The 69728-nt window shown below is 49.5% G+C and overlaps 3 protein-coding genes across 9 annotated transcripts; 2 read left to right on the top strand and 1 right to left on the bottom strand.

Moving 5' to 3' along the window:
• The first annotated feature begins 12263 nt into the window (after positions 1-12263).
• On the top strand, positions 12264-14576 carry LOC118927172 (glycosylation-dependent cell adhesion molecule 1-like). Its single transcript, XM_036915058.2, has 4 exons — positions 12264-12327; positions 12994-13038; positions 13783-14016; positions 14267-14576. Exons 1-4 carry the CDS (start codon positions 12264-12266, stop codon positions 14398-14400), a joined length of 477 nt encoding a protein of 158 aa, XP_036770953.1. The 3' UTR covers positions 14401-14576.
• A 19388-nt stretch (positions 14577-33964) lies between these two features.
• PPP1R1A (protein phosphatase 1 regulatory inhibitor subunit 1A) lies at positions 33965-41775 on the top strand. 4 transcript variants are annotated; one of them, XM_036915359.2, is made up of 7 exons: positions 33969-34219; positions 37896-37956; positions 38985-39022; positions 39358-39421; positions 40020-40175; positions 41101-41207; positions 41658-41775. In XM_036915359.2, the coding sequence occupies exons 1-7, from the start codon at positions 34136-34138 to the stop codon at positions 41661-41663; spliced, it is 516 nt and encodes a 171-aa protein (XP_036771254.1). In that variant the 5' UTR covers positions 33969-34135; the 3' UTR covers positions 41664-41775. The 4 variants fall into 4 exon arrangements, with proteins under 4 accessions (XP_057342715.1, XP_057342714.1, XP_036771254.1 ...); XM_036915358.2 differs by having other exon boundaries at positions 41655-41775; XM_057486732.1 differs by lacking the exon at positions 40020-40175 and having other exon boundaries at positions 33965-34219.
• A 997-nt stretch (positions 41776-42772) lies between these two features.
• On the bottom strand, positions 42773-69279 carry PDE1B (phosphodiesterase 1B). Of its 4 annotated transcripts, XM_036915354.2 has the most exons (16): positions 68723-69279; positions 68512-68634; positions 52838-52951; positions 51747-51929; positions 51487-51553; positions 51047-51163; positions 48661-48801; positions 48157-48257; positions 47924-48049; positions 47719-47820; positions 46623-46743; positions 46246-46327; positions 45844-45952; positions 45244-45374; positions 44638-44757; positions 42773-44111 (listed from the first exon to the last, which is right to left on the bottom strand). In XM_036915354.2, the coding sequence occupies exons 2-15, from the start codon at positions 68619-68621 to the stop codon at positions 44654-44656; spliced, it is 1608 nt and encodes a 535-aa protein (XP_036771249.1). In that variant the 5' UTR covers positions 68622-68634; positions 68723-69279; the 3' UTR covers positions 42773-44111; positions 44638-44653. The 4 variants fall into 4 exon arrangements, with proteins under 4 accessions (XP_036771249.1, XP_057342712.1, XP_057342713.1 ...); XM_057486729.1 differs by lacking the exons at positions 68512-68634; positions 68723-69279 and adding an exon at positions 66703-66724; XM_057486730.1 differs by lacking the exons at positions 68512-68634; positions 68723-69279 and adding an exon at positions 57813-57837.
• Between the last annotated feature and the right edge of the window lie 449 nt (positions 69280-69728).

The raw sequence follows: 69728 nt of genomic DNA, 5'->3' as shown, positions 1-69728 counted from the left end.
TTACCTGATATATAATTTACAAATATACTTTTCCATACTGTAGGCTGCCTTTTTGTTTTGTTGACCGTGTCCTCTGCTGTACAGAAGCTCCCAGACCCTGTATTAAATGAATGAAGAAATACATGTTCCTGTCCGCTCCTTCCACCACCACACAGCCTCCGTTTCTGAGGACACTGCCACAGAAGAAAAGGGAGGTCTCCAGGCACAGGGTCCCTCTGGACATGAGTACAGTCAACACTATGCAAACAGGGCAGCTCACACTTGAGTAGAATGCCACCCTTTTATGAGTTGAACTCTGTCACCCAAAAAGATCCGTTCAAGTCCTAACCCCTGGTACCTCAGGATATGACCTTACTTGGAGTTTGGGTCATTGCAGGTGTAATTAGTTAAGGTCACAGTGGAGTAGGGGGCCTTTAGTCCAATATGACTGCAGTCCTTTTAAGAAGAGGGAAATCTGAACACACAGACATACAGAGGAAAGATAATGTGAAGACATTACAAGGGTAGATGGCTATGTGGAAACAGAGGCAGGGACTGAAGTCATGCATCTATAAGACAAGGAATGCCAAAGATTGTCAGCAAACAACAGAAAAGGCAAGTTTCAGAGGGACCACGGCCCTGCTGACACCTTAATTTTGGACTTAGAGCCTCCAGAACTGTGTGACAGTAAGTTTATGTTGTTTTAAATCATCCAGTTTTTGTTACTGCATTAAGGCAGACCTACAAAATGAATACACATCCTATTCCCAAATTCATCCTCTTATCATGCTGCTGGCTTTAACTTATAACTGGAAGTTCATACCTTTTGACCCCCACAGCCCATTTTCCCTACTTCTCAGCCCCCAGCAACTACCAGTGTACCCTGTGTTTCTATGAGCTCAGGGTTTTTATAGATAGAAGCGAAATCATACAGTATTTATCTTTGTCTGATTTACTTCACTTAACATAATACCTATAAGATCCATCCATGCAGATGCAAGTGGCAGGATACCCTTCTTCCTTGTAGATGAATACTACTCCATTATATTGAGATGTATGTCATAGTTTTCACCATACATATCTTTTACTTCCTTGGGTAAATTTATTCCTAAGTATTTTATTCTTTTTGATGCTATTGACAGGATTCTTTTCTTAATTTCTCTTTCCCATAATTTGTTCTAAAAGAATTTTTAAAACTAATTATCCCTTTACATATTTTAAGGCTGGCATCTAGAATTTTATTCAAAGTTTAAATTATTGCAAATGACACATATTAACATCTTTTATACAATCTACAAGACTCATTCCCTCACTCCTTCAGATCCTTGCTCAGATGTCACTTTTTCAGAGAGACCTTTCCTAGCCATCCCATCTAAAATTACAACTTCCCCCCACATGTATTTTAACATTTCTTTTTTTTTCCAACTTTTTTGAGGTGTACTTTATATACAAAGAATATTGCACATATGTAAGGTATACATTTTGGTGAATTTGGACATTTGCATACACCCATGATACCACCATCAAAAGCAAGGTGATACATATCCATCACTTCCAGAAGACTTCTTGTGTCTCCTTGCTCTGTGAGCGTGTGTGTGTGTGCGTGTGTGTGTGTGTTAAGAATCCTTAGCATCTTAGCAGGAGATCTGCCCTCATAAACAAGTTTTAAAGTGCTTGACACGAGATTCTTAACAATAGGGACTATGTTCTACAGAGAGTCTCTAGGACTTCCTCATCTTGGAGCATTTCTCACTATTATACTATATAATTTACTTATTTGTCTGTTTTCTTCACTAGAATGTAAGTACCAGGAGGGCAGGGATTCTGTTCTTTTCACTGATATGCCTAAGACAGTGCCTGAAACTTGGCAGGCACTCATTAGTTGAACATTTAATGAATTTGCCACTTCCGCCCACCTCTTTATTCTCATCCTGTGAAATTAATAACTCCATCCTCTCATTTTAATACTGGTCTCACCCTGTCCATAACCAGTTTTGTGGCTAGACCAGCCCTTGTGTTTCTTATTATGATTGCAAGACACCCTCAGCAATAACCACCAGGAAACTTTGGTGGGGGAAGGTTTATGACTTAGAAGACCTGAATTACATCCGGCCACAAAGCAACACTGTGGGGAGAGAGCTCATGCATGGGTGGGCCTGGGTTCTACTTTTATTGGGGTGGAGGGTAGGCACCTAGAGTTTGGGGGGCTCACTCTTTATTTGTGAATTTAAAACATAAGAGTAGAAATGTAAATAGTAGGAAGAGAAAAAACAAGTGGCCCAAATAGTCAGTTAGGGAAACCAACCAAGGTCTCTAAAACAAAGAAGCCTCAGTGTGGGGAGGTGGCCTGGCTCTTTATCTGGTCATGTAGCTGGCAATGTGTTTACTGGAGATAACCGTCTTTGAAGTGGAAGCCCTAGCAATCAAAGCTTAAGTCAAGTGGTTGCATTACAAAAAAGAGGACCCAACTGTCAGGTCTGACACTAACCTTTCTATCCTCTGGACATTTTTCTGCACATGTGCTACATCTTCACCAGATAGGTAACCCTTAGAAGCAGGTCTGTGTGGGATCCATCACAGCACCCTTAATAGGAGACAGGGTTAAATGCTTAAAAGTAATCTGTGTATTAAGAAGAGGAGATTCATGTAAGCTCCATCCACTCGGGCCCACACTTGCACAAAATACTTCTCCCATCCTCCACACCAGCAGTGCCCACACAGGCTTCTGACACATGCCTTCCTGCACCTGAGCACATTACAGTCATCCCGCCTCAAAGGAGAAAACCTTCAACCGTCTCACAAACAAAATCAGTGCCTTTGGAGATACAGTGATTGCGGCAAAGTCTGATGAAGGGGAACAGCTTCCCTAGACACTGTTTCAGAGGGACCCCCCCAGCCTGGATGAAATCTCTTGTCGAAATCCCTAACAAGAAGAAGGAAGCAAACAGCTCTGCCTTTGTGGTATGGATCCATCCCCTCTAACGTGACTTTGGTTGGGGGAAAGGGGGCAGCAGAAAGTGGTCCCTGTGGAGCAAACCACTCAAGAGACATACAAACATATCTGCATCCAGATGGAGGGCTAAGCACAGCTTACTACCTCCCTACATGAAATGACAAAAAATAACTGTTTAATAAAAAATATGTTTATTTCTGGGTTTGCAGGTGTTTTCCTGCTTTCTGGATTATGGAAGTTTAATGTTCAGTTATAGATGATATTCTAAATAAATTTTATTCAAATTAATGGGGAAAAGATACTCAGTAACACAATTCCAAATGCAAAGAGGAGGAAAGATATATCTACCAATTTGTTCTCTCTGAAACAAACTGAACTGATTACAAAAAAAAATACAGATATGTAAATTCCATTTTGGGTGAAAATAGAAGGCACTTATGACCCCAAATGACACTTTCCATGAAGAACTTCTGCCAAATCCCTTAAAACTGGCACCAAATTGGGTGAGGATGCTGACACAGTGTCCCCATAATGACAGACCGTGGCAGGGCTGGCAGAGCATAACTTCTCTAAAGGACACGATATCCTCAGAGAAGCAAAATCAAGGACACCTTGTTTGTAACCAGATCCACCATGTGCATAATGACTGCTCCTGAAAAAGAGAACTGAATATTCACAAAAGAAAAATATAATTGAAGTTAGTGTTCCTCAAAAATAGAAGATATGTGGAATCTGGCTGGCGGGAGGGGGAAATGGGAAGTTGTTTCATGGGTATAGAGTTTCAGTTTTGCAAGATGCAGAAGCTCTGGAGGTTGATTGCACAACAGTGTGAATATGCTTAACATTATTGAACTGTACACTTAAAAACGGTTTAGATGGTAAGTTGTATATTACAGGTATTTTACTACAATTAAAAATAAAAATAAAAGACTTGTATCTATAGACTGAAAGGAAAACTGATTCAAAAAAGACCAAAGCTGAGAACTGGCCTAATAAAATTCCTTATCTTCAAAGATAAAGAATCACTGGGCATTCGGGCAAAACTATTGAACACACCTACTGAGGAAAAATTAAAATATTCAGGCTGGCTCCAGATTTCAAAAGACAGTGCAGAAATCCTTACAAAGGCCCCTGGGAGAAGCAAAGTGAGACCCAGGCATTTTTGTACTTACCCAAACTATTTTACCAGGCCGAAGACAATAAACAAATATTTCCACCATGCAAGAATTCAGGGAATTTCATTCCTATGAACCCTTTTCAAAAGAACTTTTAGACAAACTTTAGCCAACCAGTAGATAAATGGAGAAAATGAGGTAACAGGATTAGCTGTGAGTGCTAAAGACATTTTAAGGCAAGATAGAAGCTAACTTTGCTGTGGGAAGTATGGTTACAAAGCAGAAGATAAGCTTCATAAACTATAAGAATGTAACTAAAGATCAGAATGGGGATGATGGGGAAGGAAGAGCAGGAGGGAGTTAACATGAGTAAACTACAGCTGGAGTATCAGAAACTATTTTTAACCTGCCAAGTCAAGTAATAAGGGTATAAAGGAAGTCACTAGAAGATTAATAATAATACTATAGCCCATGAAACTCAGATGGTAAAGAGGAAGGGAAAAAGTGGAAGTACACTATTTTAACCATTGCTAGTAGGAGAATCAACTTTAAATAATAAAGAATTGAGTGCATCGTTTGTAGTTGCGGTTACAGTTATAAAGATAAGCAACAGGACTATAAACAAGCTATAAATCTCATGTTATCAGAAAAACTATACGTAAAAAGAAAACAGAAACACAGATCATATAGCAAAATATAACTAATAAAAAATTGCTAAACAGGAAGGACAAATTTCAGAAGATAAAACTAATACTAAACATACCTTTGATATGAATAAATAAAAATACCACAAATTCATAAATTAGAAACAACAGATTCTCAGATCGGATCACAAAGCAACACCAAGCTATAAGCAATGGTATCAGTTCTTTTCCCCCACCATGGTGATGTGTGCTGTTGATGCTGTTCCTCACGTCTTTTCACAAGACTTTCAGGATTAAGCAATTCCTGGCCAAGAAACAAAAGCAGAATCATCCCATTCCCCAGTGGATTTGGATGAAAACTGGGAATCAAATCTGGTAGAGCTCCAAGAGGAGACATGGTAGATGTGTCTAAGGATGGCACATGGAACAGCACACTTACTTATGTGGTATCAAGGGCACTTGCTCTTACTCTGTCACTCTGTAAACATCACTACTATCTGCCTTGGATATAGTTCATTGGGAATATGATTTTTTTCATATCTATGCTTCTGCACTAGTCTGTTGGTTTAGTAATAAGTATGTGAAACCTTTTGCCTGAAAATAAAAAAAGATCTCCATAACAAAGTAACTACTTCATTTTTGCTTTCTGCCCCCCTCATTCATGCCTTCCTCCCTGAACAATTCACTACAAAAGCCAGCAGGGAGAGCCTACTGAGGTAGGCAGCTGCATGGGCAGCAGCGAAGGATGCTGAAAGCCAGAGGGAGAAGAGGAAGGTGTCTGCACAGGGGCACAGGGGACCAGGGGGTGGGGGTGGGGGTGGGGGTGGAGAGGAGTGGCCTGGCATGGGGTGTCAGAGCCCAAGCAGGGTGAAGAGGGAGTCTACCTGGTGACTGAGCCTGCAGGGTGACTGAACCTGAATTCTGTGGTGCCAGACTGGAATTGGAGTTGACTGTGAGAACTCATGGTTTTCAATATATGTATCAGTAGATGTGGAAATATACCTAGATGTAAATGTGCCTGTATTGTTTATTTGTACAAACACATAATCATATGTACATGCATACATGCAAATATATATTTATACACATTAGGTTTGACCAATAGGAGGGCCTGGAAGCAGCGACATCCTACAAACAAGGAACATACCTTGAGTCTATATCTTTGTTTCCAAATACCAGTAAGAGAACAGAGATCCTTGGAGAAACAGCTAATACCAAGGCTAGGGCAGAAAAATTGTATGATGAGTCTTGAATACCTTATTGTGCCAGAAAGCAAAAAAGTGCTCAAAGAATGATAAAAACATGTCAAAAGAATACAGAAGCTAACCAGAAGCTAGCTTAATCCCATTACTTTCAAATTGTCTCAGACTGACCAAGTTCAACAGAAAAGAAAAATATTATGAAAGATTATAATAACAATGAATAATGACAGTAAATGGATTATAATTCATTGACTAAATAGGAAGTCATGAGTCCATATTGATATAAACTTAAAAATGAAGAAGTGAGAAAGGTTTTCCTTACAGCACAGTGGCAGCTAACGAGTATAGAAGGAATGATTGAAATAGAAAAATCACTATTTGGCAACCATCACAGGAATAAATAATTTAGCGAAGAAACATCAATGAATGCTAAAACTAACTGGTAAAATTTGATAAGGAACAGGCTATTTACATAGCTTCAGGTTACCTTCCAGCAAAATACTTATTAATCACAAAGAGGAAAACGAGTAACTTAACAGTGGGGAAACCTGGCAAATATCAAATTAATCAATGATGAAAGTTAACATCACCAAAATGGGACAGATTGAAATTATATACCACTTGACAGAATTTAATGTGAAGAATACAGCGTCACTTCTTGATATTCTTGACAAAATGTAGAACCTGAATATAATCATAAGGACAAATCAGACAAACCCAAATTGGGGGACATTCTATACCACTGGCCTGTAATCTTTGTAAGTGGAAATGCCACAAAAATCAAGGGAAGTTTGAGGAACTCTGACCACGAAATGCTATGCATAATCTTGACTGGATCCTTTCATCATAAGGGATATTATTGGCACATTTTCTACAACATTTAATGGAGCTTGTGGTTTACATGTTATCAAGGTATTACACAGTGTATCAAATGTTAATTTCCTGATTGCAGTGGTTGTATTAAGGCTATGAAGAGAATGTCCTTGTTTGGAGGAATTACGCAGAATTCAATAGAAAAGAAACAAAGCAATGTAGAAGGATTAGAAGTCAAAGGATGGGCAAAAGCACGCATGCAAACACAAAACAACAGAATATCGACCTTAATATTAGATAACATTTATTGCAGTGCAAACACATTAAGTAGGACAAGGAAGACTATTTATAGGAATAAGGTTTTCAATCCACAATAAAAAATTTAACAGACACGAATATTTCTGCACCTTATAAAAAGCCACAAACTTTTGGAAATGAAGGATTAGTAGTTGGGAAGACTCTAATTCACCTGTTGCAGTCCATAAGGATCAAGTAGAACAGAAAATTACAGCTATGGAGTATTTGAGTAATTTAAACAGTAAGAGAGAGCTAATTTAATACCCTTGAGAAGAGAGAATATTCCTTCATCTCAAAAACACATAAAAAATGCAATAAAAAATTATATAGTGATAAATAACCACAACAATAATAATGGCTAACACATCCATAAAACTTCAAAATGTGCCAGGCACTGTTCTAAGCGCTTACAGAATTTATTTTCTTTTAGTCCTCATAAAAACCCTACGATGAAACTTGAGACACAGAGAAGTTAACTAAATTCATGTATACAGATAGAATCAGGATCTGAACCTACACAGACAGTCTGGCTCCAGAATCTATACACCCATTAACCTATACTTTAATAAATCTCTACAAGTAGAAATAATGCAAATAGACATATACTCTGATCATGAGACAATAAAACTAGAAATCAAGAACAGATAATCTCCCAAAAATATTTTCTTAAACATATGGGACTTTATAACCTTCTTTAAAAACTGTTGACTTAAAGAGGAAAATAAAACCAAAATTATTGGATATCTAGAATGCAGCAATAATGAAAATACTACATATCAAAATCTGAGATACAGCTGAACAGAGTTCATGGGAAATTTCAAAGCCTTAAATATTAACACTTTCAAATAAAAAGTAAAAATAAATTAAGCAACCAACTCAAAAAATTAAAGAACAAAATGAATTTAATGAAAGAAGAAAGAAGAAACTAGTAAAAATAAAATCAGAAATTAATTAAATGGAAGAGAGGAAATTACAGAACCTAAACTTCAAAAAAAAAAACCCCAAGAACTGATTCTTTAGGGGAAAAATAGACAACCATTACCTAACTTAACAAAAGAAAAAGAAAAAAGAAGAAGTGGAAATGAAAAAAAGCATGAAAATGAGAATGGGAACATAAAAAGGATAAGGAAACACAAATATTTGAAAGATTAATTTGCTTCAGTCTGTGCAAATATGTTTTTCAAACCTGAGTAAAATGGATTATTTTCTAGGAAAATATCCAAGAAAACTGGCCCCAGAAGAGCTAAACTAATAGACAAATCACTATAGAAGAAATAGAAAATATCTAGAGCTATCACACAAAAAAAGCACCAGGTCCAGAGAGGACTTCACCCGTGAATAAGCCATCACTTTAAGAAACTCGATTCCATTTAAACTATTCCAGGGCAACAGAGAGGAGGAAACTTCACAAATACTAAAACAAAGCCAGCAAAACCATGGGGGGAAAAAAGGGAAGAAAATACAGATTAATCTCTCTTATTTGCAAACACTGAGGCAAAATCCTAAATGAGATAGTAGCGATAGAATCTAGCTGTAGGTGGAGTCCATACCAGAAGCAAATGCATGGCTCAATACTAAGAAATGTGTGAATATAATTATATAATTCAATCTAGGAAAATGTATCAAGATATATGGAAAATGAATGGCATTAAATAACTGTCTGAAGGACTAAGGAAAATGGAATAGAGTATCATAGCATTAAGTCTATAATATCACCCAAAATTCCAGGCAAAATCAACATGGAGGTAAGTGGGTGAGGAAGACCAAAGGGACATAGCAGTATGAAGTATTTGTCATGCTAGAGAGAAAATGCAGCTCTCAAGCATCTCATTCCTTCTCATCCACGTTTCGGCAATTTACCCCACTCTCTTTCTCTGCTGGAGTTGCTCTGTCAGAGCTGGAGACAAATATTTAGGAGAGAGGAGGTAGAGAAAGTGCTGAACTGGACATAATATTGACGCTTTACGCTGGACTTGACGGTGGGCTATACCTGAGATATTATTAAGGGACCAGAAATAGAGGCTCCACAGAGTATTTTTAAGGCAGTGATTAATGGAAAATAAAACCATTTCCTGTCTAAACCCTAATGAGTTCAGACTGTTCATTAAATGGTGTTGATTTTCTGTGCAAAAGCCATAACCCTCTTTCTCCTTGCTGACAGATTGGTTTCATTCCCATATGCCCCCTTCTTGCAGCCACATGTTTTAGGGGAGACAGACTCTTTTGAGGGATCAACCACAAGCACTCAAAGCCAATTGAAGTGATCCATTCTCCTTCCCAAAGACTGGTTCAAGCATGGACATGTGTTGCAATTCTGGCTAGTGGGATACAAGGAAAATTTTACTTTCTGAGAAAGGTTTTCCTTGATCTTAAAAAATGTCACAGGTAATAGATAAAGGTCCTTCTTTCTGTCTCACATTCAAAATTCACTGAGAAGGATCTCATTGACTCAGTCAGGAACCATCCAGTGTGGACCAGAAGTGGACAGTTCTCTCACCCAGGCCTCCTCAGAGCCACTGGTTTTCGTATGTCCAGCCTGTTAATGGCTGGCTCTGGATAAGTCCCAGACTTCCTCACCAAACAGGAATGGCCAGAGTAACAGGGTCATCTGACCCAAAGCCCGCAGCTTGTGTGCAGACAGCTACTGTGACCTCTTCTCTCAGAAGGAGCAATAAGCGTGGCACTCGGACACCTCTCCAGTCCATCCTTCCCCTGCACCTGAATCCTTAACTGAGCCCATGGGATGAGGCCAGACTCTTAGAGGGAGAGATGGCGGAGGGTGGAGGCATTTCGGATCAATAATAAGCAACTTTTTAGTATAAGTGTGTGCCATTCAATGTTTGAGACATACTTATAAGAAAAAAAATGATTCACTGTTTATCCAAAATTCACATTTAACTGAGTGACTTGCATTTTCATCTAGCAACCCTACCTGGGAGAGCAGGGACCAGATTTGTTTTGCTCAGTGCCGAAGCTTCAGTACCTCTATCATGCCTGGTGTATAGTAGGTACTCAGTACTTTCTTGTTGAAATATTTATTTGTTGAAGAAGGCCTCTCAGAGCTCTCTCACTCCCCGCTCATAGAAATAAATCCCCCAGGGCCAGCTTTGAGCAGGCTAATTGACTCATTCAATTTACCTGACTGGAGCACTTAGCAAGTGTTAAGATCTGTGCTAAATAAATTGGGGCACAGAGATAAATAAACTATGGCTCTTGTCCCCAAAATGGTAATTGACCAGTAGGAGCAATAGATCTAAACAGAGAATTGCAAGAGAGTATGATTAATGCTAGACATAAAAGGGCCAGGGCCAGGGCCAGGGCCAGGTAGTTTTCCTCATCATTTTATCTCCAAAACTTGCAATATGGCAGGCCCTTGGTAGTAGTAGGATGTGATAATGAAAAGATCAAGATATGAGCAATGTATGGAGGGACCACAGAGGTGAGCTGACCAACAAAGGGAGGTGACATGGTGAGAAGGTTGGGTTCCCTCCAGGGAGAAGGCGACATCTGACGTGGATCGTGATGTGGGAACATGGCAGGCAGATGGAGAGGAAAGAGCATTCCTGACAGAGGAACAGCATGAGCACAGGTTTAACACTTCAGTGAGTCAGGAGTGATTCACAGGGGTCAGAGGAGAGGTCGGAGAGGGAGAGGGCCTTGAATGCATGGCCAAGGGGTTTGGGCCTTATTCTATGGGTAATGGGTGGTCATTAAAGTAGTAGAGGCATGACCTGAGCTTCAGGAGATTCCTCCAGCATTAGTGCAGGGGATGGACTGTAGTGAGATCAACTGGAGGCCAGAAGAGCAGTGAGAAACTACTGCAACAGCCTCACCTGGACATGAAGGAGGCCGGCACTTGTGGGTCATTAGGGGTATTAGGAAGTAAGCCTGCAGGGCTGAAACCATGTCCTGGAGGACTCTGCTGTGAATGCCCTCATCTGTCCCTGCCCTGTTCCTAAAGGCCCTGGGCAGTGGGAGGGGAGGCTGGCCGAGGGGGGAGATCAGGGAGGAAGGGGGGAGTAGGAGGAAGCCCAAGACAAACTTCCTTCACTTCAGCATCTGGCCTAAGGAGGGGCAGGGCTGGAGCAATTGCAGGGTGACTGCCAGCGCTTGGGCCCTTCCTCCCGCTGCCAGAGGGCACAGAAGGCTTCACCCTGGATGACAGAACCCAGAGCTCTCCATGGTGTGCAGGTGGGACCGCGCCCTAGCGGGACCCTGTGAAGCCCAGCAAGCCTTGTGCGTGCTGAGGACAGGCGTTCAGTTGCAAGGTGAAGCAGCCCTCCCCTTCCTTCCCGGAAATGATCCAAAAATGGACTCCAGATGCTCAGCAAAACTCCCACCAGAGGAGGGCACAGGAGATGAACTAGTTTAGCCCAGGGGCCCAGGACCAGGCCCCCAGTCCTAGGTGCACCCCACCGCCTCTCAGATGCTCCTTGAGCATCCCACTGCTCCTTCATGCCCACTTCTAGAGCCAACAGACCTGATGTAGAAGCCGTAGAGTTTGGAGTTAGGCTGAGCCTGGGTCCAAATCCACCCAGATATGTGACCTTGTGCAAATCACTCATCTCTGTGAATTCAGGTTCTTTGCTTGATAAATAACACATACCTCACAACCATCATGAATTAAATAAAATGTCCCATGTGAATGAACTGAGGACAGTGCCCGGCACGTAGCTGGAATTCCTGTAACTGCCTCATTCCTTCATTCCTGAACTGACAGGGAACTTTGTCTGTAGCCCAGAGGACAGCCTAGCTGTTCCTTTATTCATTCACCCTACTGATATACTTTGGGTCCTACTATGTGCCAGGTGCAGGAGAAACAATAGCAAGCAAAACAGATATAATCCAATCCATCGTGGAAGTTCCATTCTTCTGAGGGAGATAGATATTAATTAAATGATCATACAAATAAAAGTAAAATTATACCAATAATGAGTGCCATAAAGAAGGGCAGCTCATACCCACCTGGTTGCTCCAAGGACTTCCAGAGATGGGCACTAGGGCAAGCACACCCTTGGCATGGCCCGGGGCCGTGCTGGGGGCCTTTCTTTCCAGGTAGCTGGTTTCCCAGAAGCTCCAGTTCCCAAAAACAAATAGGGAACTTGGGAGGGGAAACCTGGAATGCTCCCAGATCCAATCCTGACCCAGGTTCCCCGGATAGTCCATCCCTACCCCAAAATAAATTAAGTCCTGCCAGGCTGCTTCCTCAGCAACACTAAGCAGCCTCCCCAGGGAAGACGGACCCTTCTACCACTCCACCATGAAATTCTTCATCATCCTGCTGCTGGCCAGCTTAGCCTCCTCCTCTCTTGCTGTCCTGAATGGTGAGTCTGGCTTATGTCACAATCCCTTTGTCCCCTAGAGGACATTGAGCTTGTCAGCTGGAGAGACCTGAGCATGAGGAAGGCTTTAATGTGTTGTGTGGAGAGGTAGGGAGATTCAGAACCAAAAGTTCACTCCTGGATGACTTCAGTGTGGAGACGGGGGACTAACACACATGACCTCAGGAATCCTGTACCCTAGAAAGCCTAGAGCTGGAACCAGAGGGGTCAACTGGATCCAACTGAGGGTGGACTATGGGTCAACAGAGTCGGATTCGATTCCAGCCTCTGAGGACGCTGGACACCCCAGGCAGAGTCTTCCCTTCTTTGGACCTCCCTGCCTCCCTCTGTACAATGAGGGCAAGACACACACACATTCTTTCAACAGCTATTTGTTAAGTACCTACTTTGTGCCAGTCACATAGTTCCAAGCATTGGGATACACTAACAAAACACAGAGACCTCAGTCATCAATGAGATTACATTCTAGGAGGAAGAAAGAGACAATAAGCATATTAAATAGACTACACCATATGTTAGAAGTGCTAAGAAAAACACAGAGCAGGATAAGGGAGGTCAAGAATGCTGGGACAAGTGGGGGTTACATAGGAGCATCCCACAGGCTAAATGGCTTGAGACCTCTAGAGACTCAAACCTCTTACTTTCCAGAACCAGAAGATGAAATCTACTTACAGGCTCAGCTCATAGATGCTTGTAAGTCTCATGTTAGTGTCCTTTAACGTAAGTTGGTGGTAGTAAAGATTGTCCAGGAGATGATGAGTTCTCCACCAGACGGAATAGTGGAGTTCAGACAATCCCTCCTGTCAGGCCTTAATCCTTCCTACTGCACTAATTGGCCAAGATCTGGAGGCCAGGAACAATTTGAATGGCACTTCATGCTGGGCAGTTCTTAGAGATGGGAGTGGGGACATCTCAGACCCAAATGCTAGCCGGTAAGGAGCTTCAACTCACCCTGAGATGAGGATGCTGGAGGGGCTCATCAGTCCCAGGCTCAGCTCCCAATAGCCCAAAAGCCATGAACATTGCAGGAATCCACTTGGTGGATTATTTGCAAACATGTAAACAAGCTCACACTAGCTTCTCCCAGTTTATCTGGGAAAAGCCAGAGAAGGCAGACTCAAGCAATACCCGAAATTCAGAGGAAAAAAACCAATATTTATTGAAGCTCTCCTCTGCACCAGACAACAGGTTGGGTGTTTGCATAGTTCATCTTTTTATTGGAGAGGTGGATTTGTTAGAAGTGGAATTCCTAGTCAACCACATTCAAAATCAGGGATGTGCCTCTCAGATTTGGGTGCTGGTATGGGATCCTGATCCCACTAACTGGGCAGTGACTCCACCCTGACCCCCTTCCCCTGTTAAGGGATACGACATGGTGGCTACTCTTACCATGAGCTCTTTCTCTGCTCCTTGCTCCCTCCATCTCCTTGGTCCTAGCTGCCCAGATCATCCCCAGCAGTCTCCCTAGAAAAGACCATGTCTCCAGTGAGGACATTTCTAAGGAGCCTTCCATCTCCAGAGAAGAGCTGGTTTCTGAAAAGGATGCGATCAAATCTCCCAGGATCCCAGAGAATCGACAGCCGGATCTGCTTCACTCCGTGCTCCGGGAGGCCAGCTTCAGAAATGCTGCCCTTCAGTTAGAAGAGACTACAGAACTCACTGCCAAGGCTGGTAGGAGCCAAGGGGGAGCGGAAGGGGTTGTGGAGGCATTTAGCAGAAAAGGACAGCAGCTGGATGCTACCTCAGGGGCAAAGAGTGGGGGTGAGGAGAGAAAGGAGGCTGCAGGGGAACAAGAACTGAAGGTAAGTGAGTCAAAGGACCTGTAGATCGCCTGTGCCAGCACCGTGGAAGGTCAGTGCCAGAGTGTGGGGAGAGGCGGGGTCTAGCCTTACCCTAACATTTCTTTCCCATTATTCCCCAGCAACCACCTCAGAGGGAAAACTGGCCAAGATCGGCCATAAAATCGGAAAGAATCTGGACAAAACAGTGAAAGAAACCATGAACTATCTGAAAAGCCTCCTCCCTCATGCCTATGAAGTCATGAGGTCCTCATGATAAGGATGCCTGTGGCCCACAGCACCCACACTCTGCTCACCCCGACCACCATCTCAGCCCCTTGCATCCCTCATTAAAGTGCTGCATCCTCAGCTGGCTCCATGGTGGCTTTGTTGAGCCAGGAAGGAAGGCCAAGAGGCCCCCACTCTACTGGGACCCTTCCTTAGTTACCCATCCCTTTGATTTTAAGCTTCTCCTCTTCCTCCACTTACAAACCTGTTCAAGTCCACATCCCACAATCTCCTTTGTGAAGTCTTGAACCTTCTCAAGCTGCCCCTCCACCTCATCGGTGCCCGCTGCCCCCATGCTCCCTTACCCCCTCCAGTCTGCTCAACTGGTCCCCCAAAAGTCATCAACCACAAACCCCATGGCTGTTTCCCAGTCCTGGCTCTCTTCACTCCCTCTGAAGAGCTGGACACAATTATCCCTTCTAGAAACTTTCTCCTCGCCAACCTCCCATGACGCTGCACTCTCTGGTTCTGGTTCTCCAAGCTCCCTGTGCCTCTCCTGATGGTCTCTGATGCGCACCCTCAGCTCCCAGCATCCTATCTTGTGCCTTCTTGTCTTCTCCCCACACTTCTTTCTCTGCCAAGACTTCTGCTCCCCTCAGAGTGGATGACTCCCATTTACCCAACAAAAATCCACCAAGTATTCCTGTGTCAGATTCCTCTACCTAATATGTGCCAACCTCACCCCAACCCTGGCCAGTTTTCACTATAAAAGCATGTGGGACTTAGTGGAGGAAGACAAGCATGAGAAAATTTAAATCTCTTCCTTATAAATGGAGGGCAGGCTGTCCATTCAAGGGTCCCCAGTTCCTGGCACAGGGCTCCTAACCCTTGTAATTTCCTAATAAGCACACTAGGAGCATCTTTTGTTCTAATATTTGGCCTTTGACCTGTCCTTGGCACAGGGCTCCTAAAACCCTTGTAAATTCCTGTGAGAAGAGCACCAGGAGCATCTTTTGTTCTACTGAGTCAACTCTGGGTGGGCTCCAGCACAGCTCCTGAATGGGGCCTGGTCCCAGAAAGACCGAGCCATGATTAGAAGCCTGGAATTTTCAGGCCCATCCCCCCACAACTTCTCCAGAGAGGGGAGGAGCCTGGAAATTGAGTTAATAATTGATCACACCTAGGTGAGGAAGCCTCCATAAAATCCCAGTAGTAGGTGTTTGGGGGAGCTTCCAGGTTGGTGAACACGTCCTCGTACCAGGAGGGTAACACACTCCAACTCCACAGGGACAGAAGCTTCTGAGCTCTGAGCTTCATCTGGCTGTTCTCCTGTATCCTTTATCATGCTGTTTAATAAACTGGTGAATGTGTTTCCCTAAGGTCTGTGAGCCACTCTAGCAAATTAATGGAACCTGATGAGGAGGCTGTGGGAACCTCAGATTTATAGCTGATAAGTCAGAACCACAGGGGACAAGCTGGACTAGCAATTGGCATCTGAGATTAGCAGGGTGGAGGACAGTTTTGTGGGACTGAGCCCTTAACCAGTGCGATCTCACATTATCTCCAGGTAGACAGAGTTAGAGTTGAACTGTAGGACCCCAGCTGGTGCTGCAGAATTGCTTGTTGGGAGAAAAACCCCACATATCTGGTGACCAGAAGTGTAGTGTTCTGGGTGAAAGTAAAGAAATACTCACAGGGAGAAACCTGAGTCACTCCGATTCAGGAGCCGTCTCTGATGTCTATTGCTTTGGCCCCACGACATGTGAAAAGGTGTCCTCAGAAGATCCACAGAGTAACCAACCTACTGCAATGAAGGGCTGGTGCTGTCCTGGTCCAGGAAAACCTGGAATTGTGTTCAAAGCTAAGACAGACAGAATCATCTCCTTCTTTCCTTTGCTTTCTCCTGTATAGAAAGTTGTCACCTGCCCACTTTCCTTAGTTCACGCATCCTCCCCTCCAATACAAGGGCATACAACTCCACCCAAAACATCTCCCAACCTAGGAGGAAAGTTCTACTGGGGATCTTTCTCAAGCTGCAGCTTGAGAACGGCAAAAATCCTTGCCAAAATGACAGAGAAGGAGTAATGGGAGATGATGAGGTTCAAGAAGGAACTAAAGTGGAAGTTTCCTGAGAAAATTAGATTAGCAAAACCGAAGTGTCTTAGAGATTAAAAACCCAGACTCATCCTTCTGACCCTCCCATTCAGACATATACTGAAAATAACATGAGGGTCATTACCTAATGGGGATCAAAGCAAAGTACTCACCTTACTAATGGCTTGACAGATGCGCTGTAAACCCAAAATGCGGGATTCTGTAAAGCTGGATAAGAGATCTCAGGCCAAAGGGGCCTTCTGCTCTCACCCTGTGCCCCCACCCCACCCCCGCCCGATCCAGGAACTGAACGGGCACAGGGCCAGAGCAGCCACCCTCACTGTGAGACCATCTCCGTCCCACACAGGAGAGTAAACAAGGTACAGACAGGCAGGCTGAAAAGTATTCCCCCCAGCCTGCTCTCTAGTGGGGAGGGGACAGCAAAGAGGGAAAGCCCCCAACACAGAGCAGCCTCCTCTTTTCTCAACCCTTTGGGCTTCACAGGTCACCTTGAACCTGAGATCAACCGCAGGTGTGGCCGGAGGGATGGCAGAGAGTGGAGAGCAGCACATCAGGGTGGTGTCTCCCACTTTGCAGACACTCTGCCATTTGTTGCCCTATCATACGGCCCACTGCTTCTTGCAGGTCCTACTATGTGGCAGGATGAAATAAGAAATAGATGTGCAAATAGGAAATGTGGAAATAGGTTTCCAAATGCTTTACACATATTAACTCGTTTAATCCTTGCAAAAGACAAAAAGATTGTTATCCTCATTTTCAGATAAAGAAAGTGAAGGAACAGGTTCTCACCTCTGCCTTTGTCTGTCCTCTTGGAACCAGTGGGGTGGCCAGTTTGCTGTTGCCCCCAAAAGCCTCTGAATTGGGTCCAGACAGGACACTAATTAATTACCAGACTGTTCTGTGCCCTTAACAGTCACACTGCTCAGTTCAGCTAGCCTGTGGGTCACAAAATAAGCACTACCTGGCAGTACAAAATGTCAAATAATTCAACACTAGCAACAAAAAAAAAGCCTTAAATTTGAACCTTAAACTCTCTTCTAATTTTAAAAATAACAAAGAACAAAATTTAAATACACATTCTTTTAAATAGAAATAGAAGGAAATGAAATTTCTGAAATTCTTCCCTTCCCAGTTTCTTATTCTGCTCATTGTTAGCCAGTCCTATACTGCACAGGACTCCTAAGTATGTCCATTTGCCTAGACAGCCCCATTCCTAAAGAGTATCCATTTCCCACGAGGTCATTTCTCTATTTGTCCACCTGGAAAAACACTGTGACCTCTTGGGATGGGCGGGAGAGAGCGTCCTTTCTGTGGCTCCAGCTGTTTGGCAGAATGAGGTCTGGATGTGAAGGGAAAGGCTTGGCTCACACCCTCTCCCTGTAGCCTCAGCCTCCCAAAGAGTGGGTAGGGCTTAGGTCCCTGCTGCTCCCTCCCCGCCTGGCCTGGAGCAGCTGCATCTCCAGACCTGTAAGTGTGACAGTAAGGGGGCTGTGGTGAGGCCTCAAGACTCCTAGGGATGAGGAGGGCAGAGAGCCGGCAGCACGGGGAGCACCCCTGAGTCAGGAGAAAAGCTGTTATGCTGGGAGGCAGGGGATTGGCTACATCCTGGTCTTTTCCCCTGAAATGTGGGCAGTCCCTCCAGCACCTCCAAAGCTGACTCAGTCCACCTCTGAGTGGCTCACGGGCTGCTCTCCGCCAAAGTCAGGGGAGCGGGGACACAGAACACCCCAGAGCCAGCTCCACACCAACAAAACATGGAACAGAAGCATATTCTCAGGCCCCAGGGCAATTACAGGCCCAGGCCCAGAACCTGCTGCAAAGTTTTTTGTGGGTTGACTCTGACTTTCGGGGTTTTTTTGTTTTGTTTTGCGGGGGTGAGGGTGCTGCAAATAAAACTTAAATGAGAATTCAAGATGTAAGAGAAATGGTGTGGAAGGCTGGCTCTCAGCCACAGCCGCCCCAGGTGCGCGTGCCCCACGGAGGTCCCTGATGGTGCTGCTGCAGGATGGGTCTGTCTCTGTGCTGCTCCCAAGCCTCAACTTCAGGGGCAGCTCACGGCAGCACCAGGGGCAGGAATTCGGCTTGCTCAGCCAGGGCAGAGTGCAGCTGGGACAGAAGAGGTGACAGCAAGCCGTCTCAGTGACAGTCTCCTCCTGACACACGAGGGCACTTGAGCCCAGCCAGAAACGAGTTGCTTAATGCCAGCAGAGTGCCACAGCAGAAATTTAGTGCTATCTGTGAGAAGAGAGAAAACCTTGACTTCGCCTCGCCGGGATGCCCAGAGACTGTGCCAGCTCTTTGGAGTTCCCAGCACGTGAACTTCAATCTTAATTGGGAGAACTCTCCCACAGAGAGTTTAATTTGGGCATTAAGCTTACCACTGGGGGATAGGCACACATGCCTACTGTGTCTTCTCTCAAAGTAGGGTGTTTAAGACATTTCTGTCATCTTTGAAATCTAGAAATTTAAAACAAAATAGTGAAAGGGCAAAAATTAGCAAGAAATTTTGATATCTTTATCTGGGTGATGGTTACATGAGTATGTACACATGTCCAAATGCATCAAGCTGTACACTCAGGTATGTGCACTTTACTGTATGTACCTCAATTTTTTTTAATTTTAATAAAAATAAAATAATGCTCCCAACAGTCCCAATTTAACTCAGAAGTAACTAGATTATTTCTTCCCTACTGAATTCCCTTTGTGGGTGTTTCTTCTCAGTAACTACATGGAGGGCCCTAACCACAAATCCCTGAGTATGTCCCCTCAGGGTGTGGGTAAAACACCAACCCCTCGCCACCAAATAACTGCCTCCCTTGGAAACTTGCCTAATACTCAGTGCTGGCCACGAACCCTCCCAGTCTTTTCTGCCCTCACACAAATAATCTGAAGCCACAATTTAACAAGCCACAGTCTCCACTAGTTTCCCGGGGCCACGCTCCCTCTAGCGGCCTCATTCTGCTTTGCACCCTTGTCAAACCTAGACCCTGTTCATCATCAGCCCCTATCTAGACATGAATAAATATTCTGCTCTTTTCTAGTTCCGTCCTTAAAAGCATTTAGATGTGGAGACGGTTCCTCTTTCTCTTAATGTATCTCAAGCATGGCATCTAAGAATTCAACTTTTCTTCCAAGAAAATCTTATCTTTCCTCCAGCTCAATCAACAGAACTTCTTTTTTTCTTTCCCTTTCTTGCTGGCTTTTCTCACTGTTAAGACCATGCGTTGTACTTCACATGCACCCCGTGTTTCCTTGAGTCCCTAAGTTTGATCTCTACAGAAACAGTGTTCTGGACACAGACTTGTTCATTTCGCTGTTATCCTTCAGGTTTGTAAATATGCCATTGAGTTTTTCTCCACTTTCATCTGTATTGGTTCTTCCTCCATACAAGGGGTCCTGGTCTTTCTCATCCACAAGAAGTCCACCACACCTCTGTGGTTAATCCTAAAGTGGGCTCTGAATTCCACAGTGCTGGCCAGGCCTTGCTTAATAAATGGACAGCCCAAAGCCAACTGGAGGCTGTGTGGTCGGAAATAATTCTGAGAGTCTGTGGACGGACCATAAATAAAATTCCTCCGTGGTTCCTTCTGTGGCCCTATATGCAATTCAAAACAAAGGAGACAATCGGGAACTAGGACTGCCAATCTAGCGTTACTTACTGAAGATCAGCACAAATAATTTGAAGCCAAAATTTAACAGCATTATGCTCTGTACCCACATGGAATTGAGGCAATTTCATGCCAGCTTCAACTGCACCTAAAAAGCTGCAGGTCAGAGCTTGCCTGTACTGGAGGCCCCCAAAGCCAATCCTTGATTTCCCCACCAAGGCACCAGGCGGGCCGACTGGCATGTCATCCCTCCACCCTCTGAATCCAGCCAATGCAGAAGGCTCCCTATGAACAGAGGGCAAAGAGGAGACCAAAGTAGCAATTTTATTAATGGCCAGACAACTGCCAGACAACCCACAGCACTCTGACCTCTCTGGCAAGCTGAGCTGGAGAACGCAATAGAGATGCAAATCCAAAAGGGGCCTCCTCTGCTTCCTCCCTGCCTGAGCCACAAAACGGAGAGGAAAAGAGCAGGCAGCCCCCAGGGGAGAGGAGGCGAGGAGCGGAGAGGAAGCCCCATCCAAGCGTGTGTGTTTGCATCATGAGAGGGCAGCGGAGAAAAAGGCAACACGATTCAGGAACATTCCTGTTAATGCATTAACTCCAGTCCCTGGTGGAACACGTTCAGTAAATGTTCTGCCTGACCAGCTGCCCGAGGAGCCCACCTGCAGGAGGGAGCAGTTGCCAAGAAGAGATCCTCTCATCTTGTATTCATATTCTAATTACAACTTCTAATTCCAAATTACCACACACATACTGGCTTAAAACAACACAGATTTGTTATCTTGTTGTTCTGGAGGTCTGAGGTCCAGGATGGGTCTCACTGAGCTAACATCAAGGCGCCAGCAGGGCCGCAGTCCTGTCCAGAGGCTCTAGGGCAGAATCCGTTCTGTGCCCTTTTCCACCTCCCAGAGGCCCCGCATTCCTTGGTTCACAGCCCCGTTCTCCCACGCCCAACACCCAGCCGAGTTCCTCTCACTTTGCCCTCAATCTGGCTCCCTTCTGAATCCCTCTTCCACGTGTAAGGACCCTGGTGATTTCACCGGACCCACCCAGATAATCTTGGGTAATCTCCCTATTTTAAAGCCAGTAGATTAGCATCCTTAGTTCCACTCAAAACTTTACTTCCCCTTTGCCATGAAACCTAACATATTTATGGGCTCTGGGAATTAGGACATGGACATCTTTGGAAGCCATTTTTCTCCTGCCTTGTATCTCCTGCCCCCATGGTATCAGTCACCACCCACACCCCTAAGGCCTTGGTACCCTAGGAATCAGTTGCCTGAGGCCTCAAACCATCCAGCTGGGTACTGAGGTCTGTACCCTATCCTATTGCTCTCAGATGAAGGAGGGCAACAGAGTGCCTCCTGTCACACCTGTTCTGTTTCCTGTTTCTGCCAGGGCCAAGCCAAAACCTCCAGGACTCTGTTACCCAGACCCCCACCCCCGTTTGGCTCTAATCCTGCCCAGGCCTCTGCCTGGCCTCTTTCTTCCAGACCCTTTTATTGTGCCCTCTAGAATTCCTGCTCTATGATCAGCAGACTCCTTGATATTGCCAATATCGTGTTTTGAATGTTCTCTCAGTTGCCTAATCTTCTATAACATTGCACGATTCCCTGAGAATCCCACAGCCTCTACGAGGCTCTCACAGGGCAGCAGCTTCTCCCTTACCACCAACGGCCTCGGAGCCAGAGAGGGAAGGGGGGTCCTCCTTGCTCCCCTGCGGCCTCTGCAGCACCACGCCTCCTTCCGACTTCAAAAGCTCCCCTCATGTGAGGTTCCGAGCACAGGCCAGCACCCCCCCAGCCCCCTACTCTCCTTCGCTGCCGTGCTCAGCTCCTGTTTTCCTCTCCTCACTGGTCCTTGTCATCACTCCTGATGATACCCCACGCTCACAGACACGGCTCTCAGCAGTCTGGTTTCTCAGTCCTTGACCTTTGTATCCCAGCCTACACTTCGCTCCAGCAACCCCCCAAAACCACCAATTCAAGAATCCCATCTTCTGCCTACAAACTCCTGACCTCCCATCTCCCTTATTCTAGAACTCCAGTTACAGCAACTCTTTGACCTTATCCAGATATCCAACCTACTGACTCGCCCTTTTTTCCATGTAGCTAATGACTACACGCCCCAGGCTTCCTTGCAGCTAGATGTGGCCATGGAACCAGGCTGTGGCCGGTAGGATATGAGCAGGTATGATAAGGGCAAATTATGGGTGGTGTGCCTGTCAGAAAGGAGGATGTCCTCCCTGACCCTCCGACTGGAATGAGGCGAAGAGACGGGAGCTGGAGCGACACTGTAGGCCACTACATGGAAGCCATATATTGGAAAAAGAAAGAGTTATAAGAGAAAAAGCCTGAGGCTTGAATAGTGCAGAGCCCCCGTTGTACCATTTAACTTCTATTTACGCCATGGTATTGTGACCTTGCTATTACGCCTGAACTAGTATCGTCACACACTTGTCCAGCTCATCCTCCTATCTCATTAAATATGACCTCTACATATTCAATTATTCAAGCCCAAAACCTAACAGTCAATCCTGATGTCGCCTTTCCCTCAATCCCCAGATCAAAGGGGCCTTAGACTCTCCTCCAAACTGCATCTTGACTCCGTGCCTCTCCCTCTCCCCATCTCCACTGCCATCCCCCTAGCTTCACCACCATGATTTATGCTTAGACTTCCGCAGTGGCTTCCTGAGTGACCTCTCTGCCTCCACTCTTACCCCTTCCAGTCCTGCCTCCACTCTTACCCCTTCCAGTCCATCCTCCACTCAGCATTTAGGCAAGTGATCTTGTTAAAGTATGTATCAAGTTGCGTCTGTCAGTCTGCCGCTTAAAACCCACATGTTTTCCAAATGCACTTTGAATAAAATCCAAACTCTTCACCAGGCTCCGCGTGGTCTGGCTCCCACCTCGTCTCACTCCATTCCCCTCTCAGTGCTCTGTACACACACTGCCCTCCTCAGGGTCCTGGGACTCCCCAGCATCCTTCCCAGCCCAAGGCTTTCATCCTTACTGTTCTCTCTGCTTAGAACCGTTCTCCTCTTGCTCAGTGCATAGCTGACTCCCTCCCACCCTTCAGGTCTCAGCTCAAATGTCATCTTCTCAGAAACAGCTTCCCAGGCCACCCCATTCAATGCCCACCCCATGATTTACTTCTGTCACTTCACCCTGTTGGTTCCCTCATTGCACTTACCATGTTCTGAGATGAATTTATTTATACCTTTTTTTACCTGAGTATATGATGAATTTATTTATACCTTTTTTTACCTGAGTATATACTTTCTACCCCATGAAAATGTCAGCACCATGAAATCAGGAGCTTATCAATTATTAGTATTCACCATTTTCTCTCTAGCACCTTTAACAGTAATTACTGGGCAAACAGTTCAATGAATAAATCTGAATTAAATTCATGAATGAATTGAATGAATGAATGAATGAATGAATGAAGTGATTGGTGACATTAGCTGCTCCTTCCTCAGTGCAGAGAGAGACTAGAAGCGTTCTCTCCCACACTCCCTACCTCGTGAAGAGGGGAGCCAGTCCTCTCCTCTGGTGGAAAGGGCCACAGGGGAGGGCACAGATGAGGGTCCCCCTCCTTCAGAGAGGTTGGGAAGAAAACCTGCTGGGAAGGGCTGAGAAGCCTTTGCTCAAGGGCCCCATGCTCCATTCCCCTGCCTCTACGGGATGAGTGCGGAGAGGGGGAAGGCCACGTTCCCAGACTACACGGCCCAGACGCTGCAGTGAGGAAGCCTGAGGCGTGTCTCAGGAAGGGCTTCTAAAAGCTCTGGGTAGGGGCGCCCCAGAATGCAAAAAAGAAAGGGCTTCCTTTTATTGGAGGTGAGAGAAGAGTCTGAAAGAAGAAAATCCCCCACCACTCCCAAACTTCCTTCACTAAATATGGAGCTCATCACATGGAGGCAGGATGAGGGACAGGACAACCTCCACAGAGCCTCCCGCATGCCCTCCCCTCACCCCAGGAGACAGGATCATAAGGCCTAGAGTGATCTGGCCCTAAACCAGGACAGCCACTGATTCTCTCTACCACCAGCTCTATCTCCCCTGTCCCAGGGCCCTTCTCCTTCAAGGGGAATCACAGAATCTTCCATTTATAGACTCTGATGCACAGTTTCAGCACAACCCAAGATCCCAAAGTATCGAGTTAGAAAGAGTGAGCCCTTAAATGTCCAGCTTTGGCCCCAGACAGCCTCTTGGGTACTTCCACTGACAGAGATCTCCTGACACACAGTGCAACCTCCTCCACACTTGGGTGGCTCTGATTGTAAGAGCATTCTTCCTTCCAGCCGGCCCAAATCGTCTCCCTCTCACTTGCATCGCTAGTTCAGCCTGGTGGAGCAGCCCGGGTAAGCTGGTGGTTTCCATGTGACAACCTTTGAAACATCTGAAGGCAATTATCATTCTAATAATAAATTCTACCATTTAACCAATGCTTACCAGGCACTGTGCTAAGCATTTTCTGTATATTAGCTGGTTCATTACTTGCAAAATCCATAGCATGTAGGAATTATTATTCCCATTCTGTAAATTAGGAAATAAACTTGAGAAGTAAAACAATCAGACCAGGATCACTCAAGTGCTGGAAGAATCAGGATCTGTTCCGACTTCCGTCTGACCTCATCTGAAGCCCCTGCCTTGTCTCCCCTGTTATGACAAGATCCCCCACCTCTAACTGCGTCTTCTTTCATCCCAACTGACAACAAGAAATCCGAATCATTTCTTCTCTGAAAAGCTCAAGTCTCCCATCTTCCCTATTTTCTCCGAGAACCTCCCCCAAGTTCCATACAATCCTTGCAGCTTCAGACCCTCTTTCTGGAGACTGGGGAGTCTCTTTCTGCTAAGAGCAGAAAACAGTGTTTTCCCAAAGTCCGCCCACTGGGCCCCAGTCTCCCCTTCCCCTCACAGCAACCCTCCCACCTCCTGCTTCCTCCACCTTCCTTGCCACCTGTCAACCTGCTTGTCTTCCAGGATGTGCCAGCCTACTGCCCCCTTATTCTCATGCCTCTTCTTCCCCAAAGTGCTACTCATCCTTTAAAAAAAGCCTAACTCCAATTCCCCTCCGCCAAAAAGCCTTCTCCAGCTCCTGCTCCTTTCTTGGGGTCCCCACTTGAAAGATATAACATTGCATAAGTTTAAGGTGTACAATGTAATGATTTGATATATGTATATGTTGTGAAATTAGTTTAGTTAACACATCCATCACCTCACATAGTTGTGTGTGTGTGTGTGTGTGTGTATGATGAGAACTTTGAAGATGTACTCTCTTAGCTACTTTCAAATATATCACACAGTATTATTAACCACAGTCACCATTCTGTACCTTACGTTCCCCAGAACTTGCTCATCTTCTGTAACAGACAGTTTGGGCCCTTTGATCACCTGCACCCATTTCCCCCACCCCTGCCCCCAGCAACCGAATCAGTCTGCTGTTTCTATACATTGGGTACAAAGCCCTTATTTCTGCCTCTACAACAGCAGTTGCTATTTCGTTGCTCACCTTGTGTGTTCACAGGCCTGCCTCCCTGGCTTTAATCTCCAGGACCATTACAATGTAGGTGTTTAGTGAATGGCTGTGACTGTTGAATGCAAACTGACATTTTCGATACCTCCAGTGCAAGAACAGTGGTTAGACTGCAGAGAGAAGACAGAACCAACACTGGAGACCAGGTTGAAATACAGGGAGAGCTGAGCCCCTCCACAAGGCCCAGCACTTGGGCACCACCTGCTCTCTGGGAACTGAAGGACAAACTCTAGCTCCAAAGGGTCCAAGGAAAGTCGGAGGGTCTGAAGCATATCTGCTGCCCTCTGGTGGCCATTCCCCTTCTCAGCCATGGGTTTGGTGTCACCTTCCCCAATCTAAAGAAGTTACCTGCATCCATTTAGACCTAATGCCCCTCTCTCCTGCACAATCCCAGATGCTTCTGTAAAACAGGATATTAACATTAGACTTTCACTAGACCAAAATACAATAGATGAAATTTCAAAGTGAGGTACCAAATCATCAATGAAGGATTTCAAAGGAAATTTTTAAGAACTAGTTTCTGACCCCCTCAGCCAAATCGAGGATATAAAAATGCATCATAGCAAAGGATTTTGTCAGGAGGAGATGTGTGGAGAAAGCTGTGCTGTGGGCCTTATCCCCTATCTGCCAAGGGAGAGGAGAGGGGCCTACTTGCTCATAGCAAACCTAGTGGACACCTGCATGGGCTACCCCAAGAGCTGAACATGTGGCCTCTGGACTTGGTGCTCCTGAGGCCTGGGGCCACCCAGAAGTTTAGAAGGAGAGAGAAGGGCCAAGGAATGCCAGGTGGGCAGGCTGGCAGAGGCACTCTGGGACGCCCTGGGCTCCCAGAGTTGGCCTGGCAGAGGAGGAGCGGACTATGAGTCCTGGGAAAGAAACAGGTGTACCCCCATTCATCCATCTTGGGGGCTGTCGGGCTGCCTCAAGGGACGAAAGGACCCCAGCGCTGAGGAAGGAAGCTCACTGCCTGGGATAAGAAACGGGTGAACAAGGCTGAGAGCAAAGCTCTGAGCAGCCAGGAGAGTGCCCGTGAGAGGCGAGTCACCAGAGAACATCAGAAAGGAAGGGGTGAGGATGCTACCAACTGACAGAGGAGGGGACAGAGTCCCACCTGACATAGCAACTCCCCTACCAGCTCCTGCCTGCTCTGGGCCACCCCACCTCTTCACCAACACACCTACCTCCCTGGGGAACCGCATCTAGTGAGTGAAGGGCAGGGTTGGGGGCAAAACATGACAGATAAACAGAACAGAAGCCAGCCTCTTGCCCCTTCCCCAGCTCCATCTGAAGCCGGGACCAACAGGCTGCTGAAGAGTGACATTAAATATTTTCGGGCTTTGATCCAGATACTGGCCTGGTCGTTCTGATTTCTGAATTGAGCCTCTCTTACCTGAGAGTGAGCAGAATCGTCAAGAGCTTTTCCTGGGTCTTCCCCTAGGAGCAAGGGGAAAAATTAGTCCTCCCCACAGGCCCAGCAACGCCCAAAGAAGTGTCATGAAATCAGTCTTGGGTAATCAAAATGCAACTTTATTTTCATTACATGACATATTTTGGCTGTCATACATGTAATATATATATATATATATATATATATATATATACACACACACTATAATATGTAATTACAATATATAATAGATACAATAACATGTACAATATACCCCATCTAATATAATGCAAGTTACACTCTCCCCACCAATGGGACTTCATTACAGGAACCCAGGATCTTCCCTTCAAAATCTCCTCGGCCTTCTTTCCCCCAATCGAGAGCACTCCAGCCCCCCTCCCTTTGCCTCTTTACCACCAGTAGCCTCCCTTTCTAGGCCTCTTGAGGCCCAGTGCAACCCCACCCAGAGGGCCAGAGCACTTCCTCCACTTGGGGAGGGGGAGAGACACGGTGGCCACCGCAGCACAGCCCCTGGAGTCCTCACCATCTCCCTGCCCTGTCAGCCTCTCACTATCTGTAGTGGGTTGAATAGTATTTCCAAAAAATTCACGTCCACCCAGAACTTCAGCATGTGGCCTTATTTGGAAATAAGGTTTTCACAGATGTAGACAATTAGGGATCTTAAGATGAAATTATCCTGGATTTGGGTGGGTGCTAAATCCAATGACTGATGTCTTCACAAGAGGAGGGGACACAGAGAGACACACAGAAGGAACAACAGCCATGGGAAGGCAGAGGCAGAGTGGAGCAGAGGAGCACCAGGGCCATCAGACCCTGAGAGGGCCAAGGGAGGATGCTTCCCCAGAGCCTTTGAAGGGAGCACAGCCCTGCCAACACCTTGATTTCAGGCTCCCAGTCTCTAAATCTGTTGTGTTAAGCCACCCAGTTAGTGGTACTTTGTCCCTGCAGCCCTAGGAAACTAACCCACCCTCTCACCCAGGTCCTTCCAGCTGCAGCAGCGATCAGTGGCTAACCCCTGGCAAGAGGAAAGCCAAGGCTTGGCTGGGACCCAGCACTCTTTGCCAAGCTTGGGAGGAGTTGGGGAGGAGGGTGCTGTAACTTTCACATGACCCCCCTCCATCCACACCTCCCCTGCTGAGCAGCCCTGGGAGAGACCAGGCATCCGCTCCCCCAGCCAACTACCATCAACACGTCCAGAGCCCAGGGGGCCCCTTCTTTCTGCTCCTGGTAACCTACCTTCATCCTGTCCTGTGGCTGGGGAATTTTCCATCCCACCCCCAAGTCAAAGCCATTAGATTTAATTATTAACAGGGTGGGTGTTAATTAGCAGGGTAGGGTGACCATCCATGCTGATGAGGACACAGCTGGACACCAAGAACAGCTGATCAGACAACGGTGGAGAGGAGCAGGATCCAGCTAAAAAGGGGTACATGCCCTGCAGAGAGCCCCGAATTCTGAAATCTTTGAAATCCCCATTTGTTTATCCCTGTTTTTTCCAGAGTCAAAGGGAAAAATACTTGCTAAGATGAACTCCTCAGTACGCATATCCATGTCTCAAATGCTTGATAGGTGCTAAACTAGGCACTTTATTGACCTGACCTCATCCCACCCTTCACTATAATAATAGAGATACCTGTTATTAACAGGTCATAAAACTGAAGTTCAGAAAGGGTAAGCCATTTTCCCAAGGTCACAGAGCTATTAAGGGGTAGGGCTGAGATTTGAATCCAGGTAGACTGCTCCAGTGGTTGGTTTTTTAACCACCATGTTAAAAGGAGCTAGTATGGGGAGGGGGCTGCTGAGCAGCCAGAGGTTATGTTGACCTTCCTCCATTCTTGATGCACCTTATGCTTGTCCTCTCACTTTGTAGTACTCATCATTTATAAGTCTTTGGTTAGCCCACCACCACCCTGTCCCTGCTAGGCTGTAAGATGCCAGTGGACAGGGACTTTCTGCTTTGTGCTCCACGGTACGCCCAGCACTTAGCATAATGCCTGGCACACAGATACCCAATAAGTATTGGTTGGAAGAAGAATAAATTCAACCTGTTAGAGGGCTGGGGATGGAAGGGGCTCGCTAGAGGCTAACTAGGGATTGGGTCTTCCCCTAGTGACGATCAGAGTTAAAATGCATCTGAAGAGCTCATCAGGCCCATGCCGCTGCTCCAGGCTCAACCATCACCCTGCCATAGCCACAGACCAGTTTGCAGGGAAAAGTACTGGCATGGGTTCTAGTTCTTGGGAGAGCAGCTCCCCTCTCTGGCCTCAGTTTCCCCTCTTGCTCAAGGGGGTTGGATTGACTGGTCTTGAAGTATCTTCCACCCCTCCTAGTCTGTGATTTGAGAAGAGGCAAGCACTTTGGAAATGAGCATCCCCTGTTTGAATCACCAGCTCTGGCCCTGTTCCCAGAGTGCCAGCTGCAGGGAGTGCACACCCATGCCTGGCAGAATTGCAGCTATAGGCTTTTTCTCGGGCAAACCAGGACTTACACAGGCAGAAAAGGCTCAGCCTTCCAAGTCATCCCCTGAGAGGCCACACAACTACTCTAACAGTGCTGCCGGGACCCAGAAGTTCTGGACTTCTCTTGCAGAGAGGCCTTCTAGATGGGCTTTGGAGCCCCAGGAACGCACAGCCCCCTGCCGGGTGCCCACACTTCTGTTCCAGAGCAAGTTCTGCTCCCGACCCAGCCTCCCTCCTTCTTCCCAAGGTGTGGCCCCTGAAGAGTCTCAGTCACTTCCAGAAGAACAAAGCCACCCTGAAGGAAGGACAAAGACCCACTCCCCAGTGAGGATTTCGGAGCATATGCCACAAGCTTTGAGATGATTCCAAAAGAGTTTCCAGAAATGTTTGCAAAACCCAGGCAAATTGGTAGGAGCATATGGCTTCCTAGAGGGACCATTGGATGGGGTCGTTGCTCCTCTGGGTGCATAAAATCAGTCTCTGCCTCACAGAGCTGTGTGTGTGTGAAAAAGTGTGCATGCATCATGTACACAAGCAGGGGTTTACCCTGCCACAACAGCCAGGCAGGGAGAAATGCAAAGATGGAAGTAAGGTCCCTTCCAATCCTGCTTCTAAGACTTCCTGGCCATGTGGCTGTAACACCCCTAACTCAGAAAGACAAAATATTAGAATGGGAAGAAACCTTCGCTGTCACCTTCCCTCTCTGTTTTGCAGATGAGGAAACTGAGAGCAGTTTGAGGGGTGAGGAAGGGCTGGCCCAACAAGTTGGTAGCAGAGGAAGGAATTGAACCCTGACCTCCCAAATCCCAACCCAAGCGACCCAGCTGAGCATCAGCTCTCTACATGATCCCACCCAGGAAAAGTAAAATAAAGATCCTAATATCTGCCCTCCCTCCTAATCGGTTGTGAGGATTTGTGAATTCAGGCATTAGAAGGTTTGTAGGGGTGAGAAGGTGGGCAAATAAAAGCAGAAAGTGCTGAGAGCCACAAAGCCCACTCCCCCGAGTCCAGCTCCCAGAGGAGAGGCAGGTGGGACTTCATCACCAAGTCACATCCTTGGAATCTTAAATATTTCACAGACCCAGAAGCGCACTACGTAGAAGCACCACTGTTCCTCCGGTCAGGCTCTGAGTGAAGCAAGGACATGAACACGCACGCACGATCACACCTCATACAGATACCTGAGAGCCTGGGGAAGGGGCTGCGCAGGGCAGGCTCCAACTCTTACTCATCCCAGGAAGGCTTCCAAGAGCAGACGTCAGGCCCTCCACATCTCCCCAGCCCTACAGGTGAGCAACTCTTGCCTCCTTCCACCCACAAGCCCAACAGACACTCAGCCATTCAGCCCACCCAGGGCACGAATAAAGGTCAAAATACCCTATGCAGACAGACCCATCCACCCACATGGAGACCCCAGCACCACAGGCTCCAGCCAGTCACACTCCACCTCCCACCACCCAAAACTGCTTCACCCACCTGCCCCCAGCCTCCTCCAGAGAAGCCAGTGCCAGGAGCTGTGTCTCTCCCCTCCCTCTGCTATCTCCACCTCCACCTCCACCCTAGCACCAGCTGCTCCCTGGACCCCTCTTCCCACGCAGCCCCTCATCAGCCATCTCTCCAGAGCCTGAGCAAGCTGGACCCCTCTCCTTACCTGCAGCCTTCAGGGCATGCGGATCTGAGAATATGGAGCTTGAGAAAGCAACATGAAGGGTGGCTGTGAGAATTCAGAAGAATTTCCATGACCAGGCCAAAGTCTGAGGGAAAGAAGGGAACATGAAAGAGGTCTGGGCAAACTGGGTGACTGAGCTGGGCATGGAGGCTTCTACCAGAGCCCAGATATGTGACACCCCTAACTCTGCACTGCTGCTGGAAGTAACAAGACAACACGGACAGCCACTGTCCACTGAGGGCCTTCCCTATGCCAAGTACCTTACCTCATGTGATCCTCAGCCTTGCAGGAAGGGATTCTTCTCCCCAGTTTACAAATGAGGAAATCAAGGCTCAGGGAGGGGAGTCTGAGGCCCCAGAGATAAGGGTGTGGGAAACCTGGCTTCAAGTACCAGGGTCCTGGTGGAATGGGGTAGGGGATGGACAAGTCACCTATTTAGAAGGTACTTTGAACCCTGCTCTGTGTGGGCATGGTTAGGAAGTAGATGAATGGAGGGGAAGCCAGAGAGAACACCTGGGCCTAACAGTGCCCCATCCTTACCCTCTTGGCTTCACCCCTCATCCCTCCACTATCACTATCATTATCATTTCTGGTGTGGGAGGCTGTCTCCAGGGAGGGGCTGGGCAACCCCACCAGCTCTTTTCCAGGCTGCCCCTGCTACATCCAAGAGAGAGCAAAGGCAAAAAGCTATCTCTACACACATGTTCATAGCACCATTATTTATGATAGCCATGACATGGAAATAACCTGAGCATCCACTGACAGATGAATGAATAAAGAAGTTGTGGTATATCTATACAATGGAATATTATTCAGCCATTAAAAATGAGGAAACCCTACCATTTATGACAACATAGATGGACCTGGAGGGCATTATGCTAAGTGAGGTAAATCATACAAAGACAAATACCATATGATCTCACTTATATGTGGAATTTACCAAAAAAAACAAACTCATAGAAAAAGAGACCAGACTTGTGGTTACCAGAAGAGGAAGGGGGAAAGGGAATTGGGGGAAGGTAGCCCAATGGTACAAAGTTCCATTTGTAAGATTAAAAATTACTAGGGATGAAATGTACAACATGACTATAGCTGACACTGCTGTGTGATATACAGGAAGGTTAATAAGAGAGTAAATCATAAGAGTTCCCATCACAGGAAAACTTTTTTTCCTTTATTTTCTTTTTCTTTTCTTTTTATTGTATCTCTATTAAAAGATGGATGTTAACTGAACCTATTATGGTAATCATTTCACAGTATATATAAATCAAACCATCATACTGTACATCTTAAACTTATATAATATGTCATGTACATCAATTGTTTTTCAATAAAACGGGGCAGGGGTGGAGGGAGGCAGGTGGGAAAAAACACAGAGAGAGCAAAGGGGGTCATTCCTAGAGTTTAAGTGACAGCAATATGGGGCCAGTTGACATCATGCAAATGGAGGTCTGGCTGACCCTATACCCCAGGCTTGCCCTGAGAAAACTGAGCTGGGCCTGGCATGTGTAAAGAGATATGGCTAGAGGGAGGGCAGGGGAGGTTATTTTGGGAAATAAAAGGTGAGGGGGCCATGTGAAATCCAGGCCAGGGAAGAGCTTCCCAGGAGAGGAGGCAACTAAGTGTTGAGGTTGACCCCTTAGAGGAGAGAATGATCATAGGGTCCCCACAGAATGAGGCATGAATCTTTATGGAACTTTCCAGTTGCTTGGCTTAAGGCTAAAGAAACAGATCTCTGGCCCTGGCTCCTGCCCGACTCCTCCCCCAGAACTCCCTGTCCCTTCTCCTCCCTACCCCCAGTTCTTCTCCTCCCCCAAAGCTGTCTCCAGCTTTGCCCCTTCCCAGTGCCCTAGCACCTCTCCTTCTCTGTCCCCTGGTCCCCAGCCCATGGCATGATGCCCACCAGTTCCTATGAATATCCTCACTGCCTCACTCAACTAGTATTGATTGACATCCTGGTCCTAACACCAAAGTACGAAGTTCTTCACACAGTCTAACCTCCATCCCTTCAGTTACAGCAGATCATTTTCATTATTCTGCCAACAGTGGAATTGGAAACCAATGTCATCTGTAAACAAGCCACCCCAACAAAGAAGTTTCCCTCTCCTGAACTCTCTCCTTGCACGCCTTTGCCTGCTCTAACTTAGCAAGCTAAAAGAGAAATCTATTTCACAAGCATTATTGGCTCCCCACCCGCATTACTCCTGCTGAGTCCCAGATGGTCCTCCCTCGCGGAGCCACTCCCAGCAGCACTTCCAGAGAGAGGCTCTGGCCCTGGAGACCCTCTAAGGTCTTCGGTTCCCCTGCCGGCAGAGCGAACAGAGGGCTGCTGCTCAGACCCCACACCTCCCCCCGAAGGGCTCACCTCCGCTCTAGTGTTTTCTTTTCGAGGGAAAGTCCCTCGCCGTGTCTAGCCTTAATCCCTCCTGCTGCACGCCTAAATCCCCTTTCCTTTTTTCCCTGAGACCATCCCCGTTAAGATCATAAATGAAATCGTCCTCTCGAGTGTGCTGCCTCCTCTCTCGCTGCGCCCCTCCACCTTCCCACCCGCTAAAACGTGCCCCAGCTTGAAGAAGTTCTTCCTAGCTGCTCCCCACCTCCTCCCAGTCCCTGCCCGGAACCTGCAGGAGACCTGGATGCCCGCCTGTGCCTTTAACTACCACCGGGACCGGAGCACACCAGCTCGCTTGCCCGCCCGCCCGCGGGGCGGTGACCCCGGCCGCCGGCGGCGCAGCCACGATGGGGTTAAGGCTCCGGGCTGGGGCTGGGGGAGGGGGCCGGGAGGGGCGGGTGCGGAGCCAATCGGCGGCCGCAGAGTCCCCGGGGCCGCGAGCTGAGAGCGCGGAGCCGGCAGCCGCAAGCTGAGCGCGCCGGGCTGGGGCCGGGGCAGGAGCGGAGCGGAGAGGGAGCGCGCCCGCCCCAGCCCCGAGTCCCACCGCCTTCCCTCCCGCCGCAGCGCCGGCCCAGGGGCCGCCGCCCCAGCCATGGAGCAGGACAACAGCCCCCGGAAGATCCAGTTCACGGTCCCGCTGCTGGAGCCGCACCTTGACCCCGAGGCGGCGGAGCAGGTGCGGAGTAGGGCGGGGCGGCAGGGGACTCGCCCCGCAAAGGACTGGGGGATCTGAGATCCCTGCTTAGTCCTCCCCTTGCAGTGCGAGGGCGAACGCGCTCAGTTTGGGGGTCTCCTATCCCCTCCCCCACCGTCGGGGTCACATCTCCCCGTATGCGCTTCCTCCAGACGGACAGAAGGACGAGCGCCTCCACTCGAAGCCTGCCCCCCGAAGGTCGCTCTGCCTCCCTGCCCTGGGGGAGGGGGTCTCCCTGAGGACACGACCCTTCCCCCCTTCGCCAGTCTGCATCCCCACCCAGTCAACCCCCGCCAGAGTTTTTGAGCCGGGTGGGGGTGCTGAAGGGTACCGGCAGCACGGGAGGGGCCAGAGAAGAGGGCAGGTAATGGAGAGAGCCTGGTGCTGTAAAGAGTTTAAAGAAGAGAAATCACCACCACCACCACCACCCGCTCCTCTCTAAGTGGGGGCGACCCTGCCGTACTCCAGAGAGTGAGAATAAGAAGAGGCTGAGGAAACTGGGGCGGGGCTGGGGCTTTGGGGCGAGGGGTGATTGAACATGCAGGCTGAGGCTCCCCTCTTCAGCAAGTGTGGACACGTGGGTCCTTATTCCCAACTCCTGCCCTTTAGAGCTGGGAGAGGGGGTGGCATGAAGAGAATGGCACTGGAAAGAGACAGGCAGGGGCTTTCTAGAGGCTTTCTAGAGTCCAAGCTGAGCCGTATGCAAGGGAGAAGCACCCTGCCAGCCTCAGCTCAAGGGGTGGGAGTCCAGGGCCCTGGCCCAGCCTCCTGGCCTGGCCTATTTTTAGCTCAAGCAGCCTGGCAGAGGCAGCAGTGTATGCGAGTGTGTGAGCGAGTGTGTGTCTCAGGGAGAGTGAGTGGATGTGTGGAGAGGGGGACCGCCCGTGGTCACTACTACCACCCATTTACCAAATACTTGTTCACCACTCATTGGTCTCTCTCTTTTTGTGTTCTCTGTCCATTTGCCTAGACAGCCCCATTCCTAAAGAGTATCCATTTCCCACGAGGTCATTTCTCTATTTGTCCACCTGGAAAAACACTGTGACCTCTTGGGATGGGCGGGAGAGAGCGTCCTTTCTGTGGCTCCAGCTGTTTGGCAGAATGAGGTCTGGATGTGAAGGGAAAGGCTTGGCTCACACACTCTCCCTGTAGCCTCAGCCTCCCAAAGAGCGGGTAGGGCTTAGGTCCCTGCTGCTCCCTCCCCGCCTGGCCTGGAGCAGCTGCATCTCCAGACCTGTAAGTGTGACAGTAAGGGGGCTGTGGTGAGGCCTCAAGTCCCTTGGGGATAAGGAGAGTGCAGAGCCAGGAGTATGGGGAGTGTTCCCTGGGATCAGGAGAAAGGCTGTTATTCCTGGAGGCAGGAGACTAGCTATAATAACCTCAGACCCAGGAAAAAGAGCCCAAGAGTGTGGGCTGTGGGAATTAGGAGGGATGTTCAGAGCAGAACTGCCTTCCACTGGCACAGACAGGTCTCACCACCTGACACCTGCATCTGTTTGGTGTTAGAGGAGGCAGGTTTAGGTGTGGGCTGGGAGGATGAGGGGGCAGGGGAGGAGGATGAGGCAATGCTAAGGAGCCAGAGGGGAAAAGAGAGCTGGGACTTTAGCCTGCTTTTCTCTAATCTTCAGAAATCTATGTCTGCTAGGCCTGAAACTCTACCTTCGGTCTAACCTCAGCCCCTCTTACTGTCTTACCCCAGTGTGTAGGCAAAAAACTTCAGCCTTGGCAAGGAGCTCCCACCCCAGACTGACATAGGAGGGGGAAAGGGGTTGGAAGCTCTGAGTTATGAAGCGCAAAGTGGCAGGGGATAGAGGAGTGCCCACAACCACCAGGTCCTCCGCATGTCTGATTTGGAAATAAATCAGAGGCAAAGGCACCATGTGTTCCTTGAGAGCTAGGATTTGGGATGAATGCAAGAAAAAAGAAGAGAGACCATCTACTCATTTCCTAGTAGCAGTTCAAGTGCCTGGGAAGTGCTACAGGAAGTCTGACTTTACACCCTCTTTCTGTAAGATATCGAAATTCTCAGGGTTCTGAGTGCTTAGAAGTCTTGTCCAAAGCAAGGAAGTTGGTTAAGGAAGAGGCCCGTCCAAGATCACAGAGCCCTGCTGCCATCCAAGGCGCTCTCAATCATACTTACAGTCTCCTTCTCAAGCTCCCAACTCCCCCTAATCCCCACCCTGCCCTCACCCTGTTCACCCTCTCCTCTGTTCCTCCACAGACAGACCCATACCCCCAGGAAAGGAAAGATAGAGAGGAGTCCTTTCCTAGGAACGGATGGCCGCAGCCCACATACATGAAGCACACAAGCCCAACTGCACCCAGCACATTTTTACCAGGAATGGCCAGAGACAGGCTCACAGTTAATGTTCATGCAGAACATGCGTGTATGCACACACATGGACCCAGGCGCACACACACACATGAGCACACACAGGATTGTCCTGCCAGAGACCTTGAAATGTCACCCAAATCAGATGCCACTGATTTTCCAGAGAAAACAATGCCCTGTCCCAACATACCTGCAATCTATGCATCACATTTCTTTTGGGGGGAGAGTGCCCCTTCCAGACTGACACTACCCCTCTTGTTATGGCTGGTACTCACTTTCTGGGCATAGAGGACAGGCATCTTACCACTCCCACCTCCAATGGTAAAGATAGGAAGTAATGGACACAGAAAGACAGGAATTTGATCATTCAGTGTCCTCACCCTAGTCTCCTCAGCCAGGGACCATTTAAGCCCCTTTCCCAGCCCCATTAGCCTTTCATCCCCGATTCTGCCCTGGAGAGAGCTGCAGGGACTCCAACCACACAGTTGCCCCGACTTCCAAACCTCTAAATCTGCCATAGAAAGGGGAAAAACTACATGTCCCAAGAGTCCTTGGACTGACTTCAATAACAATAACTTTATTAGCAGCATAACAATAGCAGCGGCGGGGGAGGGGTGTGGGAGGGGGAAGGGGCTCAGAGTCATCAACTTTCATATGTTAATTTTTTAGAATGGGAGTTGAGCCTTGAATAAGATTTTTCAGGCAGGCTTTAGGCCCTGACCAGGGTCCTGCCTGGGGCTCCTCTTTGTATTCTGTTTACCTTTACTAGGACTTACTCGGACTATATTCCCTGATAAATCAGAAAGTAGTATATTCACGGGTCGTGAGGACATTAGGAAGTAGGGGGACTGCACATTCAGACCCCCCTTCTCTGTGCTGGCCTCCTCAGCTGAGTATGAGTTAGAGGGTGCTCTCTGCAGAGGCCAGCCCACAGACAGTAATGTCTGTTTGAGGGGTGGGCTGGGACACTGAGGGAAAAGTCTTGTGCCCTCGTAGATTATTTCTGACCATTGATCTGGGATGGACGGAAGGACAGCAGGCCAAAGATCGATGCCTTAGAGCAGATATAGCTGCTGCTAAGATGGAGACATGGGGCCAGGACAGGGGGAGATGCAGAGACAGAAAGGGGTGGGGAACTCAGGGAGTAGGATGTTTTTTGGGGTTCCCAGGGGGAAGGGGTGGGCCCAGAATGTCCATCCTGGGACAGAAGGTTCAGAGTGAAGTGGCATTTTTTGAGGTGTATGAAGTGGGTGGCCTGGATTATGTTGCTGAGTGGTGTTGGGTGAGGCTTTGATGCTTCCCGATGTACTTGACCTCTTCCCTCAGATTCGGAGGCGCCGCCCCACTCCTGCCACCCTCGTGCTGACCAGTGACCAGTCATCCCCAGGTAACTCCTGGAATGGTTCGCTGAAGGGAGCGAGAGCCACCAAATACAACTGGGCCCAGTGAGAGAAGGTGGATGCTAGGTAGATCTGAGGAATCTGAGATCTCCTCGTCCTGGAAGCAGAAAAGTAGTGACTGGATTAGCAGGAGGATTTCCTTGGCTTTGGAAAGATGGAGCAGTGCTCAGAAGGGGAGGGAGACCACCTGGTTCTTAAGCCCCCAGGGAACTGGGGTGGTCAACTGAATTCTGGTTGCTGCAGCAACAGCCTGCCAGGTTTCTCCAGCAACAGAGATGCTACTGCCCCCGCCCCCAGAGGCAGTGACAGCTGTGAGGGGGAGGGCCCGCCTCCATCAGCTATCTTCAGGGCCCCCAGAGGGGAAGGGGAAGGTTAGGAACAGCTCAGGGAGCAGCTGGCATTCTGGCCACCAATGTGCCCAGCAAGGTCTGGGGAGAGAACAAGATCTCAGAGAAGGTCAGGGGAGTGTGGCAGAATCGTGGATGAGAGGTGGTCAGGCTAAGCAGCTAGAGTGGGATTCAGGATGCCTGTGTCTGCAGCTTTCCTCCAACTACTGAAAATGAGTGTACCTTCTGGACCCTGCTCACAGGATCAATTTACTGTTCTTTATCCAGGATTCTCTTTTATGCAGGGTTCAGTTATGGACCTGGGATTGGGGGAGTGGTTGGAGGAGAAAGAGATATGGAGATACTTCAGAGGGAGGAACAGAGCAAAAGGCCCACAAACCCTGCCTTCAGGAAACCCCAGGTCCAAGGCAAGAATGAAGACACAGACGGACCACAGAGGCAATGACAGGACAAAATGCAGAGGAGAGAGCCAGCCAGTAGAGCAGGAGGGAGCAGGCGGGAGTAGGCCTGGGGCAGTGGTCAGGGCCAGCTTCCTAGGCGCAGATGTGAGGGACAGACGGGTCAGGAAGGAAGTTAGTGCAGAGGCTCCTCCCCTTGGGAAGCCAGCCCTGCTGGGATCCCCTGGATCTCTGATCCTTGTCACCTTCTCCTTTCCCTGTTCCAAACAGAGATAGATGAAGACCGGATCCCCAACCCACTTCTCAAGGTGAGCTGGCCCCTCCCTCTCAGCCCAGCCCAGGACACCTAAGACTCATTAGGGGATTATTCCGCAGACTCCCCACCAGCTGTAGGGCCTTTTGACTCCCTCTTCCTGCATACCCCCCAGTATGCATGAGTTGCATGAGTGGACACACACACACACATCCCCTACACACATCCCCTTGCTCATCACTGCAGGGTGGGGATGCTGGGGAAGCAGGAATTGTCTTCCCCCATTTCCTGAAGTGCATGCCCACCCCAATCTCCAATCCAAAAGCATGGCAAGGCAAAGGAGGCAGGCAAGAAGGGCCGGTGCCCACCTGTGCTCTGTGTCCTTCACAGTCCACCTTGGCCATGTCTCCACGGCAACGGAAGAAGGTGACAAGGACCACACCCACAATGAAAGGTTTGGAAGACCCTTCCCATCCCCTTCCTCCCCCCAGGCCTGAGGCTGAGCAGTAGACCAACTGACCCTGGTCAAAGGAATCCTTGCGAAGTCATTACATCTGTCTTTATTAGAGTGGAGCTTTTGCTAGACAGTCTGGGCTGGCTTCCAGCTCTGCCTCCAACCAGCTGGGTGGCCTTGGAGTACCTGCTTAACCTACTGAGCCCTGAATACCACCTCACTACAGCAGTTAACCTAAATAAAAGATGTGAACTCACTCAGCTTAGCGCACAGCACATAGAAGGTACTCAAACATTTCTTGAATCTAAATGAGGTCTTTTCTCTTGCCCCCAAGAGAGACCAAATATCTCAGTAAGTTAGGAGGGTTTTTTGTTCTTACAGGCTCTTCCCCTCCCCTCCTTTACCTTTGAAGGAAGTGTGTTTTATTTTCTAGCTTTAGTCTCACCTATTGCTAGCAAATGCCCCTGCTTGTTTGGATCCCAGGGATGGAAACGTCATACTGGTGATGTGTGATGGCCCCTCAGTGGGGCTGTTGAATTGGAGGGTCCACGCCTGAGCAGTCAGGTCCAATGTTCACTCCCTTTCTCTGTGCCCCCAGAGCTCCAGATGATGGTTGAACATCACCTAGGGCAACAGCAGCAGGGAGAGGAGCCTGAGGGAGCTGCTGAGAGCACAGGGACCCAGGAGACCTGCCCACCTGGGATCACAGACACAGAAGCAGAGTCCAGGCTGGGCACCTCTGGGAAAGCACAAAGTACGTTCAGGCTGGGGAGGGAGCAGCCCAGCATCAGGCAAGCCTTACCATTTATGGGGCAGGGTCTAGCCACAGCCAGAAACTTTCCTGAGAACATGGATGTATATGCGTGTATTGCATATGTTTGTGTCTCTTCTCCTTTCCTTACTGAATCACACCAACCCCTCCCAACTTGGACTTCAGAGCTCCCTGTACTATGCCAGCAGCCCAGCAGCCCACCACAAGGGCAACAGAACTCAAGGGCTAAAACGCTGGCCCCATCACTTAGCCAGACCACAGGCCATGAGCATCTTACTTAACCTCAGTCTATAAAGTGATAATGATGGTGCCTATTGCATTGGGTTGTTTGTGAAAATTAAATGAGACTGGTTCTCAGCCCAGCATCTGACACTTACAAAGCGTGCAACAAATGGAAGTGGCTAGTGCTGCTGTTAATACACGTCTGCAGTCCTTCACCCCAGATGTATTCCAAATTCATAATTTTTTCAATTATATGAAGGTGACACAGTATAAATACTGTATATTAAAAACCACCCCCAGAAGAGCACCCTGTCATCAAACATATTAATAGTTCTGCAGTGAAATGAATGGCCCCACTGAATGGGATAAATAGACTATAAATAGTTTCATATCAGTTCAGGTCAGGTTTAGCCTGAGATTATTCCCAAATTTTTTTAACTTTTCTTAGGCTTTTTTTTTTTCTTCCCCAATTTCTGACTACAGATAAGAGAACATAGTGAACCTATCATAGTAATTGTGATCAGAGAAAATCCTGTTAGTCTTGTCCAACTGTCCCCAGCTGGGTCTTGGACTTCCCTCAGGGGTCACTGGAGTATAGGATGGTGAGAGAAGCAGCTCCCCCTCACCAAGCCCTGTGAAGACTGAATACTGCCTCTCCCTCCCACCACCCCTTTTCCCTCCTTAGAGCCTGCAGAATCCATCCCTAAAATTCAGGAGGGGGGCAGGGACAAACCCAGCACAGAGGAACCCCCAGCACATATACTACCATTGGATTCCCAGGGAGCCAACTCGGTAAGACCCCAGGGTTGGGCTGCCCGGTCTGCGGGAGAACAGGCTGTGTGTATGAGAGCAAGGGCTGAGACCTAGAGCCAGAGGAAAGGGGGACAGAGGACCAGCTTCAGTCATGGAAGAGCTATTCTCTATGGCCAGGATATCGCATCTCCTCTGACAGACAAATGAAGAGAAATGAGATTAAGCTGCAGCAGGAAAGACTGAGTTAGACTCTGTATTAGGACTTCTGGCTCCTGGAATGGGTGATGGAACTAGACCATGGATTTTCTGATCAAGGGCATTTGGGGCCCAAAGGGAAATCCTCACCTGTCCAGGGGGCAGGGACTGGTGTCGGATCTCCGAAATTCAATGATTGACTAACCAGTGGTTGGGCAGAACAACAGGGGAGGAGACCGTAGCAGCTCTGGCCCCTCACTCATTCTTTCTTTCTGCTCCCTTCCCCCACAGCAGGTCTAAGAGTGAAGAACATATCCTAGAATCAAGACTGCAGTTGGAAATGCATGGACACTGGATTTCTTATTTCTCCACTTTTGGGGAAAATCTCGTTTTTAAAAAGTGATAAATATGGTGTTAGGTTCTTGGAATTTTTCTTCTTTCCCCACTTGGACAATCTTTTCTCCCTCCCTTCTTGTCCTGCCTTTTCTATAGCCCCCTACCCTTCTGCTCAACTGCCTCTGTAAAGGAGGAAATAGGGAAGCTGGGCAGGAACTTTGAGAAGGGGGCAGTTCTTCCCCAAGCCTGCCCTTACTTGCTGCGGGAGGAGAAGTGGGGATCAGAGAGGTGGGAGGACTAACTTGCACTGTACCAAGAAGGAAGGATGGCCCCAGGCTCTTTTCTTAAGTTAGAAATGATAGAACCAAGCACCCGGCAGGGCTGCCCTGCAGCTGGGAGACTTGCCGCTCTAAGGCCTGTTCCACTGTGACCAGGCGCCGTCTGCTGGACAAAGGGGGAACTGCACCCAGGTGCTCGGGCCCCTGGCAAAGGGGGGGTTTGTGTAGTATGAGTACCTCCTTGCTGGCCCTCCAAGCCTCAGTGATTCCCAAGCTTCATGATGTGTGCCCTCCTCCAGCTGTAAGGAGACCACCACCCCTAGTCTAACCCATTAGCAAAGATGGATTGAGAACAGCAACAATTAATGAAGAGGCCCTTGCTAGAAACAGGAAAGGTCATCTCTCCCGCGTGTCCTAAACACCAAGGGGCCAGGGTGAAAAACCAGATCCGAGCGGAGGAGAAGCAGCCCCTTCAGACTCCATAGCTAGTCCTCTCCTGCCCACTGCTTTTGGTTTTTCCAGGTGGTGGAGGGGAAGTGGGGAGAGAAGGCAAGACTTGCCCCTCCCTACTGGAGAAGCAATGTGATGGAGGAAAAAAAGAATCTCTGAAGTGTAAGGTTCCACTTCTGCCATCCCTACTGTGTTTCCTCAGGCAAGTCCTCGCCCCTCTGAGGACCTCAGCCTGTCCACCTGTACACATATAACAGGGAGAACACCCAGAATTTCAGTGAGCTGGAGACAGTGTGCATGAAGATGCTCAGTGGACCCCCACCAGTGAACAGCAAACACAGCCGGCCTGGTCTCCCTTCTTTATTGATCTCTGGCTATAGCAGGGTTCTGGGAGACCAAGGGCAGAGGTGAGTCACATGCGTCTCTGCCCCACTCGGGGTGGGGTAGGAGGGACAAGTATCAGGTGGCTGGTCTAAGAGACCATGGATATGGACTTCACACAAACAGGGCCCACTGTACAAATGTGTGGTTGGCTATTTACAAGAAAGGAAGGCAGTCACCTGGACTTGGGCCTTGCCGGAGCCAGGGTAGGCGGGGCCAGAGGAGCCTGAAGAGAGGAAGGGCCTGGCTGGCATCTCTTAGAGGACAGGACAGCAGCAGCCCTGAGCCCCTCCCCATCTGTCTTCTACACACCACGCCCACCTTGTCCCCCACAAGTGAGGGGCCTTTTGGTGCCTGCAGCTGGGCCAGGGCTGGGGAGAGGGGAGGGACCCTCTGTTAGCAACACAGGATTACTGGCTTACATCTCATCCTCCCCATGCACCCCAGACCCCAACCCCAGTAGTCTGTCCTGCCTGTGCTGATGCATCCTGAAGGTGCTTGGCTGGGGGGACCTCACAGCACTTTACAGACACTGGTCAGATGGCAGCCTCCCAGCCCCAGAGGAGAGGAAGGAGGCAGAGGCTCAGGAGCAGCCGAGCAGGTGACAAGCCCCAGGAGCCTAGACCAATCCCAAATTCTTGACGACCCCAGGAAAGGCCTCCTCTCAGCCCCTGGTCCCAGCGGCTCCTCTCTTCCCCATGGTCATTTCAGAATGGAAGAGGGAAGGTTGCAGGGGCATCAGACTGAGGATGGGGCTGAAGCAGGTCTGGGGTAAAGAGGATGTCCCCCACATTCCAGGCCCTAGAAAGGTACCATGCCCTGAAGGAGCCACTCCCCTCTTCAAACACAGGGCTCTGAAACCCCCAGCTTTTTATCCTATTCCAGCCCCTCCCAGGGGAGGAAAGGGGGACCCAGACCTGCCAGCTAAGATCTGGGGTGGGGGGCTGAGGGAACCCCCAAAATGTATTGCTTAGAAACTTGGAGGCAAAAAGGATGGGGGAGGGCCCAGGGGGCTGGCATCTCCCACCCTCCCCCATGCCCCTCCCAGTCAGCCATCTGGCCATGCTGGGAGTCCAGAGGCAGGGGAGTGGGCACAGTGACCACTGGGAGCCTGAAGTTCCCCAGTCTTGCTGCCGGGAGATTAAAGCATGCCCCAATGGGTGTCCCCCAACCCCACAATCTCTGGCATTTGGCTTTCGGGTGGGTTGTGTATTCCTCAGCCTCCATGCGCCCTTGGCAAATGGAGTAACTGGTCCCGATGGATGGTGCTGATGACATAGAACATTCTGGACTCAGTGAGGACCTGCAGAAAGAGGAAGAAGCCACAGTGGTCTGTTCTTTGCCTGTATCTCTGACATGACTTACCTTTTCCAAGTCCCACCAGATCCCCACTCAGTCCCACATATAGTTGTACAAAAAGGCCTAGCAGAAGGGTGCCCGACCAGGGGTGTGAACGGGGGCTGCAGTTGAAGTCATGCCCGACTGACCTCACAGAGTCTTGTGCCCTGGCTGGTCACTTTTCCCAAACCTCCCAAAGGTGTTCCCCAGGCCGGGCAGCCTTGCTCAGACCGCGCCCTGTCCGGAGGAGCTACCTCCTTCCTGCCCGCAGGGCTGGGATGGGAGGGCCGTGTGGAAGGATTTCCCCACTCCCGCCTCACACCCTCGCCCAGTTCTGTGTTCACTTCCTCCATTTTCCTGCCTGGAAAGGTAGGGAGAACCTCACACTCTGAACCCCGGAAGTGACTCCTGGTAGACGCCGTGTGAGTCACCCAGCTCTCCCTCCTCCCCGCAGAACCTCAAGGCCTCCGGGCTCCAGCAGACAGGCTCACCCGGGCCAGCCCCAGGCTAGTCCAGATTCCCATTCTGGTTGTGCTCATCTTCGGCGGGGGAGGGCGGGGTCTCTTCCTCACAGGGGGGCAGCTCGTCAACGGACATCTGGTTGGTGATGCCTGCAGGGGTGCGTGAAGCAAGTCGGGGCCAGAAGAAGTCTCTTTCCCCAGAGTCCCAGGAGTACATGGAGAGAAGTAAGGGGTTCTCATGCATCCTCCTGCCTTCAAACTGAGCTGCCTTCACCCCAGGCCCACTTGGGGAGAGCCTCTCTAACCTTTCTAAGAAATTCACAACTCTCACCTCCCACCTAAATGAAGAGATTTCCCAGCCAGACCATCCAAATCCACAGGGACACCATTTACATTGTGCATGGGTCTCCTGGGTTGCGGAGTACAGCCGTTCCTACCCTCTCTCTGGTCCTCATTCTAGAACAGTCCAGGGCAATCAGCTAGTTAGTCTTCCCTGTGATCTAACTTTAGTCTGCTGAGCTCCATTCCCAAGCCTAGGAGTCACACAAGGGTTGCTCCAGGCTTCAGGGAAACTGGCCTGTCACTGCTCCATTAGCCACCCTCCCCGAAGGCCTCATCCCCCAGGACGGCACCCACCACTTGCTGCCCGTTCCTTCCACTTCTGCTTGTTCTCCTGAATGTATTTGGTCCAGGTAGAGCGGAAGCTGACCACGTCGGGGTTGGGATCTCCCACTTCCACATCCAGAGAAGGCTGGCGCCACTGGAAGCTAGAAGCAGACCCCCACCCCAGCTCCAGAAGTGAGGCCCAGCCCACTTCAGAACGGCCTTCACAGCCCTCAGAGCAGAGGGGATGGAAGAGCAGGACAGGCATAGGGAGTGTCACCCTTCTCTTTTCCCTCTGCTTGGTACCACATGTCCCCGTCCCTCTCCCCCAATCCCACCACTCCCTCTCCACACCTTCCCTCCTACTAGAAGGAAGGTACACACAAGATTAGCAGAAAGGCAACAAAGATAGAGCTAATGGAAAAGACAAAAACATGGTCGGGGGGAACACAGCATAAGTCCCATCCTCCCGCCCGTGTGTATGACACGCAGCAGAGGGGCTCCCAAGCTTGGGGTTACCTGCTTCCCCTCACCCTAACCAGCTGCCCCCCACCCTATGAGTTGGTCCTCTCTGTGGGTGTCCAGCTTCCCTCCCGCAGAACCAGGAGACCTGGCTACCCCAGCCACCCTCACCTAGGCTGGTTTTTCGACTTGGAGTCCTCATCTGCCAGAGGCTGGACGCTCTTCTCAGCCACATCAGTCAGCACAGAGAACGTAGGTTCCACAATGAAGTCAATGAACCCTGCAGTGACGGGGGTAACAGTGGAGAGGTCTTACCTGAAGGGCAGGGCAGAGGACATGGCTGGCTTGGCTGTGACCATGGCTGCCTGTAAAACGGGAACTGGAAAAAGAGAAGTTCCCAGTGGCGGCAGCCTTGCTGACCCACAGAACACCTGCCCACCAGGACTTCCTGCTCTGGCACAGCAGGTTTGCCTCTATGGGAAGAATGCTCTTGAGGGGCAGGGACTTGGAGCAGGCCCAGAAAGCACCCTTTGCCCTTCCCAACCCTCTTTTCCCTGGGAAAAGGACACTCACCAATCTGGGACTGTGCCACGAGCGTGGAAGTGCGATCACACAGCGGAGAAAAGGGCAGGCCCAGCTCTGCCTCCTTGTCACCCTGGGGAGAAGATGGTGGGACAGCTGGAGGGGAGACCTCAGACTACCAGATCCGGGCGCAGCTGGGGGCAACAGGGGGTCATCATGGGAGAAGAGGAATTTCTGTGCCTTTGACCCAGAAATGGGTGATAAGCAAATGAACGCAACTGTCGGCAACTGTTAAGCTTTTAGGATAAGGAGATGTTATCCCGTGGGTCTGGGATCAGGTCAGAAGCTGCCGGTAGCCAAATGAAGATCTGGAGTCAGAGCAGGGAACACGGAGAACAAAGGAAAGGGAAGGCCCCACAGCCTCCTACCTGGCGAAAGAATTCCTCCATGAGGGCCTTGGTCCAGCGGCTGTGAACCGACCACTGCTTGGTGGGGTGGCTGATGTCAGCAGCATGGAGCAGTAGAGACAGGGCCTTGGACTTGTCAATCCTGGTCGGGGCAGGAGGCAAGGGAAGGGAGACTAATCCTTTAGGAAAAGGAAACCTCGACTGTTCCTCATTTCCCATCACATGCCCCTCTCATATCCTTTCCATAAGTGCAAATACCCTCTGAGAACACACACACTTCTATACGTACAGGAAGCAGCCCATCTTTAGACTCAGATGGCCTGGGTTCAAATCCCCACTGTATGTATCACACTTGCTGTGAGACACGGAACAAGTTACTTAAAATTTCCGTATTTCACTTTCCTCAGTCCTAAGTGGGAATAATAACAGGATCTGCCACACAGAGCTGTTCTGAGAATTAAATGACATACAACATATAAGTATTTAGAAGAGTGTCCAGCACATAATAAACACTCAGTAGATGTTATCTACCATTATTGTTCCCCAACAATGACATGCTCTGACACTGCACACCATCCCACACATAGACACCACACATTAACACACATCTTCAGGATACACACAGTCCGTCCTCTCTTATACACATCTATAAACTCCCACCCACTTTTAAAGAACATTAGGTGTAATTATGGCATCTGTCCTGTACCTTTTTTCCTTTAACCCTACATGACACCCTCAATAGCCCTGTTAGAATAGGAACTGGTGGGGGCAGGCTCTTGGGGGCAGAGGCAGAGCATCTTCACATTTCATAGACAAGGAAACAAATCCAGAGGGTTGACTGATCTTCCCAACATTCCAGAAGAGGCCTGTCCTATAGGTGCCATGAGAACGCTCCTCTCAGACTCCCCACCTAGAGTGTCCTCCGGTAGACCAGCTGCCTGACCTGTACAGAAACCCAGGGCCATGTGCACATACATGTCACACTCATGCATACAGAGATACATTCAGACGCCTGGAACCAGGTGAATCCTTGCCATGCCAGTTACCCATGTGTACCCCCCCAGTTCGCAGAGGCCTCCCTCTGGCCCAGCCCCAGCCACACCCCACCAGGTGCCACCTCTCCAGCTGCTGCAAGGCCGTCTTCATGGACTTCACTTGCTGGAAGTGGCAGGACATATCTGTGGCCAACACCATCTCAATGACCAGGGCCCGCAGCTCTCTGAAGGGACAGACAGAGAAGTGATCAGCCCCCACAGCACTGCTAGGAGGTCCTAGAGGCAGGAAGAGTCCCGTAGGGATGCCCACGCCTGGCTTCTGCTCACACAAACTCATCCTTGGCGAGGTTGATGAAAATGTTCATCTCATCATCCTGCATCATTCGGAAAACAGAGCTGAGGTGGTGATTCTCCAGCACCGAGCGGTCATTGTACAGGATGGCACATTCTGACCTACAAAGCCAAAGCCCATCATACCCAGTCCCCTGTAAGTGGAGACTCTGGCAGTGTCCCCCACATCCATCAGCCCCGCCTGCCCCTGCCATGTCCCTGCCCCTCACTTGGTCTGGATGTGGAAACTGTTGGTAGTGCCTGTGTGCTCATAGTCGTGGATGGCTGCAGCAAAGATGATGGCCAAGACCTCAATCTCCGACAGGCAATGCTAGGAGGAGACAGCGGATGAGGGCTTGACCCCTCCAGTAACAGCCCAAAGCCCTCCACACGCAGGCCAGACCACCCAGCACATCCCTTCCATTCTTCAAGGCCAGCTCTTGGGCTAATGCAGCCAGGTTTCTCAGCTCCTGGAATGGCCAAGGACCTTCCTCCATCCCAACCAGCAACATTCCCATCACCTCCCAGCATACATCCCCAGCACTGCCCATGAAGTTATGGTCCACCTGGGAATTCTTTAGAGTGAGTAAGTCCCCTTTGACTCTGTAAAGACTTTGGGATGCCAAAAGAGAGGAACCAAAGACAGAAAGGAGAAACAAGAGTATAGTCTAGACTTCCCAGTTCTGCAGCCATAAGAGCCCGAATCACAGAAGAGTGAGCCCCAGGGCACCTACCACCATCCCCGTGCGGAGCAAGAAGCAATGGACTGTCTGCGTAACATCAGCTGCATGGATCTGGTTGTGGTAAGGGTTCTTATACTTCCCATAGCCTGTCTCCAAAGCATCCAGGAAAGTCATCAAAAACACAGTGGGAATCTGCAGTAGGAAAGGAAAAAATTGAAATACATGGAGGCTCTGCAGCAATGGCAGGCGGCCCAGGACTGAAACCAGCAATGCCGTCTTTCTGTAGAAGGCAGCATGGCAGAGGGAGAGAGCACTGGCTCTGCAGTCAGGTGAACCTGGGCTCACATCCTGATCATACCACCTACCGGCTGTGTGACCTTGGACAAGTCATGTGCCTCCTTAGGCCTCAGCCTCTTAACTGAAGAATGAAGATAATACACCTAACTCGAATTTAATGAGATAAGTATAAGGCACTAAGCAAATGCTCTCTAAAGAGTAGCTATAATTATTATTACTTTCCTGGGGATTTTTAAGGAAAGAAAAGAAAGCTTGCCTCCTTCCTTCTAGCCATCCCACCCACCCCCAATCCAATGCCATGAAGAGGGACTCAGAAGCAGGGGAAGGAATAGGATGACCAAGAGGGGACCCTTCCAGCCAGATGTGGATCACCCCGACAAGCAGCCTACCCTGCCCTCTCCAACCCCAAAAACAAGCACCAGGAGCCAGAGCTCTGTCCGGGTACTCTCTCTCAGTTCTGTCTCTGTGTCTGCATATGACCTTGGGGTATGTCTGCCTCCTTCAAAGGCTCAAGGCAACCAGAGGGCAGGGCTAGTGTCTGGACCTGTCCCTGCATCTCCTGAGGCCGGGAGCAGAGTGAGGCTCAGGACTTGGGGAAGCCTCTGCAGAAATAATAATGACAAGACTCGGAATGTGCCACTAGTCAGTCAGACCCTAACATCCCCCACCCCCCACCCCAAGGGCTGTGCCCCAAATTCAGGGAATTTTAAAGGACTGTTTCCATGACAACTGCCCTTGATTTTTGCGTTGCCATGGCGTCGCTGCAGGGAAGGGAAGGGAAGGGGAGGGGCAAGGGAGGGGCCGGGTGCCCAGGAACGGAATGTGGAGCTTGAGAAAGGCAGCATCAACTTGGGTCTCTACCTGGAGGGATCACTAAAGCTGTAAGTGCCCTCTGTCCCTGACTGCCTTGGACCGAGGCGGATTGGGGCTCGGAGAAACCCAGTAAGGCAGCTACTCCTGGGGTCCCCCAAATCCAGTCCTTCCTCCCAAGTAAGGAAGATGAGTTTAGGAGAAGCTGGTATCTGGAGTACGTCTGAGACCCAGTTTGGAGAAACAGGAGCTGAGAAACTTAGGAAAAAGAGGACCCTGCTGTTTCCTCATCTTGGAGAAGGCCAGTTTGGAGGGAAAAAAGTGAAACTGCTGAAGGACAGGCCTCAGGAAGGCACTGAAGAAAATCCCAACTGAGCATCTCAGGAAAGTTCTTGAAACCCTCTTGGGAGTTGTTGTAAAAGGAGGAGTCAAGGGTCTAGTAGAGGCTCCCATGCACCACAGACTATTACAGTACATGGAGGTGGAGGAGGGCTGGACGATCTTCCAAAGCCCTCTGGGAGGTGCCCCTGCCACAACTCAGAACACTGGCGTTTTCCTCTGTGCTAATGTATACTGCCCACCCCCACCTAAGTGCTGAGCAAATACCCCTTCTATCCATTCTTCAACCCCCTCGCCCTCCACTTCCAAGTGTGGTTTCTCTACGTGAAAGTCGTTTTTTCCAGCCCCAATTCCCAAAAGATGCTCCCTCCTGGCACAGAATCTGGAGAGGACTTTAATCCTATATTCTTCCTGGCCAGCCAAGCTGAAGGGCAAATGGAGTTCACACACCCTCCCTCCCTTCATCCAGGCCTATCCAGCCTTGCCAAAAGCTGATCCTCTCCATAAAATTCTTTGGACAAAACTAGACCTGTGGGGACGAGGGGGCAGGGGAGCAGCCAATTTTATCCCATTCCCCCTACACCCAACCCCAGGAAACAAATGCAACAACTCTAGTCCCAAGGGCACTGCTGTCAGCATCTGCACCCATGGCCTCTGGTGTCCCCAGGCAGGAGGCAGCGCTGCTTAAACAGGAAGGTGAATTTCAGGCCAGGCTGGAGAGGACAGTTAGGGGAAGGAAGTAAAGGGGAAGAGAACAGCTCCTAGGCCAGATGGCTGCAGACCTAGACTCTTCCCCTAGGAAGCAACAGAGGAAGTGAGAGGCCAGGACTGCAGCAAGTGAAAGATAGGCTAGCCGGGGATGGGCCCAGGGGACTTCCCTGGCAGTGAGGCTGAGAGGGAGTCTGTGGATCTACTTATTGGGGGGGTTTTCAGGATAGGAGTGCTGGAGTGGCGAATCCTGCCCACAGGCAGGGGTAGGATGCTGCCCAACCTTAAAGCGGCTGATGAGGGTATGCCGAGTCAGCAACTCAAAAACAATAGTCCTCAGTGCATGGTCATCTGCTGCCCGGTTCAAGGAAAAAACATCAAAGCACCAGAGGTCCAGGTTCTGTGGAGAAACAATAGACTAGGCAGGCAGAACCCCAAGTGAAACATCCTAGCAGCAGCAAGGGTTGTAGTTAGAATTCCAGGCAGACTTCCCAATTAGTACAAAGACTCGGGAAGCAGGTGGCCTCTTTCCTCCCAGATCTCTCAGTATGGGAGAGACAAGAAGGCAGGAGTCTGCCTCTGGAGTGGACAAAAGTTGCTTTGAGGAAGACGGAAGTGACATGTTAAAAGAAAAGGCAAAAATTACCCCATAAAAAGTCTGAAAATCTCAGTAACTATTCCATCCCCCAACCTCCTCCTCTTTCCTTAAAACCCAGGGATCACCTTGAGACACTTGAGGACAGCAGTGGAATAGGTGGGTCCCACAGAGGTGTACGTTCTCCGGAACATCCTAGGGGAGAATGAAAGAATCTCTTGTATGATGGTCTTGGGGGTGGGGTCTGATCAGGTGGGGCTGTGGGGACGGCCTGTGGGGACGTGGGACCATCCTGCTGGTGGTATGGTAGGGTCCTGGAAGACCCGGGTAACTGGGAATGAAGTACCCAACTAGGGGCAGAGGGAGGCTGAGCATGGGCAAGCCTCACCGCTCCACGAAGATCCCGGCCTGCACAGCATGCACAATGCTCCGGAACTTGGGCTTCTCCTCTGCTCGGCGGCCTTTGGCCCGGGCCTGCTGGGTGAAGGTGGAGGCCAGCCAATCCCGCACCTCAGAAGGCACAGCATCTGACCGCAGTTCCTGCAGTTCATCCTCCGTGTCCAAGATTTGCCTGAGGACCCAGAAGGGAGTCACAGAGGAAAGACAGCGGGTGCTTGCACAACCCAGAGGCCCTGGGCCCAGCCACACCCAACAGCTCAGTGCCACTGCACCAGGTCTCTCCCATAGCTGACCCTCTTTCCTTTCTCTCGCTATGCCTCCTTTTGATTTGTTTCTCTATCTGATGTCTCCAATAATAAAATAGGTCACTATGTGAGGCAGCGAGCATCCCAGCTCTGGAAGTGTTCCAGCAGACAATGGAATGGATACCGCTTGTCAGGGATGCCACAGCCCAGCAGCACTGGCCAGCAGAAATAAAGTACAAGCCATATATAAGGAATCTTAAGTTTTCTAGAGCCACATTAAAAAGGGGGAAAAAAACAGGTAAAATTCATCTTAATGATAAATTTCATTAACCTAATACACCCAAAATATTATTTCAATGTGAAATCAACATAAAATATAGAGATATTTTACATTCTTTTTTCTAAATCTTTGAAATCCAGCATGCATTTCACATATACAGACACCTCCCAATTCACACTTGCCACGTTCCAAGCACTCAATGGCCACGTGTAACCAATGGCTTCGACATTGGGGAGCAGAGGCCTGGAGGGATTCCACGCTGGGAAGACAAGCTTTAAGGGCCCATCCACCTCTGAAATTCTTCTCTCCTTCTTGATATCTGTGTCTGTCTCTTGTATCTCTGCAACTCTACGCCCATTCTTCTGCCTCTTTATCTCTGCCGACATTTCCACCTATAGCTCTTTGTACCTGCCCCTCTTGCTCTCCCTTCCCGCTCAGGCCCTACATCTTTATCTCCAGTCGTTGTCTTACTCCCATCCCCAGGATCCCTGTGACTGACTGGTGTCTCTGTCCTGGGCGTCGGTCTCTTCCCGGGCCCAGCGCCCCTGCTCTCACCGTGTCTCGTCTATGTAGACAGCCTCCAGCAGAGATGCCGTGTACTCCAGGTTTTTCTTCAGCTCCTCAATGTTTACCTCGCCATTCTCCAACTGCTTCACCATGTAGCGCAGCCTGTGGGGGGCAGATCCTGCTTAGGGGCCACTCTCTTGTCATAAGAATAGGATACCCTCTAATGGGGTGCATTTTACAGAAACAGCTTCAGTCTTCCATAAATCATTCATCTTTCTAACAGTAACAGCAGCTAAGGTTTTTCATCCCAGGCTATTGCCACTGCCTGTATTAAGTTTACCTTCAAAGATTAATCCTAGGCTTTTCCTGACCCCATCATCCCCACCCTGACCGTGTTTCCTGAAAATTCTTGTTTAGACTGCCAGGCCCAGCAGAATTAGGCCGGTACAAGCCCTGGGGTGACATTTGTGGGATGATCTGTTTCATGTCCAAATAACCAAAGCTGAAACTGCTTACTTATTTCCCCCAAGAGAGAGGGTTTGGGGTCAGCATCAATCAGAAGGGCCCCAGGGCTCTCATGTCTCTTGGTCAAGGAGGAGTGGGGCAGGTGCATATTCACAGCCCTTCTGTCCCTGGCAAGGATGGAGAAGATGCAGAACAAAGACCAATCTGAATGCTTTTGCCTGGCCTCACTCCATCCAGGCAAAGTTAATGGATTATGATTCCAGAATCCATCAACCAGGACAAAGCAGGATTAACCCCTGCCTCCCCAGTGCCATGCCACAGAGAATCTCTGGCCTAGGGTAGCTGTGCCCATCCCCTTCCTCTGCCCCACAGAAGCTTCCCCAAGAGCCAAAGTGGAACAGGTAGGGACAGGGGTCTCACTCACAGGCTGCTTTGACTACAGGGACAATCCCTCATATCCTACACTCAAGAATTCTGGGGGTCAGTGATTAACTGGGAGGCTTCTGAGAAGTCTGGCAAGTCTAGCCCAGGCAGTCACAAAGCAAACAAAGCTGTCTTTAGATGGTGATTTTAAAGTAAGCAATTCAACATTCTCCCCTCACTCCTTCCCCAGCCCTGCTGCACCCCACCTAACACCAAAACCAGGGTGAAGTGGTGGCCATCACGATTCCCCACTGAGAGGGGCTTCGGAGACCCAAGGTCACCCTATGAGTCAGGGAGGAGAGAATGAGTCAGGGATGAAGAGGCTGAAATTAGCATCAGTTCCCAGGGATGCCGGGGGAGGGAGAACAATGGCATTCCTGAACAGAAGCAGCTCTAGAATCCTGGGGTCTCGGCAGCTTTGGAATAGGGGTGCCCAAAATAGCCCCAGGAAGCGTCACAGGTCAACTCTCACCTCAGGGCCAGCAGTCCTGGCTGAAGACATGTCTGAGTGCAAACGGGAGAGAAAGGAAAGGGGGAATGGGAAGGGAAAGTGTTGGAGGGGCACCACAGCCTCTTCAGTGGGCTGTCTTCAGCCCCCACTTCAGCCTTCCTGCTGCAGGTCTCCACGTGGGAACAGTGGGTTGTTTAACAAGAAAGAGGCTGGCCTCAGTAAAGCTCAGTCCCAGCTCCAGCTTCATTAGGGAAGAGGAATAGAGGCTAGACAACATAAAGGCTTTCCAGCCAGTGAGCTAGACATGAGGGACTGAGCCAGCATCTCCCCGAGTACTCACCCAGAGCTGGCACAACAAAGAGGTACGCGGCCACAAGCTGGGGCTTCCCTCTCCTGGTCACTCCATGTGGCCAGGGACACTCGAATTTGGGGACCCACAACCCAGGAAGAAAGAAAGGTTTCTGCCCATCTCTCCCCCCTACTCCCATTCCAGCCCTTAATCTCCCACCTCAGTCAGCCCTTCAGAAAACCCAAAACTCTGTCCCTAGGGGTCCATGCCCACCGCCAAAGTTTTCCAGTTTCTTTCTCAACCCATCTCTGGAAACACACATCCCAGCACAGGCTCCTAAAGTGAACAGCTGAGCCCACGGGTGCTCATTTGCATATATTGGCACAATCACTAACAATGCTGCCAGCTCTACATTTTTAAAAGTGCTTTCTCCTACTTTATCTCATTTTATCCTCACAATGGGCCTAGAGGGAGGGAAGGAGGTGGGAAGGAATTGCTACCCATCTTTTCAATGCAGAAACCAAGGCTCCCAGCATAGGTCAGGGAGGCAGGATTCAATCTTACCACTTACAGGCTCTGAGCCCTTGGGTAAGTCACTAATTCTTAATCAGTATCTATCAAAATGTGGCCTGTAGACCACTGGCATCAGAATCACCTGGCATACTTGTGAAAAACTGAGATGCTACTGAACACCTACTGAACCAGAATTTCTGAGGGTATGGTCCAGGGATCTGCATTTATAACAAACCTCTCAGATGACTCTCATGCACTTAAGAACTTCAGTGTTAGAGCCTTGATTCCTTCATCTGTAAAATCGAGAGGAGGATGACAAACCACCTGGGAAGGACTGTTGAGAAGAGGATTCAGTGATGTGACATATGCAAAGGCCTGGTGCATACAGTCGGTCTTTGCACATTTGATTTGAATCAGAATTCACTGACAAGCACCTTGCTGGCCCTACCTAGATCACGCCCTTCAAATCAACAAGTGCCTGCCTTCTCCATCCCAAGTCCAGGAAAGAAGAAGGCTGGTAATTCGGAAGCCACCCACCAGGAAATGGAAGAATGGTAACGGCCACGATGTCTCCTTTATAATTACAAACCACATTTGAGCCTCACAATCATCTTATGAGGTAGGTTAAGTGACTTATCCAAGGTGACACAACCTGTCAGTCTCAGTCAGGTCAGTAAGCTTACGACTCCCACTACTGGAGCCTAACTGCCCCAGCTACCAAGGTGTGGGGCAGAAGGAGCTCGGTGGCAGAATCCACTTGGCAGGAGGCCGGAACCCATGCATCACAGCTGCGATAGCCGCAGTCATCCTCCCTCAGGAAGCTTGGTGTCTGCCAGCCCACAGCAGACCGTGAGCTTCCTGATGGCACTGACAGTGACTTGTTTATCCTGGCTGCTGTACTCAGAGCACACAGTACATGCTCATTAAGAAATGTTCATTCTTAACATTAAGAAATGTTCACAGTAAACATTCACTAAGAAAATAAGAAGGAAATGGAGCAGATTAATCCAGTGGGGGGCTATCTGCCAGAGCTCACAATGGAGATCTCTGAGCCAGGGTTTCTGAAACTAATGGAGAGCCTGGGAGAAGAGTGAGGTTGTTGCTGGCCTTCCACACACACTCCCCTCCAACCCCCTCCTGCCTCCACCTCTAGATCTTGTCCAGGAGCTCTTTTATAGCTCCCATTAAAATTGGAACCGAACATGATCCAGATACCAGAAGGTGAGGGGAGGAAGGGAAAGAAAGATTGAAGGATAAAGTTGACAAATGGGGATTCAAGGAAGGGGACCTGGACTCGGGCAGCAGGAAGGCTCCGGTGCTGAACTTCACCTTCCTGAAGTTCTGTAGCTCCCCTATACACCCACTTTCTGGCCTGGCAGCAGACTCTTTGATTCTAAAGTCCTTGAGAATTAGGATCTCCCAGACACAAGTCATCTCACCATTCTTCTGCAGCAAATCCTACCTCCCCACCTATGTCAGTTTCAATCCACCCCTCTGGTTCAGTTCACAGAGAATCTGGCCAGGGAATGGTCTCTTTCCCTGCAGAACAGGATGCCCTCACCTGTTCAGTTGTCATCCAAAGCTAAGGAAAACTGGAAGCCTCACCAACAGTCCTTCAGCCTCCACCACAGGCCTGTCTCCAAACCACTACTTCTCTAGTCAGGGAGGAGGGTAGTTTTGGATCTTCAGCCCCTGCACCCAGAAAAGCCTCTGATCCTGACCCCTAGGAGGCCCCAGTCTCTCCCAGCTCTCAGCAGCCAGATGGAAGAGAAGGCTCCAGGCAGGAATGATCCCAACACCCAGAAGAGCTCAGCCTCCCCTACCAACCAGTTCATATTTTTTGGATCACCACATGGCTGATGACCTGGCCACTTCCCAAGCCCCCTCCCAGTACTTTCAGCACCCACACTCCCAGAACGATCACTGCAAGTAGGGGCTTAGGACAGGGCGGCCTCAAGCCAAGGGCCTGGGAGTTGGGAGAAGGATCCAATTTCCCTTTCGTGTTCTTAAGACCAGATAAGCAGATTTCAGAGGAATGTGAGGTTCTAAGGATGCTGGAGGTCAGAAAGGAGAGACAGGCGGGAGGAAACACCTGCCAGAGTAAAGAGGGAGCAACAGAAAGGGAGATGGAAATGGGAGAATAAGGTGAAAGGCAAGATATATGGGGTAAAAGGTACCCACACACACAACACAGGAGACTGGCAAGGCTGGATCCCTCCCGTCCATCAAACAACAACTGGTGGACCCACAGCAACCTGTCCTCCTCGCCTCTCCCTCCCTCATCCCTGGCGCCTACCTGAGGATGGGGCCCTGGAGGTGGCTCCTCCGCACAGCAACAGGGTTTGCCATGGGAATCAGTTTCCTACTTCAGAGTACCAGAATGTTGCCCCAGGGACCCCGGGCCCTTGAGGGGGATGGCTCCCTCTTGGGCCCCTGACTTCCTCCTCCAGGTCTCTGCAGAACTGGGCTACTGACCAGAGAGAACTTTGGGGAGGGGAACAGGAGGGGCCTGGTGGGAAGAAGCGGGGAGTGATGAGGCAGAGACCAGCCCACAGCAACCGGGTGAGAGGCCACGGGAAAAGTTTCACATCTGAATCAGACCGAAAACAGGAATCTGTTCTCAGAAGAATCCCAGAAAGGACAGAAATAGCACAGGCCAAACCCTTGCTCTGGGGAGGTGGGGCTCCTGTTTGGAGAGGAAGGGTTAGCTGGAGGCGCAAGGGTGCAGGGGCAAGGACCCATCCCGAATCCGTGGTGAGGAAGGAGTCTGCAGTGCGAGGGTAAGGGGCCCTGCCAACAGCCCCTCAGAGGAGCTAAGGCAGATTCAGCTCCCGCCCAGAGTCTTCTTCCAGGGCCGTTCTTCCAAATGAGCTTTAACCCACCTGAAAAGATGAATGCAAGACCAGGCCCGGAAGAGAACTAGGAACTGCAGGGGAGGGGCCTAGGGAGCAAGGGGTCCTTACCCGGAGACCCGCTCAACAGGGACGCTAGCCCCCGCCCAAGCAGTGAATGGAAGTCAAGAGGACTTGCTCAGAGAAACCAAGGGTTAGGCAAGTTACTTTAACTTCCCAGCACTGGTCTTCTCATCTGGAAAACGGGGACTGGGGGATTAACTGTGAATTAACCGGGGAGAGGTCAGTTCAGCCCAGAGGAAGAAGAGAAAAGTGACGGGATGGCCAGGAGGGGTCTGAGGACCAGGAACCCCTCTGCCGCCTCCAGCTCTGCTCCTGCTCACGTTGGGAAGGAAAAAACCAGCCTCTGCGGTGCAAAGTGGACGTGCGCATACATCCCCAGCCCGCCACCGGATTGGCTGTGCGATGACGTCACCGATACAAGCGCATAGGGGCTGCGATTGGTCAGTTGAGGGGATGGGCGGGGCTAACTCGAGAGGCAAGCTCGGGGTGAAGGCGAACGCGCCCGGGGAAGAAAATGCGGCGCGACTATCAGTCATCTCCTTAACCTAGTAGATGGGTCTGGGTTGGGAGTAACGTGGAAATGATGAAAGGAGACTAGTGGGGATGAGTATGACAGGAGGAAGGGAAAAGAGAAGAAACAGGCCAAGAGCCAGGATTTTATGACGGGAAGCCTTCCCTGCCACTCCTACCCCGCAAAAGCAGGGATAAATTAAAATACCTTGCCACTGTGTCAAAGCCTTGAAGAATTATAAACAAATGAAGTTTGAGAGCTGCTGTTTCTCAGCTCCAGTGAGTGCTGAGATAAGTGGAAGTGGGTTTCAACAGCAACCAGAGAAATGGAAGTTAATTATCTACAAGTTGTTTCTAGTGAACTCCTGGTAGCTGTGAGGCAGGGCTGTCGCAGGTTTTGGAAGAAAGGAAACCCACCCTCTGTCCATCTCATTCTCTCTGTGCCTCACCCCCCTCGCCCCAACACACACACACACACACACACACACACAGGTTAGTGTTTTTAGAGAGAAATGACTAGACCAAGAGTCAGAGACCTAGAAGTAACACCCAGGGGATGAGGAACAAATCGTTTGGCCTTTCCTGCAAACATGCTTGCTTGGAGGGATAGGGACAGCCTGGAACAGCAACAGACACCAAGCCAGGCCAGCTCCCCTCCCTCACCTGGCTCCAGGCTCTGCCACCCTAGCCAAATAGGCACTAACTTGAAAGACTGTGCACTGACTTTTCTTGGCCTAGAAAAGCTCTGCAGAATCTATCTTGTCTATCCCTCTTCTCTCTTGCCCAGCGGAACCAAAGCTGGTTGGACAAATGACTGCTTACCACCTCACCCCACATATATACATGCTGCATCATCCCAGCATACATCCCATACATGCTCATCCCAGCCTACTATTATTATTCACTGTTCCTAATAAGGAAGAATATTCATCAACCACCATCCCTTCCTGGGGAAAAAATTTCACACATACCCCTCACCCACACATATACATATGCCACACCCTACTTCTGCTGAGTCAAGGAGACTGTCTCCTGGGCATGAGGCAGGGCATAGATGCAATGACCCCAGCAGAGTCCAGACGGATTTTCCTTTAACCCATAAGTTTGGTTTAAAACAGCAAAGAACCCAGCCCTAATACCTCCCACCCTGGCCCATGTCCAGCATTCTCCACCTGTACTGAAGCAGAGGTGCTGGGATAAGGTATGAGCCAAAGACAGGAGACTCTACCTTTGGTCAGAGAAGAGGGGTGTAAGGGAGAGAGTGGGGGTCAGGGAGGGGTGGGGGGAAGGGATTCACTGGCTGATTTCAAGGCTCCAACATCTCAGAAATTGAAAAAAACAAGGAAATCATCGAAACCCAATAGAAAGAAGACATGAATTAAAATCAGGAGCCTTCTGCCTAGATGTTGTCACTATGTGTGATCTTGGACAAGACTCTGTGAGCTCTAGTTTCCTTGTCTGTAAAATGATAACATGTGCTTGACAGAATTCGCACAAGGATCAAATGAGATCATATGAGAGCTCCTGGGGAACTGTAAAGTGATTCATGATGCCACAGACCACCCACTGCCACCACTCCAGTGGTCTAGGGCTTCTCCCTGGCTCCTTATTCCACAGGGACCAGGAGGCAGTGGAAGCAGAAGCTGAGGGAATATGGATTGTGGAGCTCCAGAGACCAGGAACACCCAGACCCGACCTTACCCAAGCACTGCCAGGCCTCTTACTCCCCTTGCTATACAAGCAGCCCCAGCTCTGGCAGCTGGCTGGGCATAGCAGCAGGGGTGGTTCCAGAGATAAAAATAGCCCCCCATGGTGGCAGAACTTCAGTGCCATCTGGGAGGCTGCAGGCCACAGGTCAACATAGCAGAGGTAGTAAGAGATCTCAAGGCCCCAGACAGAGGAGCTTGGGACAGGGGTTGGAGGGGGGAGCCTGGCAGGGCCTGGGCAAGACCAGGGAATAGTGGGGGAGGAGCAGAAAACAGGAGAGTGGAGGACATGCGGGAGAGGGGCAGGGGGTACTAAGGGGGCAGGGAAGGAAGGGAATATGAAGGGTGCTGAAGAGGAGGGTCTGGGAAACACTGAGCAGAGGAGGAAGAGTTGGCCCCCACCCTTGCTTTATCTAAATGCAACTGCCCCTCTGCCTCAACCAGAAGCTGTTTCCAATAGGTGTTTCTAGCAACAGCCCAGCATAGCTCAGATTAGATGAAGAAAGGAGTAGTCTGAACAGCTTGAGCCTTAGCCCAGACTAATAAGGGCCCTGATATCCCGCTCCCAGCCTAGCACCCAACTGAGTCACCTCTCTCTCAGGCTTCAGCCCTTATGAAGGGGCAGAACTGGGAGGGGTGGGCAAAGCCAGAGGAAGGCTAATCTGAGAAGAGGCTCTCTGGACGCAGTCCAGAACTCTTTCTCTGATTCACTTGTCCACCCCTTTGCTCCCTCCCTGCACTATTTAATTCTGTTCATTAACGACCTCCACATGGACCACCCCACCAGCCCTCAAAACCACATCCCAACACATGTTCCCAACAGATGTCCTGCTGCCAGAGGATCTACCAGATTCTGAAGGTGGCCTGGGATGGGGAAGTGAGTTAGAAGCTTGGCAGGGGATTGACTGCAGGTGTCACGGGAGCAGCACTAGACTGTGGATCCGCAGGACTTGGGTCTGGCCCCAGGCCTGCCCCAACCTTACCTGCTCCCTGGGCATCAGTTTCCTCCTCTGTAACAGTCTTGTTCTCAGGTTCAGTGCCTGGGCTGGAAGCACATGGATGTGGGATGCCTGGATCTCAATTCCCCAGTTCAAGTTCATCCTTTGGGACTGGCTTATTGCTTCCCCCAATTCATCCCTAACCTGATGCTTAAAGGAGGGTGGCTTCTTCGTTGTAGGCAGGTCACATTCTAACCTTCATGAACTTTCCAGGAAGTTCTCCTGCATATCGATCTTCAATCCATCTTGCTGCAATCAAGACAACAGCAAATTTTCTTGGCATTTCAAAGAACAGACAAGAAGAAAACAGGCAAGACAAAGAAATGTTTGGGATGGGCCTGGTGCAATCTGATTTACATTTCTTTCAGATTGGAAATTGTAAAGTTATTGCTTGGTACAGAGACAGTTCAGGAAGCTTGGCAACACTGTTGGCATGTGCGTCTTTACAGCCCAGGACCCAAGAAGTTTCCAAGCAGGACAGGCATAGAGAATAAGGGTGAGGGCACCAAGTTAGATACAAGAGCTAAAATAGAAAGGGGGGAACAGGGAAGCCAAGAAATAGGAAAGAAAGAAGAAGCTTCTCTAGCTCCCAGGTCCTGCCTACCAGAGAATCACCAAGCCCCATGGAAGCCAAGTTCCCAACCTAGGTGGTGCCAACACCAGCTGGCAGCCTGATCATCCCACTGCAGCCTCCATAATTACTTGCAAATCTGATTTCTCATGGCAGCCATGGAATCCACTGACCTGAGAACTTGGTGGTATCCAACCTTCGGTACCATCTGAAGCACCACTTTCCAGCTCTTCTCCCAGCCCTGTACCCCAAGACCTCTTGCTTTATATGCCCTGGCCCTCTGCCCACCAAGCCTACTTCTCCACCAAAAGCCCATCACAGCTCCCTCAGTGGACTTCTGCCAGGTCTGGGATGCTGAAGTAAAATCCTAAACTGATGTCTTCTTCCCAGGCCCACATAGATGCAGCAGGAACTGGGGAACAGGAGTAACTGCAGCACTGGGGGATATTAGGGACAGAGGGACAAAGGCACTGGCATTTGGGACCTCCCTACATTAAAGGGGCAACTTGGTTTTCTCCTTTCCCCTTCTCAGGGGCTCTTCATCCCCCCCAGTTACTACCTGTGACCTTCTCAGTATCCCCAGGACACTGTCCCGGTTCTCCCAGAAGAGTAGGTCTTCCTCCCTCAGGGTACAATCTCATTATCTAACAACTTCCAGTCTCCCAGGTGTCTCACCTGCATCCTTCCAGACAACTTGGTTTTGCCCCTCTTCCTCTGCTGCTCTCCTGAAGAGAGTTGGAAAATAATAGCTGGTCAACTTCCCTACCTGGGAAAATCAGCCCCCTGAGATCCAAAAAGCAATTACTTGGCTTCCTGGCAAGAGGAGCTGGGAGGGTGAGCTCACTGAGAAGGCAGAAGGAAGGCCTTGTGGAATTCAGAAGTTGACGGTGGGCTTCTCAGGAGGCCTGGGTGCCTGCAGCTAACTTGGCCTGCACTTCGGCCAGCACCGCCACTAGCACACCCAGGGTGGGGGTGGGGTGGGAGGCCCCAGGGACTCTCTGACTCCAGGCCAAAGTGAGGGAGGGGTAGGAGCACTGAAGGGGAGAGTGCAAGGGAATAGGGAGAGAGGGGACATGGGACAAGAGAAAAAAGGAAAATGCAGCCTAGCAGAGAAAAAGAAACCAGAGAAAAACGGGAACGAAGGAGGAAAGGATTCAGGTAGAATTAAAGAACAGGAAAGCAGAGAGCAGAGAGAGCAGAGAAACTGGAAACGAATCTTCATGATTTCCTTAAAGGCTCAAAAGAGGGAAAGGTCAGTTTCGAGATTCCCTGCTCGTCCATCCCAGTCTGATGGGAGTGGCCAAAAAAAGAGGTGGGAGACAACCATTCATTTCACTGACCTCAGAACTACCTGGGCAGGGGCAGGTGGAAAAGGGTCTAGAGCTGACCAGACTTCTCTCCTACGGAGTCTCTCACCTGGCCTTCCAGTTGGAGAATTAGGAGATTTCCAGTCACCAACCTACTTCACCCTACTCCTGACAAAAGTGGTAAACGCAACCTCAAATGTGGGATCTCCTCTCTCAGTCTTTCCAACTAGCCTCCCGGAGCTCCTGGACAAGCAGAGTGATATTTGGGGTCTATGGGATTTTAGAGATTCTCTACAATAGGATGTGGCTGACCTCTTCGTATCATCCCAAGGCCTAGGGACTTAGGATAAATGCCAGAAGGGAATTCCTGCGATGCTCACAGAGCTCACCAATAGCAGTCCCTGGGCTACCCACACCCACCGTGTCTTAGAACTACACTTGCTCCATCTGCTTCTAATTTGATCACAGGGAAAAGAGATGATGAGGAGTAAGTCTCTCTCTTTTCTTTTGACCTCAGTGGCCCACACCCTTTGTGGAACTCAGTCCTCCAACCCCACTCAGGTTCTACTCTTTGCTCAGACACCTAGTTCACCTCCAGACAATCATTCTTCAACAAGACTTTCCAAATTACATCCCAGCACCAGAAATCAAATCTGTTGAGTAATTCATATTCTTACCTCTTGAATCTTTATCTTTCTCCCCATTCAAGCAAATGGTCACCCATTCATTCCCATTCCCCTGCCTCTTTGCACAGCAAGCTCTCCAATGTTGAAAGAACTCTGGACTTTATCACTTAAAAACCACTTTCATATGGATGATATCAAATGAAAACCTGAGATGCAGAGAAACTACGTGACTTCAAGATCATGTAGCTGGCAATTGGGAGAGTGGGAACATGAACTCAAACTCAAGTCTCCCAATATTCCCTGTGCTCTTCCGCTATCACCCTCTGCAGCCCTAATTCCTTCCAGCCACCTATTCTGACCAGAGGCTTGTGGAAGTTCTTCCTTTGATCTGAATATGATTTCCCCTATCTCTGCACCTCTCCCCCCCTTCACCTTATTGCAGGAATTTTCCACCCACTACCATCCGGAGATGCCTCATTCAAGACAAAGCTGATGACATCTGATGGGGGAAGCAAGTATAAAACCCAGGGAGGAGAGATTCCCTTTACTATGGTTGGAAATAAAGGAGGAAGGACTGATCCAGGGAAAAAGGCACTAAAAGTCATCTCTGCCAAGGCCTGGAAGAAATGATGCTCCTTTTTCTCCAGAGGCCCAGGGAGCCACTGTTTATCCTACAATCTCCATGGCAGCTCCACAGCCATGTTCAGAGAAAGAAGGATGGCAGCACGGTTTTCAAACTGGTACAAGCACAGAAGATCATTCCATGGGACATAACAAAAGGTGGGAAAAATCAGTGAGGCACCCAGTCCAGTTCCTCTGTCTCTTCCTCCTGCCCATTCAGACTCCCCAGGATTATCATTTAAATGTGTCACAAACCCACATACAAGATCACACATATGTATTATCCCATTACCTACACACACACACACACACACACACACACACACATCTCATTCATACATAGGACAATTTCATGTATTCAGGTAAGTGCGTATCTTCCCAACATATTTATTTTCACACATGCCATTTATAAACATAAAAATAAAGAAACATCCTCATGGAGCTCTGACTCTACAAACTTCCCCCAGTACGCACATCAACCTTTACCCAGACACATCTATATAACATGTCAGTCATTCACATTTCATCCTGATACAGCTCATCCATACATCCAAATAACACTGTTCTGTATCCTCTCTGTAACTCCTTCAGTTCCAGGCACTGTCCCAAGGCCCTCAAACCCCACACCTTTTAAATATCACCCTCTCAAAAAACATCTCCCTTTCTTACATTCCCATTTCCTATTCCCAGTACTGCTGCATGCAGGAACACATGCAGAACAGAATCAGAGACAGAACTGGGCTCCATGACATATACACACATATGCATTAACAAATTCATGCATTCCTTTATTTAACAGCATTTATTGAGTGACTATTATGTTCCAGGTACCACAATCGGCTCTGATGAAACAAGATTGGGCAAAAACAATCCCCAGCTGTGTCCTTGCTCTAGCTCAGCTGTAATGACCTTGAACCACAACTTAGGATATCGAGTCTAGACCTTGGAAGTCCTGAGTGAGTACCATGTGGAGAAAGGAGAAGAGAAAAGGATTATGTCTATACTATTCCAAAGAGAGAAGTTCTGTCTGTAAAATTCCAGGAGAAACTGGAGCAGAGAGAAAAGAATGATGCTTGTACTATCTTGGGAAAGAGAGAAAGAGAGAAAGAATTCATATCTATGATTTTTCTGTGTGTATAACTCCCCGAAGGAAAAGACTGGGCAGAAACCAGAGTGGTAGAATTTTACCACTTGGTTGGGTGCAGCAAAACAAAAAACAGATGCTTTCCTTACTCTCCATTCCACCTGGAGTGGAACCAGATTACAAACTCTATAGGACCAGGAACTGTGTCCATTTTGTCCACCACTATATTCCCAGCATCCAGCACATCACCTGGGCCTCAGGAGGCCCGCAATTAATGGTTGTTGAAAGGATGAACAAGCTAAGGATAGAAAAACAATCTCTGCTCATAGTTTTTCTTGATTAACAAAAGACACAGAAAATCCCTTCTAATTCTGCTGACCCTCCCCCACACTCCTCATGGCCCTCTGGTCTCAGAGAAGGATAGGAAGGCAAGTCAAATCCTTCATCTCAGAGTTACAGATGCTGAAAATCATCCTGTTCAACACATCACCTTCAGACTGCCTGTCTCAGCCTCTTTCATGCCTCAGCTTATGCTGAGTTAGGAAAATTTTCCTGCTAGGTAGAGAGGAAATCCCAGAGTTAGAGACTTTCCAGCTCATATGCTCCAGATTCTGAATTTATCTTTGGCACAGTCCTAGTGTGGGAAACAGAATTTCTGGATGCCCTTCCCAAGAAGAAATTGTCCTGCACAATTATATTAGTATGGGTTCTGTAACCAGAGGCAAAAGCACCATGCCCAGCCTGCCTGAAGAAAATCTAGATGTCCTAGATTAGAAATTAAAGGGCATGGCAGTGGGGTAGGATATGTTAAGTAGGGGAATCAAAACCTTTATATATTTATATATTCCATCTGTCTTCATTTCCATTGGGTACCCAGTCCTCAGATAAGCATGTCTACCCCCTCTTTCCAGACTAAACAACCCTTTCCCACCCAAGCCCATTTGGGGACAGGTGGTGATTGGGGAGTGGGGGAAGAGGAGTTCCAGTTCAATTTAGAAGAAGGAATACCTTCTTTGCTCACCTCTTCAGAAACCACTCCATCCTGAACTAGAGAATTTCTCTCTCCTACCTAGAAAAATCTTAAATCCTTTTATTTCCCTTCATCTGATCAACAAAGCCTCCCCAATATTCAAACAGAGTCCAATCCCATAAGCCACCAACTGGAGACCCACCCAGATACCAAGATCTTTCTCTGCTTTGAGAAAGTGAGATTGAGAATCTACTCCTGGTGCTTAATAATACAGAGTTGGGATTTTCCTGGGTAAGTTATGACACATATCTAGTACAGACCAGAATGCTGAAGTGAGTGAAGACAGAACAATCTAACCAATAAGGTTGTGATCCTTGTCCCCCATGACCTCCTAAGAGGACATCTCAGCTAACACGCTCTGTAGGGGCAGCTGCCTCTGCTCCCTGTTTTCCCAGGTTCCAAACCTCCTGGGATCCTCTTCTCTCACCACCGAGTACTTCTCACACTAAGGGAAGAAACAGCAGTTTGCTTCCAGGAATGACTGTTAGTTAGAAAGGTGTGCCAGACAATGAAACAGGTAAAATCTGCTCTTTTTCAGGGCCCCGTTACCTGGAATGGAGGTAAGTACATGATAAGCTACCAGTGCTATGGGGAAGCACCCTGGGACACCTCAGATTCTCTTATTTACAGACCCTGAGGTCCCGTCTCTGCCTTTCAAACACTTCCTCAGCTCCCCTCTTCCCAGCTTAGTTACCATTAACAGAGCATTATTTTCTATCAAGAATCACCCAGTGCTCCTCCCAACAAAAATCAGTTCAATCCAGTTTTCCATTTCTTCATCCCAGAACTCATTCCAAGGCTGCGCTTCACAGAGCTCAGTAAATTGCATTGGCTAGAGGCAGCAAAGGAGGGGAGCTGAGAAGCACATTTAGATTCCAAGCCTTGTTGCCCACTATGCCTTGGTTCTCCCTGAGGCCTCTCCAAGCAGCTAGTGTATAAAGCACCCACCCAGTATGAAGGCGTTATCTTTTCTCCAAAGGTGAAGTATTTGAAGTGCAACACACAGTTGTAAGCTTCTGTCCACCTCTTACCCCATGTCACTCTGCCAGAACCCAGAAATGGAGAGCTTCAGTGCTCACTATTGAGGGCACTGGGGAGGAATCAGGTTTAAGGGCTGCTTCCTGCCTTTCTTCAGTAAACATCTACAGCCTTTTCCTGGACCTTTGGGAGTCATATCAGGGAGAGGCACACCTGCCCTTCTTCTCTGATTAAAAATCAACAGACTGTGGAGGTTACCTGATGGCAGCCGACTGGGAGATAAACATGGTGCATGGCTTGTCTTTGACCAAGACCCGATCCTCTTCTCGAGGAGCAGGAAGAAAAGTTCCTTTCTTCCCCTGTGACTGGAATATGGGACATCTGAGTCCTTCCTTACCCTATTTATCACTCCCCACATGCCCTAGTCCTGCAACAATAAGAAGAGATGCCTAAATCTGCTTGGAGATACTTGGAAGACCCTGTAGCAACAAAAAGGCTTGGACAGTTACCTTGCCCCTCACAATCAATCAACATTCACCACCACCTCCTCAGGTCCCATGTAGAAGCTCCACCACTACCACCACACCAGATCCCAGGAGGGAACTCGACCTCTTCTCCAGATCCCAGATGGGTCCCCCATCATTAATATGCAGATGGAGTTTCCAGGCCCCAAGAGAGATGAGCAGCTTAGGTATGGGGCTTCGCCCACCCCCATCCCCTGTAGGATGCAAGAGGCAGAAACCATGAATCCCAGCTGATACCATATGACCCACAGCTTGGCACAAGTATCCCCATGAGCTAGACCTGCAGCTGTGTGCAGTCACTCTACACACATCTCTGTGTCCCACAGACACTCATGCACACATGTGTGATGTGCCTCACATCTGCACAACCCTGCACATGAAATACATGTGAGTCAGCCTGGCACCTCCTAAATGTTGCCCATCTGCAGCCCAACACACTGTGCCAGCCTCTCCGTGCTGCGTGTGTCACCCCGGGGGGTCCACAAGCACAGGCACCTTGGTAGCTGTGCAACTCCCAGACCCACTCCAACCCGCCGGCTTGTTCCGCACATGCCTCGCACATGTGGCCTGGCCACGCGTGTCAGGACAGCTTATTTCCTCGCACCTGCCAACATGTGTACCCAGGAGAATCCACTAGCCCGTCTCCAGCTAACCTCCCCCCTTCCAAGCTCCCTAAGATCCCTTCCCCCCACTGCCCGGCCTGGGACTCACAGAGACCGAAGCTTAATCCACATCTTCTTGCTGGGGGCTGACTTCAGCTCCAGGGGTGACGGGCAATCCGGCTCCAGCATCTCGGGAGGACTGCAGGGGGACAGCTCCATGCTCAGCCTCTGTCTAAGAAACAGAGAGAGGAGACAGCACAGCGGCTCAGCCTCAGCCCGAAGCGGGAAGACCCTCATTCTCCAACCCGGTCCCTTCCCACCTGCGGCTGGCGCCGACCCGCCAGGCCGGTGTCTCTAGGTTCGGCCCAAGCTGACAGAGCTGCAGTTCCTGCGGCTCCTCCTCTCTGCTGTCCAGCCGAGCTCTGGGCTCCCAGTCCAAGCTCACCGCGCCGCCGCCGCCGCTGCCGCCACCGCCGCTACCGCCGCCGCCGCCGCCGCGCGCTGCCAGAGCCGCCTCCTTCCCGCTCTCCTCCCCCGGCCGCGCTCCCTCCCTCTGCTCCCTCCCTTCTCCTCGGCCTGCGCGCTCGTCTCTCACCCCTCGCAGCCACTCCTCCCCCTCCCAAAGGAACGACTGGAAGCCGGGGGCGCACACAACCAGAAGCGCCCAAGGACGAGCGCACGCTCCCGGGCACCCGGTGCAAGTGGCTGCGCGGCCCCGCGCGGGGGCTGTGAGTGCGTGAATACAGGGCGCGGCGCAGGCGGGGCAGGACTTCAGTGTGGGCGGCTGTGTGGGTGCCTTTGGTGTGTGTTTTGAGTTTCTGCGTATGTGCGTGTTGTTTCGTGTACATCCATGTGTGCCCAGCCGCTTGTGCGTCCCATGTGAGAGAGGTCACGGGATGAGCCCACATCTCTGCCTGGGGGCCCTGGGCACTCGGGCTGAGTGAAGCCACCCACCCTCAGAACCTAGCTCCAGACCCTCACACTTGTGCGCCTGCCTTTGAAGGGAAAAGTTCAGTATCAGCTCTGAGTTGCAATGGTATTCCACCCCTCTCCTTAGTTCTCCCAGCTTGCTGGCCCATTGCTGTGGCCTTCCCCCTGATGCCTTGGCTTGGTGGGGGGGAGTTCCTCCCAAGCTTAAAGCTTTCCAGAGAGAATCCCCCAGAGTGGGCAACACCACATTTTCTCGGACTGACTGACTGAATTAATCTATTTTTTTTATAGGTGTGTGTGTGTGTGTGTGTGTGTGTGTGTGTGTGTGTGTGTGTGTGTGTGTGTGTATCTCCATAGAAGCCAAGAAATCATTCCTGGTATCTCATCTCAACCCTT

The sequence above is a fragment of the Manis pentadactyla genome, chromosome 10 (assembly GCF_030020395.1).
Source record: "Manis pentadactyla isolate mManPen7 chromosome 10, mManPen7.hap1, whole genome shotgun sequence".
In the NCBI taxonomy this organism is placed as follows: domain Eukaryota; kingdom Metazoa; phylum Chordata; class Mammalia; order Pholidota; family Manidae; genus Manis; species Manis pentadactyla.
The sequence above is the reverse complement of the archived record's forward strand: the minus strand, read 5'-3'. Positions and strand labels throughout refer to the sequence as shown.

Coding starts and splice junctions, on each gene's coding strand:
- LOC118927172 (XM_036915058.2), top strand. CDS start 12,264: ATGAAATTCTTCATCATCCTGCTGCTGGCCAGCTTAGCCTCCTCCTCT. Junction 13,039..13,782: donor GGCTCAGCTCATAGATGCTT/GTAAGTCTCATG, acceptor CCTTGGTCCTAG/CTGCCCAGATCATCCCCAGC. Junction 14,017..14,266: donor AGAACTCACTGCCAAGGCTG/GTAGGAGCCAAG, acceptor ATTATTCCCCAG/CAACCACCTCAGAGGGAAAA.
- PPP1R1A (XM_036915358.2), top strand. CDS start 34,136: ATGGAGCAGGACAACAGCCCCCGGAAGATCCAGTTCACGGTCCCGCTG. Junction 34,220..37,895: donor ACCCCGAGGCGGCGGAGCAG/GTGCGGAGTAGG, acceptor CTCTTCCCTCAG/ATTCGGAGGCGCCGCCCCAC. Junction 39,023..39,357: donor TCCCCAACCCACTTCTCAAG/GTGAGCTGGCCC, acceptor TGTCCTTCACAG/TCCACCTTGGCCATGTCTCC.
- PDE1B (XM_036915354.2), bottom strand. CDS start 68,621: ATGGAGCTGTCCCCCTGCAGTCCTCCCGAGATGCTGGAGCCGGATTGC. Junction 51,554..51,746: donor GCCGGGATCTTCGTGGAGCG/GTGAGGCTTGCC, acceptor ATTCTCCCCTAG/GATGTTCCGGAGAACGTACA. Junction 48,258..48,660: donor TGCTCCGCACGGGGATGGTG/GTAGGTGCCCTG, acceptor GTCTCCTCCTAG/CATTGCCTGTCGGAGATTGA.